Genomic DNA, 52786 nt, shown 5'->3' with positions numbered 1-52786 from the left:
GATGGGCCCGGTGTTTGTGTCGGCCACTAGGGTCGCTTATCTTACTCACACAGTCAGCTACCTCATTGCGCCTCTTTTTTTCTTTGCGTCATGTGCTGTTTGGGGAGGGTTTTTTGGAAGGGACATCCTGCGTGACACTGCAGTGCCACTCCTAGATGGGCCCGGTGTTTGTGTCGGCCACTAGGGTCGCTTATCTTACTCACACAGTCAGCTACCTCATTGCGCCTCTTTTTTTCTTTGCGTCATGTGCTGTTTGGGGAGGGTTTTTTGGAAGGGCCATCCTGTGTGACACTGCAGTGCCACTCCTAGATGGGCCCGGTGTTTGTGTCGGCCACTAGGGTCGCTCATCTTACTCACACAGTCAGCTACCTCATTGCGCCTCTTTTTTTCTTTGCGTCATGTGCTGTTTGGGGAGGGTTTTTTGGAAGGGCCATCCTGCGTGACACTGCAGTGCCACTCCTAGATGGGCCCGGTGTTTGTGTCGGCCACTAGGGTCGCTTATCTTACTCACACAGTCAGCTACCTCATTGCGCCTCTTTTTTTCTTTGCGTCATGTGCTGTTTGGGGAGGGTTTTTTGGAAGGGACATCCTGCGTGACACTGCAGTGCCACTCCTAGATGGGGCCGGTGTTTGTGTCGGCCACTAGGGTCGCTTATCTTACTCACACAGTCAGCTACCTCATTGCGCCTCTTTTTTTCTTTGCGTCATGTGCTGTTTGGGGAGGGTTTTTTGGAAGGGCCATCCTGCGTGACACTGCAGTGCCACTCCTAGATGGGCCCGGTGTTTGTGTCGGCCACTAGGGTCGCTTATCTTACTCACACAGTCAGCTACCTCATTGCGCCTCTTTTTTTCTTTGCGTCATGTGCTGTTTGGGGAGGGTTTTTTGGAAGGGACATCCTGCGTGACACTGCAGTGCCACTCCTAGATGGGCCCGGTGTTTGTGTCGGCCACTAGGGTCGCTTATCTTACTCACACAGCGACCTCGGTGCAAATTTTAGGACTAAAAATAATATTGTGAGGTGTGAGGTATTCAGAATAGACTGAAAATGAGTGGAAATTATGGTTTTTGAGGTTAATAATACTTTGGGATCAAAATGACCCCCAAATTCTATGATTTAAGCTGTTTTTTAGGGTTTTTTGAAAAAAACACCCGAATCCAAAACACACCCGAATCCGACAAAAAAAATTCGGTGAGGTTTTGCCAAAACGCGGTCGAATCCAAAACACGGCCGCGGAACCGAACCCAAAACCAAAACACAAAACCCGAAAAATTTCCGGCGCTCATCTCTATTTCACACACCATTTCAATGCCCATGCCGAGCCTACTCCCCCACCCATCTTCCCTAGATCTTTTTTTACTGCTATGCTGGAGGGTGAGGATGGTGCATTTTAGTTTTTTCGGTAAAAGTAATATGTTATATTCCCAATAAATATGGTGCTTTGTTTGCAGAGTTTGGGGGGAGGATACACACATGCTGCAAGTGCATAGTTGTGGGGCCGGGACCACTGACTCTGCACTTAACAGCATGTGTATATTCTCTGGGTCCAATCTGTAACCAAAACACCATATATCCCTCCCATGTTAGGAATATATTTACTGCACCATATTTATTGGGAATTACAGGGATTGACTGAAAACCAGACAGGCACAGATCCTCAAATGCCACACTGTACTGAACCCCCACACTAATCTTGGCCACTTTTTGGAAAAAGTACTGCAGGTTCCCATCTGGGGGGTGGGGGGGGGGGTTTCTTTGCCTGGGGGGTTTATGTGTCAGCAGTCATTGTGGAGAAAGGGAGGGGGAGATTCCATCTGTTCCAGCATGATCCAGGGATGTTTTTACAAATCGGAACAACCTAGACCATACAGAGATGCTGTAATCTCCCTCTTCCGGGGTCCCGCAATGACTGCAGACATATACACCCCAACAGGCTGGAGACCCCACAACCTGGAGTGTATGGGGATGTGCAGTACTTTCTCCACAATTGCTGGGATTGGTGCAGGGATCCAGTACGGTGTGGCGAAGGGGGCTCCGGGTGTTTCTGGCTTTGATCCAATCCCTGTACTATCATAGTTTGTGTATTTTATACTGTTTTTAAAGCCATGTTGGCTACAGTGCAAATATATGTCACGTTTGCAATAAAATGTACTTTTTGACTTGTATGCTACTTTAGCAAAAAATTTTACCGCTTAAGGCATGTTGGCTACAGTGAAAATATATGCCATATTGGCATGTGTAGTGCACTTTTTCGGATGTTTTTTTCCTCCGATAATTTTTTTTCCTAATCAAGTAAACAAGTGTGTCATGTTTTTATCTTAAAATACCGTTAATTTTGCAGAGGTAAGGGTCCCAAAATTTAGATCTTCCAGTGAATGGCCGGTAGCCAGATACCTCAAGGTAGCAGTCAGTCTCTCCCCAAGTGGAATGGACCTCTGCATCTTGGTATCCTGCCTTTGAATATAGGGTGTCACCAGGGGCAGGAACCCTTGGAATGTATCATCATCCATATGCAAGGGTTGTTCTCCTCTGGCTGCTGTTTATATATGCTAATTTTAGCCCACCCCATCAGATCAATCATATGTGAAATTGCAGGTTAAAAAAGGCCCTTGAGATATATGGCATGAGATAGATTGCCTGAGATAAATCACATGTAAAAATACACTCAAGTATGAAATCGCAAATGCAGGCCTCCTGGGAAGCTCCCGGCCAGATTGCAGGAAAAGTGCATGGAAGTCATTGCTGAGATACATCTCCCTAGTGTATGGGGCCCTTAAGGTTTGGGCCACACATAATGTTTTTCACCTGACCCATTTCACATTGATCCGTTTAACAGGAAGGAGCCTTTTTGGATTCACACATAGCCTTTTCACAGAACAGGATCTGGCCAATGCCACAATGTGCTTCCAAATAGAACGCAGTGTGGCACAGCCGCACTCTGTGAACACATACTGTACATTCAAATGTGTGTGTTGGATCTGGTGGGTGCAGCACCGCCTTTTATGTGTAGACTGCCAGATAGAAGACCATGTGCAGGCTCATTCCTGGTGAACGGGTCCTGCAAAACGGGCCAGGCGAAAACGCTATATGTAGCCTTAGCCTTATGTTTCTGTTTCATGTTTTGTCTTGCCAAAATTCCTGGATACTTGCTCATGTTAATGTTATCTGTTCATGTTTTCTAGATTTGCCAATCCAAGGAACTTGTTTGGAATTTTGTTTCATGTTTTGCCTTGTCAAGATTCCTGGATTTCTGCCCATGTTTATGTACCTGGTTATCTGCTGTGCTTATTATTTCTGACTTGTCAACGTAATCTACATAACAAGTTCATTTGCCTTGCCAAGAAAAGCTGTACTGTCAAAGTAATCTGTATAACAAGTTTATGTGCACTCCCCTGCCATTGTAATTTATCACCATAAACCTCATACTGTATTCACTGCTCCAATTCTGTTACTTGTGGTTTAACCAGCGCCCAGTAGGTTAATAACAAAACGTAATCTAAACTAAGGGCCTAATTCAGTAAGGATTGCAAATTCTGCTAATTAGTACAATTTGCAATCCTTCTGTTAGTACGCTGGGGGCCGCTCATCGCTGAACAAGGCCGCCCAGCATGCTGAGCACCGCCTCTCCCCTTGAACAAGCAGAAATTGCGGTCGCATTGCAATTTCTGCTTGTTAGCAGAAATGAAGGTTGCCTCCTACCGGCACAGCTTAGCTGCACCCGCAGGTGGGCCGCTGCCATGTTTCCAATCGCGGCGGCTGCATGTGACGTCGCGCTGCCGCCGCGATCGCTCCTCCGCCACGCCCCCATTCGCCCTGCACCGCCCCGCGTTTTCCTGCCTCCATCCCTGCAATGCTCCATCCCGCCCTGGACGCAGAGTGTTGCCGCCCCCCCACCCCACCCTGCAACCGCCTCTGTCTGATTGACAGGCAGAGGCGATCAGATTTTCATTATATTATCTTTAGTGCTGATAACAAGTCTTTCTGTTATGTTTCCAATTCTCCTACTCCTGTCCCGGAGCTCAGAATGGGTAACCATCTAGCAGGAAGCTAGGTCACTGCAACAGGTTGCCTAGTTACTCCTTGTTGGGTCTGCCTCATCGAGGAAGGACATATGGCTGTAATACCATAATATAGGTGTATAGATTTGGTCAGTGCCTGCCCCGGACCGCTTCAAATCCTCATGCTTTTTCTGTAAGGGGGAGAGACCGACCTGCCTGCGCCCCGCTAATTCAGCTATGACACCCCCCCAGGAATAGACTACTCGGAGGCAGGATTTTGGATGAATAATCTGGTCACAGCTTTATTTTTGTTACCTCGTTACCTACGTTGCAGGGCACCAGAACTAAGCAGCGAGCAAGGCAAGTTTTCGTTATCCCCCTGATTATTTCCCGGGGGGGTGTCCGCCTACCCGGTAGGCGCCACAGCCACACCCCTCTAGGGAACCCGCCCCCCTGTGGCGCATCTCCCGCTCGCTTGGCACACAGCCCAACCGTCCAAAGCTGGTACCGAGCGTGCGGCCATTTTCCGAGGGTGAGTCTGCAAACCTCGGCTGGTTCCCCTCTTACCTATGCCTTGCACGCTGCCTGTTTCTGCCACCCGAGGCTCTCAGGTCAACCTGAGAACCGAAGCCCCCCACCCTGCAACTAATGCTCAACAATTGCCTTCAACGCTTCCTGCACTGCGTTGTTAAATAAATCAATACCTACGTCTGACAGATACACCCCATCCCGTCTATACATCCCCTCCCTACTGCTCGTAATATCTCTGTGTCGTATTGTGCTGCCCCCCATCGCCATGACCAGCTTACATACTGCTGCATTCACTTTTTTCCTGGCTCTGTCCACTCCCGCTCCCCTCCAAGCTCCATACCACGTCAGCCTGGGGATGTTGCTAGACCAAACCAACTCGGCCAAGCTCCATCGGTCCTTCACCCATGCCAAGTCTACCCCCATGGCTTTAAGCAGGTCAATAGATTTCACCTTGCCTAGGTCGTTGCCCCCTAAGTGCAGCACTATTATGTCCGGGCGACCCGCAAACTCCTCCGCGAGCAACAGAGCCCTTCTTAGCTCATGCCATCTCATTCCCCTCCTCCCGAACCAGAATACCTTTGCGACCTTGGCCAGGAGCCCAAGCTGCCGTCCATAGGGCCTGGCAGTGCCCATGTTTGCCGCCCAATAAACATAGGAATGCTCCTTCCATCGCGACCTGTTGGGGTGGGTGGGGGAATACTTATGTTAGTGAGTTTGCTGGTACGCCTCCTTTTATGGGCCTGATATATGTCTTATAGCTTCCCGACAGCCACCGTCCTAGTGCCTTAATATTTTCTACCGGCCGCCCCTCGGAGGCAGCCGAGGTTGCCGCCCCTATCCTGAACAAGTGCGTGCCAAATTTCAGCACGTCCCACGCCAGCTTCCTAATGCATTTCTTAAATTTCGCTGTAAACTGAAACTTAGGGGGTAATTCCAAGTTGATCGCAGCAGGAAATTTTTTAGCAGTTGGGCAAAACCATGTGCAGTGCAGGGGGGGCAGATATAACATGTGCAGAGAGAGTTAGATTTGGGTGTGGTGAGTTCAATCTGCAATCTAAATTGCAGTGTAAAAATAAAGCAGCCAGTATTTACCCTGCACAGAAACAAAATAACCCACCCAAATCTAACTCTCTCTGCAAATGTTATATCTGCCCCCCCTGCAGTGCACATGGTTTTGCCCAACTGCTAAAAAATTTCCTGCTGCGATCAACTTGGAATTACCCCCTTAGTTAGCAAAGTTGCATCTCCGTGGATTAGGAAATTCCTTCCCCCCTTAGGCCTGGAGTCCAGATATTCTCTGACTGCAATCACTGGGCATACCGCTGCTTTGTGCTGTGCCTTCGAACGAATCCATCTACCCTTGCCCCCCTGATCCGTCTTGGACTTATGTATCTTGCACAGCACTGTGTCCTCCGCGATTGTGACATTCCCATTCTGAAGCCCAGAGCTGAGTGCATGCTTGCTTTCGGCCACCAGCTCGCTCACTCTGAAAGCTCCGCTGAATGCCATAATAAAGGCAGATCTAAACAACATAGCCTCGCGCATGTCCCTGCATACCAAAGGCACCGCGCCGACCAGCTTTTCTAGCCTTTCCATGGTCACTGGCTCTCTACTGTCCGGCTTCTTCCCCTCCGCCCGGGCCCAGCCCTTCATTATCGTGCGCACCATGAAAGCCTTGGTCTCGTCCTGGCCGCCCTCAAGTTTTGTAAAAAAGGAAATACCGGTGAGTGTAGGGCTAACCTTGGCCATGGAAGCTCGCTCCCCTCTTAGCATACTTAGGAATGCCAGTAATCGCTGTCCTGCGGCCATACCATCCTGGCGAGCTGCTAAACTGTTGCCACTTCTGCCATGTGGCCTCGTATGCTCTCCACATTTTTGCCGCCAGTGATTGCTTGATGAGGTCACTCAGATTGGCTCGACTATCTGCCAAAGATGGGAGGGGCATGTTAGGCCTGTCATACGCGCATGCAGCGCTAATGCCCTAAAGACCTCCCACTTCTGCCTGGACAATGCGTCAGCTAAACCATTCTGCTCCCCGGGTACGTGTTTGGCTCTGAATGTGATATTATGCCAAAGACAGGCCGCAACTAGCCTCCTCACCAGCCTGATAACTGGCGGGGATGACGCACTTTGATTGTTCACAATCTGCACCATCCTCAAGTTGTCGCACCTGTCAAAGTCGAAAAATATTGTAATACATATGCCTTGTACTAACCCCATGCACATGCTCGCTGCTCGTGCACTCAGTCCTCCGTGCGTACACATATCCGCAATTTGCGTAGGATCGCTCCGGCGATCATGCGCGTGATATGGGTATTTACGGCGTAGTTTGTGAGCGCGTAGAGGGTTATTAGAACATTACATATTTAACCCAAATAGTGCACATTGTACACATAGCCCCCTGCACCACATCAGAAAGAAATAGCTGTTTAAAATGGTAACAGAACAAGGGGATTCACCTTTACAGGATAGGAGGGGACAGAACAAGGTTACAAGGTGGTGTTTGTTATCCAGCTGTAGGGTATTTTAAGGGAAACATTCTGGTGTTGGTTTGAGGAAGATCGCATGTTCCTGAGGATAGTTAGATGCAGAAGCAGAAAATAGGTTTAAACTTTATTTACTGTATATTATGTATGCAGGGGGAATCCAGAGGAGACCACCCACAAGAGCAGTTGAGAAAGACATAGCCCACCTTTTCAAATCAACCTATGACTTCTCCTGTAATGTAAAGATACATCTCTGTGTCCAATAGACAAAGGGATTACAGTGACCATTGTATTGTATATGGAAGTAGTGTATAAAAAAAGCCTGTTGCTGCCTGGCTGGTCAGAAGACTCTGAACGCTATCTGTATGACCAGCGGAGGACCGGCCGGGTTGCGCTTGCGAACATTCTCACGTATGTACATTCTCTGTAGCCATTATTCTGTTTAGACTTATCTTGTTAGCCTGTAGTGTATAAATTGTAGTGTTTACCTTTTTGAATAATCCACTGTGGCCTTAGAAACCCTGTGGTTCAACTACAAAACTGTGCTGTGTCTTCACTTTCCTGCAAGGGTCTTAGAGTGTATTTATCTGTATAAGGTGTATAGGCATTGATAAGGTGTACGCACTGCGGGTACTTTATACCGTCAGCGCTACTTAAGGTTTAAGGTATAACATCGTTGCAGTACTTTGCTGCTAAGGGTTTAAAGTGTAATCATATCATTGCATTATATCATTAACAAGGTTTAAAGGTTATCAATTGTGTGTGCGCACGCTGTGTGTGCTTTGTACCCACAGTGCGGCGTTTGTACGCTGAGTGCGTACACGGTACGGGACTCTGCGCAAATAGCATACGAAGCACGTAGCGTGAGCTAGCGACCGCAGCAGCTCCATGGTAAAGGTGAGTTTAAAGGTATAGCTTTACTGTTTAAGATAATATCGACATTATCACACCAGAACAGAATGTGCCTGTTGGCCAGCCTGTGACCCCAGATGTCCACTGCCACTGCTATTGGGAACAACTCCAAAACTGCCAAGTTCTTGGTCAGCCCTGTGTACGTCCATCGCGCCGGCCACCGCTCTGCGCACCACTCCCCTTGCAGATAGGCCCCAAAGCCCGTGGCCCCGGCTGCATCGTTGAACAGCTGCAATGCGTGATTGTGCGAAGTTGCTGCTTGCCACATGCACACTCTGTTGAAGTGTAGGATGAATTCCTCCCATACTTGCAAATCTTCTCTAAGCTCCTTGGAAATGCTGATAAATGGTGACTTTTTTTAACGCCTGCCATGGCTTGCTCCAGCCGCCTTTTAAAGATTCTTCCCATGGGAATTACACAGCACTCAAAATTCAGCCTCCCTAACAAGGCCTGCATCTGAGCCAGGGTAACCCTCTTTTCTTTCGCGCAATGGGTGACCTCCCTACCTAACCTCTCCACCTTGTCTGCCGGCAACCTGCATTCCCCTTTTTCCAAATCAATCTCTATGCCCAAGTATGATATTACTACCTTCGGCCCCTCGTCTTTTCCTGTGCAATGGGAACCCCGAATTCCCTTAGCATGCGCTGGAGCTCCTGCAACAGCCGGCCGCACTGACTCGACTGCGGAGGACCTGCCAGCAAGAAATCATCCAGGTAGTGCGCTATGGCTTTCGCCCCCGTGCGCTTTTCCAGACAACATTGCAGAAATGAGATAAACGCTTCAAAGAACGCGCATGAGATTGCGCAGCCCATGGGCAAGCATTTGTCTATGAACCAGTAACCGTCAAAACGGAAACCCATGAGCCTGAAACTTTACGGGTGCAGGGGTAGGAGCCTAAAAGCGGATTCAATGTCCAGCTTTGCCATCAGCGCGCCCTTGCCCTGCTTCCTGTTATGCACACCAGTGCCAGCAGGAATGTACTGGTGTCTGAACGGTGAGGGATGCAAAACAAATGAACTCACAGACAGACTGGGGAATATGACATTACATACACAGAAGGTGATAGGGTAACAAAATAAACACAAAGTGAACAGAGAAGCCCAAAGGCTAAGAAACTGGGTGTCTCCCTAGTATTAGGAATGCTCAGATGGAAAGAAGCAAGATGTAGTGATTTAATACGTAGAGAACCCGAAATGCTGTTGCTAAGGGCAACAGCAAAACCCTAAAGGGTTACCAACGGGTGTGGCAGTAAACTCCTTGGTCAGAGATGGAATAATAGACACAAGGAGAGTCTCCACAATCCTAGTCCTCCCTTGCAGTGCACTGGTTCAGCTTACTGCCACTAAACTGACACCTGAACACTTTGCACAGTGAGAAAGGATTTTGGCAGGCAAGTCTGAGAATACAGCCGCAAACTTGCTAGGTTCACAGAGTAGCAAAAGAACCCCAGCAGGTTAAACGACTGACTCCAGTCTTACTGCTAGGTCTGGATTGGCAGAGTGTAATACCAAATCCCAAGGCCTATTTGCAGTAAGCAACAAACAAATACAAAGTTTACACAGTACTAGCTAGCTTTCAGGAACTGACTAACCAACAAAGATTCAGCAGCATCTGCCTAACCTGAGAAGAGGGTTTATATAGCAGGTGCTGTCCACGCCCCACTCAGACCTCACAGACTGTGAGCACAAAAACCAGCACCGGATCCCCTGCCGTGCACAGAGCCTGTAACCACTGCACAGCAAAAGACCCGAACCGGAGTATCAGCTACGCTCAGGTTACTCCGCTAGCACTGGTCTCCCGGTTGCCATGACGACGTGGCAGCACAGAGCAGGAGACCCTAACAGTACCCCCCCTCTGACGAGGGGTCAAAGAACCCCTACCACCGGGTTTATCGGGGAACTGCGAGAAGAAAGAGCGTAACAGTCTGGGGGCATGAAGATCACAACTGCGCACCCACGACCGCTCCTCCGGGCCATACCCCTTCCAGTGCACCAAAAATGACAGCCGACCCCGAACCATCTTGGAGTCAAGAATCCTTTCAACAACAAACTCCCTCTGGCCACGTATCAGAAGAGGGGAAGGTCTTCCACTGGAAGAAGGATTACTAATCGCCCGTTTTAAAAGGGAACAATGAAATGTTTTATTGATACCCAATGAACGGGGCAGATCTAACTGAAATGCCACCGGATTGATAACCCTAGTGATCTTATAAGGACCGATGAACCGGGGGCCTAACTTATGAGATGGCTGTCTCAACTTCAAATTCTTGGTAGACAACCAGACGAAGTCTCCTAATTTGAAGCTGCAGGGTCTTTTCCGCTTATCAAAAACCCTTTTGGTCACTAATGACACAGACACAAGGGCTTTCTTCACTTTCCTCCAAATACCTCAAAGGACCGAAACCACAGAGGAACCACCAGGCGTGGAGTCCAGGGGGTCAAAAGAATTGGCCTTAGGATGATGCCCATACACACAAAGGAAGGGAGAGATCCCTGTAGCAGAGTGAGCCGCGTTGTTATAGGCAAACTCCGCCATGGACAGATGAGCAACCCAGTCAGTCTGACACTTGGAGACATAACACCTGAGGAACTGCTCCAAGGACTGGTTCACCCTTTCAGTCTGCCCATTAGACTGCGGATGGTAGCCTGACGACAAGCTGACAGAAATATGGAGATCGGAACAAAATGCCCTCCAGAATTTGGCCACAAACTGGGATCCGCGGTCAGAGACCACATCAAGTGGCAACCCGTGGAGGCGCACAACATGCAGCATAAATAATTCAGACAGGCGTCTGGCCGATGGCAGCCCAACCAATGGAACGAAGTGCGCCATCTTCGAAAACCTGTCAACGACAACCCAGATGGCTGTTATCCCCGAGGATTTGGGCAAGTCCACCACAAAATCCATTGAAATGTGGGTCCATGGCTTAGATGGAATAGAGAGTGGATGTAATGGGCCAACAGGAACCCCTCTAGGAGTCTTATTTCGGGCACAGATGTCACATGCCTGAACCCACTGATCCACATCCCTAGCCACAGAGGGCCACCACACCGCCCTAGATAGCAACTCCCGAGTTCTGGCAATACCCGGGTGACCTGCCGACTTCTTGGCATGGAATTCCAGGAACACTCGCTGTCTTAACCTAGGAGGCACAAACAAAAGACCTACCGGAAGGTCTGGAGGAGCCTGCTCCTGTGCTCTAAGGACTAATGATAAGAGGTCCTGGGTAATGCCCACTTTAATACATGATGGGGACACAATGGGCAATGGCTCCTCGGTGGTCTCCTGGATTGGAGCAAAACTCCGCGAGAGCGCATCAGCCTTGATGTTTTTTGACCCAGGGCGATATGTTATCAAAAAATTAAAGCGAGCAAAAAACAAAGCCCACCGTGCCTGCCTGGCATTGAGGCGCTTCGCTGACTCTAAATATGCCAAATTCTTATGGTCGGTGAGAATTGAGACCACAAACTTAGCCCCCTCAAGCCAGTGTCTCCACTCCTCGAGTGCATCCTTAATAGCCAACAATTCCCGGTTACCCACGTCATAATTCATCTCGGCAGGCGAAAATTTACGGGAAAAGTAAGCACAGGGATGAAGGCGATTATCAGACACCCCCATCTGAGAGAGCACTGCCCCAATACCCATCTCAGAGGCATCCACCTCCACCACAAAAGGACGCTCTGGATCTGGGTGTCGCAGCACCTTGGCCGAGACAAATGCCCTTTTGAGACGGGCAAAAGCCGCTTTGGCCTCAGAAGACCAGTGAGCAACATCCGCCCCTTTCTTAGTGAGTGCCACCAAGGGCGCCACTATAGACGAAAATCCAGCGATAAATCGTCTATAAAAATTCGCAAAGCCCAGAAAACGCTGAAGCGCCTTCAAACTAGTGGGCTGCACCCAATCCAGGACTGCCTGTACCTTGGAACCCTCCATTTGGAAACCTTCTGGGGAGATAATATATCCTAGAAATGCGATTTGCTGAACTTCAAATTCGCACTTCTCCAGCTTCGCCCCAAGCCGGTGGTCTCTGAGTTTCTGGAGGACTAAGCGTACATGCTTCCGATGTTCCTCCAGGGAATGGGAGAAGATTAGGATGTCATCTAAGTATACAACTAAGATCCTATCCAAATATTCCCTGAGCACATCGTTCATGAAGTCCTGGAAGACTGCCGGGGCATTACAGAGCCCAAAAGGCATCACCTAATATTCATAATGCCCTGAGTGGGTATTAAAGGCAGTCTTCCATTCATCCCCCTCTTTTATTCGGATTAGATTGTACGCACCGCGTAGGTCAATCTTAGAAAAAATGGTGGCAGTACGAAGCTGGTCAAACAAGACCGAAATGAGAGGCAGTGGGTATGAGTTTTTAATCGTGATACGGTTCAATTCCCTCGAAGTCGATGCAAGGTCGCAACGAACCGTCCTTTTTACCCACGAAGAAGAACCCCGACCCAACTGGAGACTGTGAAGGTCTGATAAATCCCTTAGCCAAGTTCTCCTGAATGTACTCTGCCATAGCCTGAGTCTCAGGACGTGACAGGGAGTACAACCTGCTCTTGGGAAGCTTAGCATTCGGCAACAAATCAATGGCACAGTCATAGGGGCGATGGGGAGGTAGTACCTCTGCAACTCTTTTGGAGAACACGTCCGCAAAATCTGCATAACATCCTGGCAATCCTGGCAAACTTAGCTGCGAAAGCCTGACTGGAAGGCTCAAGCAACTCCTGAAACAATCAGTACCCCAACTAAGAATCTCCCCAGAGACCCAGTCAAATTGAGGATTGTGAGCCCTTAACCAGGGTAACCCCAACACCAATGGGGCAAAAGTACAGACAGTCACATAAAAGGACAATTTTTCAGAGTGTGTGGCTCCAATAAACAAAGAAATCTGGCTAGTGCAAGAGGTAATTTTACCCTGGGATAATGGTTCCCCGTTTAACCCACAAATCTAATTTTCCGATGCCAAGGGTACTAAGGGAACAAAGTGTTTCAAAGCGAATTGGCGGTCCATAAAAACCCCGTCGGCCCCACTGTCCACAAAGGCCTCAGTCTTGACAGTTTGACCGAGGATCTTCAAGGTCACCGGAATGATAACAGTCTTCTTGGGAAATTCTGACTTCTGGCCTGATAGGATATTTCCCATCACCCTCAGGCCCTGAAGTTTTCCGGCTTTTCTGGGCATGATACTACCACATGACCTTTATTCCCACAGTACAAACATAACCCCTGCTGTCTCCTCCGCGTCTTCTCACGCGAGGAGAGGCGGGTAGCCCCAATCTGCATAGGCTCCTCGGAAAATTCCTCAGAGTCTGAGGTTCCCTTGGGAAAGAAGGAAACCTCGGTCTCCCTTTCAAGCCTGCGCTCTCTCAGCCGTCTATCCACCCGAATGGATAACTGCATGAGCTGATCCAAGCTATCAGGCAAGGGATATTGTACCAGTTGGTCTTTTAACTGGTTAGAAAGACCTCTTCGGTACTGGTGTCTCAGGGCTGGGTCATTCCACTGGGTATCATGGGCCAACCTCCGAAACTCCGTACAATAAACCTCAACTGGCCTTCGCCCTTGCTTAAGGATCGAAATCTGAGCCTCGGCTGAGGCAGTCTTGTCAGGGTCATCATACAACATGCCCAGTGCCGTAAAAAAAGCATCAACACTTTTAAGCGACGGACAGTCAGGCTGCAACCCATATGCCCAGACCTGTAGGTCTCCTTGTAGCAAGGAAATCACTATGCCCACCCGCTGAATCTCCGACCCAGAAGACTGAGGCCTAAGCTGGAAATATAGCTTGCAGCTCTCCTTGAAACAAAAGAACTGCGAGCGATCTCCAGAAAAACGATCCGGGAGATTTACTTTCGGCTCCTTAACCCCTGAAGGTACTGCTGCTGCGGGAGCTCCGCCAGCGGCCTGCGAGGTGTGCATTTTAATGGACAAATCATTAAATTGTCGAGTCAGGACCTGCACCTGATCGACCACCTGTTGCAAAGTATTTTGAGGGGTATGCTCCATATTCCCACAAAATTTCAACAGGAGTATTAGGTTGCTGAATATGTTATGCACACCAGTGCCAGCAGGAATGTACTGGTGTCTGAACGGTGAGGGATGCAAAACAAATGAACTCACAGACAGACTGGGGAATATGACATTACATACACAGAAGGTGATAGGGTAACAAAATAAACACAAAGTGAACAGAGAAGCCCAAAGGCTAAGAAACTGGGTGTCTCCCTAGTATTAGGAATGCTCAGATGGAAAGAAGCAAGATGTAGTGATTTAATACGTAGAGAACCCGAAATGCTGTTGCTAAGGGCAACAGCAAAACCCTAAAGGGTTACCAACGGGTGTGGCAGTAAACTCCTTGGTCAGAGATGGAATAATAGACACAAGGAGAGTCTCCACAATCCTAGTCCTCACTTGCAGTGCACTGGTTCAGCTTACTGCCACTAAACGGACACCTGAACACTTTGCACAGTGAGAAAGGATTTTGGCAGGCAAGTCTGAAAATACAGCCGCAAACTTGCTAGGTTCACACAGAGTAGCAAAAGAACCCCAGCAGGTTAAACGACTGACTCCAGTCTTACTGCTAGGTCTGGATTGGCAGAGTGTAATACCAAATCCCAAGGCCTATTTGCAGTAAGCAACAAACAAATACAAAGTTTACACAGTACTAGCTAGCTTTCAGGAACTGACTAACCAACTAAGATTCAGCAGCATCTGCCTAACCTGAGAAGAGGGTTTATATAGCAGGTGCTGTCCACGCCCCACTCAGACCTCACAGACTGTGAGCACAAAAACCAGCACCGGATCCCCTGCCGTGCACAGAGCCTGTAACCACTGCACAGCAAAAGACCCGAACCGGAGTATCAGCTACGCTCAGGTTACTCCGCTAGCACTTGTCTCCCGGTTGCCATGATGACGTGGCAGCACAGAGCAGGAGACCCTAACACTTCCTCACCATCTGCACCGTGCTATCAAATGATTGGTATTGAACAGAACACTGTCCCTTATCTAGTGCATCATTTACTGATGCCCCTTCTGGGTATGATAGGTGCTGGATGAGGTGGTATTTTCCCTGCGATGGGCTTTAAATTTCTGCTATTAACTGTTGGTGGCACACTTCTTGATATAGGAATCTTGAACCCTTCAGCAAACCCTGTCCACAACAGCTTGGCTTTGTCAGGCTTGGGGTACCTGTACAGCCAGTCCAGGATCCTGCCCAGGTTGACCGGGCTAATTGCTTTTGCTAGGCCCCGCTGCTGCGGGTAGCTTCTGTGCGTAACTAGCCCTTTTTTTTGTTGCCGTTTTTTCCCGAGTGATTCGCGTTGCAGAAATTGCAGGCATGCTTAAACTTGCACTGTGCCCGTGTGCACTGTGACTTGTTGAAGCATTTGAATTCCTGCTTCTGCATGCTAGGCCTCCCCGCACCGGGCGTCTGCCCTGGCAGACCTTTCTCCGCTGAGCCACTTGCTTGCGCTCTGAGCCACTCATCTAGATCCCTGATTCCAAAGTTAATGGGCTTGTCGCCTGCCACATTCCGCCTGAATGCCTCATCATACGTGCGCCACACCGAGCCACCGAACTCTTTGTACGCAGAATAAATAAGATCTGTATACTTTAGCAATCCCATGGCCGCCTCTGGATAGGCCTCCATATAACAGCCCGTGTAGGCAAACATGCCGCTCAACCAGTTCTCTATTGTCTTGTATGAGTCTGATGGCTCGCCCCCCTTTGGCGTGGCCTTCTCTTTGTCCCTCAACCCTGCCACTGTAAGCGAGCAAATATCTATGAACGCTCCTTTCACAAATTCCTTCCTAGTCTCTTTTGGCAAGCGCCTGGCCACTGACCCCAACTCGCATCCTACCGACACCCCTTCCTGCAGGAATCCCCCTGTCTTTTTTTTTTTCACGTGGCCCATCTGGCTACCTGACTCATCTACCCCTGGGTTGCTAGTCTTCTTCTTTTTACTATTTTCCCTCGCTAGCTTCAGCTGCTCCTTTAACACCTTCACTGACTCGTCCTCCTCGGATTCTGAAGAACTACTGTCCTGCGCATTACCCCGCACTGGTGACCTACTACCGCACACACCTGTGAACCTAACAATAGCATTGCTAACCTCCTGCACAACCCCCGCATTAACATTCACAGTATCAACATTGCAATTATTACTGATGTTCTCACCATCCTTGCACGAAGAAGAATCGTCTGTCCCGCTGTTGGTGTCCGCTGCGACTCTTGGATTGCTCTCGCTGGCTGTGGCTTGAGGAAGCTGCACTGCTGTCGCCAAAGCTACGCTGAATGTAGCTCTGGCCATGCCGTTTAACTCCTGTGCCGATCCACTGGGCTTGGTGACGGATGCGGCCGCTCAAGTAACCGCCAAGGTCGCTGCCTGTCGTGCTGCTGTGGTAGCCGCGCTGGGTGCAGCACGGGCCATGCTGCAATTCCCCGGCGGTGCCTGACTAGACCCTAATGGCGCGCTGCCCTGTTGATGCTCCACCCCTTGCGCTGGCTCGGTGCCGTGATGGTGTAGCCGATTGCCATGCAGGTCGCTCCTGCCGCTGCGCAAAAACTGATGAATGTCCTCTCGCATGTCCCTATGATAGTGTCTCTCAGACTGTTCCCAGCAGCAGCCGTGATGCTGCATGCTGAACTCCTGCGGTGATGTAAACACCTAGCAAGCTGCCCCGGCTGGCGACCTCAGCGCCCTTGTGTATCTGTAAGGGGAAGGGCAATGCTGTATGCTCCTGGGGGGGGGGACTGGGGGGAGCTCTGCTGCTGATATAGCAACCCGGATGGTCGATCCTCTTGCTGCCTCCGCCCCCTGCTATACTGGGTCTCAACCGGCTGCCCTCTGTCCCTTGGTGTAAACTGAGGTGGCTGCCCGGCCTTTTTAAACAGTTGCGTGGAGGCAAGATACACCCACACCCCTTGCGAATCTGCCGCCGGGTCTTGCTCGCTGCTGTATTCTTCCGACCCCTGTTGCTGCCCTGCTGACCTGCTTTGATAGACCCCCCTGCTCGCTGGGTATGCTGTGGAGGGGGCAGGTGGCCCTGTCTGTGATGCTGGGGAGCTGGGGATAACAGGCTGCTGTTCATTAAAAGTCTCCTGCTCCTCCCCTCCCACCCCGGGCACATCTGCGTCCCTAGCCCCAGGCCTCTCCTCCACTATCTCTGGGGTGCCACTCACCAATTGCTGCCGCCTGGTGATGCTGGGGGGCTTCCTTGCTTGTCCCTTCCTCCTTGCTGCCTGTGCTCCGTGCTTTACACTGGACCTCTTACTCTTTGGGTCCTGCCGTGGCTGTTCCTCCCTCCGGCCACCACTGTGCTGCACGCTGTCCTGCCCGGCTGCCTCCCGAAAACGCTGGGGCAATGCTCTCCTCCTTGCTGCCCTGGCTTGTGGGATCCCTTGGGCCTCCATGCATGCGGCAAGGCCCTCCTTTGTTCTCCTCGCTGTATGTTGCAGCAGCGTGTTGATCGCTGTCTGTGCTGCCGTTCGACTGCTCCCCCACTCTCCCAGCTTTTAACCCTCTCTGTGCCGCCCCCTCCCCTGCAGCTTCCTACTGGCCGCTTGCTCCCCCAGGTGTGAAAGGGGAGTGTCGGGCATACCTGCCCGTCCTCCCTTTCTCCCGCCGTTGGCCCGCGGGCCGCACGGCGTACCTCCCCCTTAGCCTGCTCTGGCGCCATGTTCAGACGCCTGCGCTCCTGTTTTTTTGTAGACTGAGCGGAGGTTGTGCCATCTTTTTTTTTTAAACCACTCCAAATCAGCTGCCGCAAACAATGGCTTGCTTAATTCCACAAGCTCCTCATTGACGGAAAGGCGTTTGGCCTTATTGGAGTAGTCCTTCGACTTGACTTTCCACAAGCATTCCTTGGATTGTACCAGCTCAAATGAAGCCAGTGACTAAATCCAAATTTTTGTCAAGAGACATATCTGCAAAAAAGGAGGCAGGCAAAAAAATGTTTTAGTTTTATTACTTTGTTAGGTAAAAATGTTGTTGTTTATGGTTAATGTTAAAAAATAAAGTTGGAAATAAATGTGTCATTAATTAGCACCAACAGGTTCTATAAACACTTTGGCACAGCAGTAGCAATGTGGGCCACAATAGGAGTACAGTGTAGGTAATGAGGATGGGCACCAACAGGTTCTATAAACACTTTAGGAGAAGCTGGGACACACAAACAGGATGCACATGTTATGGGGTTTGGGGGGAGGTGGGAAGTGGACAAGCAATACAACCAGAACTGTTTACAAGCAATATTTTGTAGCTAGTGTGATTGGTGCAGATGCTGGGTGCTGGTACTCACTTGCAATCTGATTGTAGTTCGTTTGGAAGAAGGAATCACAAGTAGCAGTGTGCTGTCCCAGTCCGCTGCTGCTGGCGCTGCTGCATGTGTGTGTGGGAGTGTCCAAGTTGCCAGTCTAGAAACTTCTGCGATAAATCACATGCGACCGGATTGCAAGTGCTGAATAGCACTGCAATGTGCACCTATTTCCATGCAATTGCGATCTGCGATCGCGATGGGTGACACACGGGAGCGCGCAATTGCAACAAAAGTACATGCAATTTGACATTTTCATGCTATCCATCTCAGGAACTCGTTGCAATTGCACAAAAACATGCAAGATCGCCCTAGTGTATGGGGCCCTTCAGGGACATCAATGACCCAGCCCTGAGTGCTGGGCTAAAGCAGACGTAATAGGCAGAAGTCAGGTGTAGTCCATGCTGGTAATTAAATCATTAATTATCCGACACCTGGGTACAGAACAGAGTCCAGCCAGCAGCACCTCTTGTAAGAACCAGTACTGTGGCTAATCATTACAGGAGCTCTGGTGAAAGCTGATGGCAGGGAAGCATTTTACTGGAAAACACAGCAAATGAGAGAGTTCCAACATCGTGGCCCCTTTTGAAAGGTGAATTCCAGATGCCTTAATGCTCATCTGCTCTTGGAACTCTGGCAAGGTGGGCATCTCCCGGATCTCTGGCAGACGAGGCCCCCTGTGGGACTGGCAAGAGAGTCCCCAAAACTGCACCTGTACACATGGGGTGCCACATTTCAAATGATGTGGCCGTCGCCATGGGTTATGACAATTCCTCAACATCATGTGTCATGATTGTATGCATTGTGTGTGCCCTGGGTATACTGTGCCCATGGTCCTATGAGTAATAACCCAGCCATGACCATGATTTGAATTATTATAGTTCTCCCAAAATGTATATCTGTGTGGTATGAATTGCTAGTTTCAAAAACTGTCTACATTGTGTAAACTTCTTGCTGGAGTGGCGAGGTGTTAACTAAGAATCTTTTGAAGGTTAAAACATCCTTAGAAATACTGTAGTGTTGGCTTTCCACAGTAGGGGGGCCTTGTTCAAGCCCTTGGATAAAGGCAAGCAGGCTGAAAGAGGGTAAACTATCCATCTTTCATTTTTCTTGCCGTGGGGAATCCAATATCCTACCCAGAAGGTACAGTACAACTTTTAAGCCATGTCCCTTTGAGGTCTCACCTGCCCAACTTCCTGAGTGGCCAAAATAAATTTCTTATGCAGGAGAGATATACGATTTTTAGTGTTCCTGGAGACAACCTAATTTGCATCTACACAGGTCTTGTGAGAACAAAGGATGCAGCCCTTTTCAGCCTGGAAAGGGTGGCAGCTGCTGGAAGAATAGTGGTTATGGGACTATAAAGATCAGAAGCACACACTACTGAGGGTTCAATTTATAAGGGAGTAGCTTTGTGCTAGTAGTGGTCCAATCTCCTGCCTCATGTGGTCTCACCCACACAGATCACTTAAACTTTACAGTAAAAAACGTTAGTGTTGTTTATTACTTTTTATTTACTTGAAGTTTTTATAACTGTTTGTCTTGTTTATTTACCTGTTTTTCTTTGTACTTAACCCTGGAGATAGTTTAATAAATCCTAACAATGTATTAGTATTATCATACCTCCCAACATGACCCTCTCCAGGAGGGACACAATGCTCTGCTTCTGGACTTCTCTCTTAATTTATGATTGCCATCACCTGTGTTGAACAGGTCAATGGATAAGAAAGGTGTTTCAGCACAGGTGATGGCAATCATAAATTAAGAGGGACGTGCAGGAGCAGAGCATTCTGTCCCTCCTGGAGAGGATCATGTTGGGAGGTATGGTATTATCTCTGTGCGCCATGAATTCATGTGCCTAGGGAGGCCCATGCTACAAATGATCTGTTCCTGGACTTTCCTGGTAATGTATGATTGCCATCACCTGTGGTGAGCTAGTTAATTGATAAGAAAGGTGTTTCACCACAGGTGATGGCAATCATACATTACCAGGAAAGTCCAGGAACAGAGCATTTTCTCCCTCATGGAGAGGGTCAGGTAGGCAAGTATGATCTGAGCACAGGCTGGGTCGTGGTGCTGTAACATGGCCACTTAGCAGCAATTGGGCCTGATTCAGAGGTGGGCATTATTGCTGCTGTGACTGCATCCTTTTCAGCAGTGCAACTGTGTCTTTATGCTAATGCCACAGCTTATGGGCTTACTACTGAGACATAGAGCTATTTGCTATAAATGACTGCTTCACTAACATCTGCAAAAATATCCATGCTACTAACTGTAGCATGCTTATCCCCTTTCTGTGCATACTGTAGAATAATGCTGAACATATCTGATCATATAGTCATAAAAATACAGTGATTAATGAAGAAATTCTATGTATTGTATGGTGTATTTTGCTGGTTGTAATTGTGATTTTATTATGGTTTTGTACTTATGTACCGGCTGGTGTGACTTTTCCAGCATATTTATATATAAATATAAGTTGCCCCAATTGTTATTGATCCCCCCTCCCACATCTCCTGGCAGTTCCTCCGACACCTATAGGCATATAACTGCACAGAGGGCATACTTGCCTACCTGACCCCTCCATGAGGGAGAAAATGCTCTGCTCCTGGACTTTCCTGGTAATGTATGATTGCCATCACCTGTGGTGAGCTAGATAATTGGTAAGAAAGGTGTTTCACCACAGGTGATGGCAATCATACATTACCAGGAGAGACCAGGAACAGAGCATTTTCTCCCTCGTGGAGAGGGTCAGGTATGGCAGAGGGGCATGTGTCAGGGGGACTGATCAGCACTTGCAAATATCAGCCAAACTGTGCTGCAGGAGGAACGAAGTTTCCTTTCCCGCAATGTGATTCCATGACACGTGCCCTCCAGAATGCCGGCCGCACGGCAATCTGGGGCGTAATTCCGGTTGTGATGTCGGTGGTCAGTGACCACCACATCACTGGCCTAATTCAGACCTGATCACAGTAGCAAAACAAAAAATCTGTAATGGGCAAACCATGTGCATTACAGGTGGGGTAGATATAACATGTGCAGAGAGAGTTAGATTTGGGTGGGGTGTGTTCAAACTGAAATAAAGCAGCCAGTATTTACCTTGCACAGAAACAAAATCACCTACCCGAATTAACTCTCTGCACCGTTATATTTGCCCCACCTGCAGTGCACATGGGTTTGCCCATTAGAGAACAACTTTGCTGCTGCAATCAGGTCTGAATTAGGCCCAGTGCATACTTCCCAACATGGCAGTCTCCAGGAGGGACAAAATCCTCTGCTCCTGGATGTCTCTTAATGTAGGGTTGCTGGCACCTGTGTTGAACAGGTTAATGGATAAGAAAGGTGTTTCAGCACAGGGGAGGACAATCCTAAATTAAGAGGGAAGTTCAGGAGCAGAGCATGTTGTCCCTCCTTGAGAAGGTAATGAATGAACTCCTGCATCTGATAGCATCACAAACGAGTCTGAGCCAGGCAAGTGGTTAAATGAAGATGGCAATGTTTAGCAATAAAAAAAAAAAATTTGCATTATGATCGCCAAGTGCAGATTTTCCTACAAAAATCCCCACATGTAATTTTACTTTTTGCAATGGGATCAGTCCCATGTATCCCCATAGTCGCCTCCCCATGGGTTACCACCCATTTCACTGAAACAGTAATCTGTCAATGGACATATCAATCCATACTTGCAAAATCTGTTCATAGGCGACAGATTTATTTTTACTGTGCATGCGCAGTATGCAGATATTAATGAGATCTGTTTGCATTTCCACTTGTGTGTAACTCAAAATCAGGGCCAAACACTATAATCTTTCGTTGGTCAATTTGGTCAACTCCAAGCATTGGACTTGTCAAGTCCAATCTAAATCTAAAGGGCCCTACACACTGGCCGATCCGCTGCCGAGCTGCCCGACGGCGGATACGGCCGACGAGCGACCCGGCGGCGGGGGGGGGCAGTGACGGGGGAGTGAAGTTTCTTCACTCCCCCCATCACGCGGCTCCATTGAAGTGCAGGCAAATATGGACGAGATCGTCCATATTGGCCTGCATGCACAGCCGACGGGGGACCAGCGTTGAACGAGCGCGGGGCCGCGCATCGTTCATCGCTGGAGCCTCCACACTGAAAGATATGAACGAGTTCTCGTTCATTTATGAACGAGATCGTTCATATCTTTCAAACAAATCGGCATGTGTGTAGGGCCTATAAATGTATCTGATATGAGGTCTGGTGTCTGAGCAAACCTCTGTGCACTCAGGGACTAATTCAGAGATTTATGTAAATTCAATATTTACATATATCTGAAATGTTTTTAGATCTGCACATGTGTAGATGCTACACTGCGCATGTGCAGAGCTAGTCCTGCAATGTCAGTCTCGGTGCCCCAAAAGTTGCACCAAGATTATTGCTGCTGAAGTTTGACAGAAGTGTTCCAAAAACAGGCATTTTGGCCCATTTTTGGAACTGGTGATTTAGCTGGACATCCTGAGTAACCTGACAAACCTATGTTTCTATCAAGTGGAACAGTCTCCCATCAGAGGTGGTTGAGACTAATACAGCAATTTAAACATGCTTGGGATAGATATAAGGATATCCTTACAAAGAAATATCAAATAAGGTTTGAGGTAACAATATGGTTAAAAAAGGAGCAGACTGGATGGGCCAAGTGGTTCTTATCTGCCGTCACATTCTATGTTGCTGTGCGCCCGCATGTGCAAGGACTGAGACGCCCACTGTCGGCATCTGTACATGCAGTAATGCCAATTGGTGCATCCTTAAACGCCACCATCGGTCTCATCATTGATACTTGCAGCATCCCTATGGCAGGAGCAGGTTCCCCATTTGAGTATTGCCTCCTCTGTGAGCAGTAGAGCGTCTGTGTACGCAGTCACTTTCACCATCATGCCTACAACACTGCCATAACATGTACTACTATCTCCAAGTGTGCACTAAGACACCCCTGTCACTGCCCAAGAATGACACTACATTTTCAATTCACTTCTACCTGCATGCTTCTAAAATGACTACTGCGACTCTGTACAGACAGAATCGGGATGCATGCACAGTCTAATTTACACACATGCGCAGCAGCAAAAAATTGCTCCACTAGGTCCGACATCAGCATTATGTACAAAGCTGAGATACACGCATATCTGAATGCTGCTGCACTTTGAATGCAAACGAACAGAATGGTAGTGCGCCTGTATGCGTATGCCGTCATCATTGTCAACTTACTGTACACCTACAGTACTTACACCTATTTGACGGGGTGAGGGGTGTGTGGGCCACACCTGGGTGTCACCCAACGAGGGGTGACAAGTAAGTAGCAACGATGCAACCTCTGTCGACATCCAAATTAATCCCATTTCCCCCTGCCCCCCCCACACACACACACACACACACACACACACACACACACACACACACACACACACACACACACACACACACACACACACACACACACACACACACACACTAGAGATGAGCGGGTTCGGTTTCTCTGAATCCGAACCCGCACGAACTTCATGTTTTTTTTCACGGGTCCGAGCGACTCGGATCTTCCCGCCTTGCTCGGTTAACCCGAGCGCGCCCGAACGTCATCATGACGCTGTCGGATTCTCGCGAGACTCGGATTCTATATAAGGACTCGAGCCGCGCGTCGCCGCCATTTTCACACGTGCATTGAGATTGATAGGGAGAGGACGTGGCTGGCGTCCTCTCCATTTAGATTAGGAGAGAGAGAGAGAGATTGACATGAGGCTGATACTGTAGAAGAGAGTGCAGAGTTTAGTGACTGACCACAGTGACCACCAGCAGTGCAGTTGTTTTATTTAATATATCCGTTCTCTGCCTGAAAAAAACGGTACACACAGTGACTCAGTCACATACCATATCTGTGTGCACTGCTCAGCCCAGTGTGCTGCATGCCTGCATCATCTATGTATATATTATATATCTGACTGTGCTCAGCTCACACAGCTTATAATTGTGGGGGAGACTGGGGAGCACTGCAGTGCCAGTTATAGGTTATAGCAGGAGCCAGGAGTACAACATACCATATCTGTGTGCACTGCTCAGCCCAGTGTGCTGCATCATCTATGTATATATTATATATCTGACTGTGCTCAGCTCACACAGCTTATAATTGTGGGGGAGACTGGGGAGCACTGCAGTGCCAGTTATAGGTTATAGCAGGAGCCAGGAGTACATATTATATTAAAATTAAACAGTGCACACTTTTGCTGCAGGAGTGCCACTGCCAGTGTGACTGACCAGTGACCTGACCACACTGACCACCAATATAGTTAGTAGTATACTATATTGTGATTGCCTGAAAAAGTTAAACACTCGTCGTGTGACTTCACTTGTGTGGTGTTTTTTTTTTATTCTATAAAAAACTCATTCTGCTGACAGACAGTGTCCAGCAGGTCCGTCATTATATAATATATATACCTGTCCGGCTGCAGTAGTGATATATATATATTTTTTATATCATTATTTATCATCCAGTCGCAGCAGACACAGTACGGTAGTTCACGGCTGTAGCTACCTCTGTGTCGGCACTCGGCAGTCCATCCATAATTGTATACCACCTACCCGTGGTTTTTTTTTCTTTCTTCTTTATACATACATACATACTACTACATCTCTTTATCAACCAGTCTATATTAGCAGCAGACACAGTACAGTACGGTAGTTCACGGCTGTGGCTACCTCTGTGTCGGCACTCGGCAGTCCGTCCATAATTGTATACCACCTAACCGTGGTTTTTTTTTCTTTCTTCTTTATACATACATACTACGACATCTCTTTATCAACCAGTCTATATTAGCAGCAGACACAGTACAGTACGGTAGTTCACGGCTGTGGCTACCTCTGTGTCGGCACTCGGCAGTCCGTCCATAATTGTATACCACCTAACCGTGGTTTTTTTTTCTTTCTTCTTTATACATACATACTACGACATCTCTTTATCAACCAGTCTATATTAGCAGCAGACACAGTACAGTACGGTAGTTCACGGCTGTGGCTACCTCTGTGTCGGCACTCGGCAGTCCATCCATAATTGTATACCACCTACCCGTGGTTTTTTTTCTTTCTTCTTCATACATACATACTACGACATCTCTTTATCAACCAGTCTATATTAGCAGCAGACACAGTACAGTACGGTAGTTCATGGCTGTGGCTACCTCTGTGTCGGCACTCGGCAGTCCGTCCATAATTGTATACCACCTAACCGTGGTTTTTTTTTCTTTCTTCTTCATACATACATACTACGACATCTCTTTATCAACCAGTCTATATTAGCAGCAGACACAGTACAGTACGGTAGTTCACGGCTGTGGCTACCTCTGTGTCGGCACTCGGCAGTCCATCCATAATTGTATACTAGTATCCATCCATCTCCATTGTTTACCTGAGGTGCCTTTTAGTTGTGCCTATTAAAATATGGAGAACAAAAATGTTGAGGTTCCAAAATTAGGGAAAGATCAAGATCCACTTCCACCTCGTGCTGAAGCTGCTGCCACTAGTCATGGCCGAGACGATGAAATGCCAGCAACGTCGTCTGCCAAGGCCGATGCCCAATGTCATAGTACAGAGCATGTCAAATCCAAAACACCAAATATCAGTAAAAAAAGGACTCCAAAACCTAAAATAAAATTGTCGGAGGAGAAGCGTAAACTTGCCAATATGCCATTTACCACACGGAGTGGCAAGGAACGGCTGAGGCCCTGGCCTATGTTCATGGCTAGTGGTTCAGCTTCACATGAGGATGGAAGCACTCAGCCTCTCGCTAGAAAAATGAAAAGACTCAAGCTGGCAAAAGCACAGCAAAGAACTGTGCATTCTTCGAAATCCCAAATCCACAAGGAGAGTCCAATTGTGTCGGTTGCGATGCCTGACCTTCCCAACACTGGACGTGAAGAGCATACGCCTTCCACCATTTGCACGCCCCCTGCAAGTGCTGGAAGGAGCACCCGCAGTCCAGTTCCTGATAGTCAGATTGAAGATGTCAGTGTTGAAGTACACCAGGATGAGGAGGATATGGGTGTTGCTGGCGCTGGGGAGGAAATTGACCAGGAGGATTCTGATGGTGAGGTGGTTTGTTTAAGTCAGGCACCCGGGGAGACACCTGTTGTCGGTGGGAGGAATATGGCCGTTGACATGCCAGGTGAAAATACCCAAAAAAATCAGCTCTTCGGTGTGGAGGTATTTCAACAGAAATGCGGACAACAGGTGTCAAGCCGTGTGTTCCCTTTGTCAAGCTGTAATAAGTAGGGGTAAGGACGTTAACCACCTCGGAACATCCTCCCTTATACGTCACCTGCAGCGCATTCATAATAAGACAGTGACAAGTTCAAAAACTTTGGGTGACAGCGGAAGCAGTCCACTGACCAGTAAATCCCTTCCTCTTGTAACCAAGCTCACGCAAACCACCCCACCAACTCCCTCAGTGTCAATTTCCTCCTTCCCCAGGAATGCCAATAGTCCTGCAGGCCATGTCACTGGCAATTCTGACGATTCCTCTCCTGCCTGGGATTCCTCCGATGCATCCTTGCGTGTAACGCCTACTGCTGCTGGCGCTGCTGTTGTTGCTGCTGGGAGTCGATGGTCATCCCAGAGGGGAAGTCGTAAGCCCACTTGTACTACTTCCAGTAAGCAATTGACTGTTCAACAGTCCTTTGCGAGGAAGATGAAATATCACAGCAGTCATCCTGCTGCAAAGCGGATAACTGAGGCCTTGACAACTATGTTGGTGTTAGACGTGCGTCCGGTATCCGCCGTTAGTTCACAGGGAACTAGACAATTTATTGAGGCAGTGTGCCCCCGTTACCAAATACCATCTAGGTTCCACTTCTCTAGGCAGGCGATACCGAGAATGTACACGGACGTCAGAAAAAGACTCACCAGTGTCCTAAAAAATGCAGTTGTACCCAATGTCCACTTAACCACGGACATGTGGACAAGTGGAGCAGGGCAGGGTCAGGACTATATGACTGTGACAGCCCACTGGGTAGATGTATGGACTCCCGCCGCAAGAACAGCAGCGGCGGCACCAGTAGCAGCATCTCGCAAACGCCAACTCTTTCCTAGGCAGGCTACGCTTTGTATCACCGGTTTCCAGAATACGCACACAGCTGAAAACCTCTTACGGCAACTGAGGAAGATCATCGCGGAATGGCTTACCCCAATTGGACTCTCCTGTGGATTTGTGGCATCGGACAACGCCAGCAATATTGTGTGTGCATTAAATATGGGCAAATTCCAGCACGTCCCATGTTTTGCACATTCCTTGAATTTGGTGGTGCAGAATTATTTAAAAAACGACAGGGGCGTGCAAGAGGTGCTGTCGGTGGCCAGAAAAATTGCGGGACACTTTCGGCGTACAGGCACCACGTACAGAAGACTGGAGCACCACCAAAAACTACTGAACCTGCCCTGCCATCATCTGAAGCAAGAAGTGGTAACGAGGTGGAATTCAACCCTCTATATGCTTCAGAGGTTGGACTAGCAGCAAAAGGCCATTCAAGCCTATACAATTGAGCACGACATAGGAGGTGGAATGCACCTGTCTCAAGCGCAGTGGAGAATGATTTCAACGTTGTGCAAGGTTCTGATGCCCTTTGAACTTGCCACACGTGAAGTCAGTTCAGACACTGCCAGCCTGAGTCAGGTCATTCCCCTCATCAGGCTTTTGCAGAAGAAGCTGGAGACATTGAAGGAGGAGCTAACACGGAGCGATTCCGCTAGGCATGTGGGACTTGTGGATGGAGCCCTTAATTCGCTTAACAAGGATTCACGGGTGGTCAATCTGTTGAAATCAGAGCACTACATTTTGGCCACCGTGCTCGATCCTAGATTTAAAGCCTACCTTGGATCTCTCTTTCCGGCAGACACAAGTCTGCTGGGGTTGAAAGACCTGCTGGTGAGAAAATTGTCAAGTCAAGCGGAACGCGACCTGTCAACATCTCCTCCTTCACATTCTCCCGCAACTGGGGGTGCGAGGAAAAGGCTCAGAATTCCGAGCCCACCCGCTGGCGGTGATGCAGGGCAGTCTGGAGCGACTGCTGATGCTGACATCTGGTCCGGACTGAAGGACCTGACAACGATTACGGACATGTCGTCTACTGTCACTGCATATGATTCTCTCACCATTGAAAGAATGGTGGAGGATTATATGAGTGACCGCATCCAAGTAGGCACGTCACACAGTCCATACTTATACTGGCAGGAAAAAGAGGCAATTTGGAGGCCATTGCACAAACTGGCTTTATTCTACCTAAGTTGCCCTCCCACAAGTGTGTACTCCGAAAGAGTGTTTAGTGCCGCCGCTCACCTTGTCAGCAATCGGCGTACGAGGTTACATCCAGAAAATGTGGAGAAGATGATGTTCATTAAAATGAATTATAATCAATTCCTCCGCGGAGACATTGACCAGCAGCAATTGCCTCCACAAAGTACACAGGGAGCTGAGATGGTGGATTCCAGTGGGGACGAATTGATAATCTGTGAGGAGGGGGATGTACACGGTGATATATCGGAGGGTGATGATGAGGTGGACATCTTGCCTCTGTAGAGCCAGTTTGTGCAAGGAGAGATTAATTGCTTCTTTTTTTGGGGGGGGTCCAAACCAACCCGTCATATCAGTCACAGTCGTGTGGCAGACCCTGTCACTGAAATGATGGGTTGGTTAAAGTGTGCATGTCCTGTTTTGTTTATACAACATAAGGGTGGGTGGGAGGGCCCAAGGACAATTCCATCTTGCACCTCTTTTTTCTTTTATTTTTCTTTGCGTCATGTGCTGTTGGGGAGGGTTTTTTGGAAGGGACATCCTGCGTGACACTGCAGTGCCACTCCTAAATGGGCCCGGTGTTTGTGTCGGCCACTAGGGTCGCTAATCTTACTCACACAGTCAGCTACCTCATTGCGCCTCTTTTTTTCTTTGCGTCATGTGCTGATTGGGGAGGGTTTTTTGGAAGGGACATCCTGCGTGACACTGCAGTGCCACTCCTAAATGGGCCCGGTGTTTGTGTCGGCCACTAGGGTCGCTAATCTTACTCACACAGTCAGCTACCTCATTGCGCCTCTTTTTTTCTTTGCGTCATGTGCTGATTGGGGAGGGTTTTTTGGAAGGGACATCCTGCGTGACACTGCAGTGCCACTCCTAAATGGGCCCGGTGTTTGTGTCGGCCACTAGGGTCGCTAATCTTACTCACACAGTCAGCTACCTCATTGCGCCTCTTTTTTTCTTTGCGTCATGTGCTGATTGGGGAGGGTTTTTTGGAAGGGACATCCTGCGTGACACTGCAGTGCCACTCCTAAATGGGCCCGGTGTTTGTGTCGGCCACTAGGGTCGCTTATCTTACTCACACAGTCAGCTACCTCATTGCGCCTCTTTTTTTCTTTGCGTCATGTGCTGATTGGGGAGGGTTTTTTGGAAGGGACATCCTGCGTGACACTGCAGTGCCACTCCTAAATGGGCCCGGTGTTTGTGTCGGCCACTAGGGTCGCTAATCTTACTCACACAGTCAGCTACCTCATTGCGCCTCTTTTTTTCTTTGCGTCATGTGCTGATTGGGGAGGGTTTTTTGGAAGGGACATCCTGCGTGACACTGCAGTGCCACTCCTAGATGGGCCAGGTGTTTGTGTCGGCCACTAGTGTCGCTTAGCTTAGTCATCCAGCGACCTTGGTGCAAATTTTAGGACTAAAAATAATATTGTGAGGTGTGAGGTATTCAGAATAGACTGAAAATGAGTGGAAATTATGGTTTTTGAGGTTAATAATAATATGGGATCAAAATGACCCCCAAATTCTATGATTTAAGCTGTTTTTTAGTGTTATTTTAAAAAAACACCCGAATCCAAAACACACCCGAATCCGACAAAAAAAATTCGGTGAGGTTTTGCCAAAACGCGGTCTAACCCAAAACACGGCCGCGGAACCGAACCCAAAACCAAAACACAAAACCCGAAAAATTTCAGGCGCTCATCTCACACACACACACACACACACACACACAAACCCTTAACCCTCCTCTGATCCATCATTGACAAAATGCCTCTTCCACAGCATTCCCCTGCACCTTTCCATCATACCAATCCATTTCCAGTACTTAGAGCCTCATTCTGATTTGGGAATAAAGAAAGAATGAGCAATTAACTGCATCTGGACAATATATGTTGCAATGCAAGGGGTCCAAATACAGTACATACATTTTTTTGGCATGTTGGGTAAATATTGGCTTCTTTTGCATGTAGCCCACAAATGCTGTAAAGCATTATATTTACACTGCAATTTAGATAACCGTTTAGACACATCGGGGTAAATTTACTAAGATTCGTTTTGTTACCGATTTGGAGAGAGAATCATCACGAATGACATCGAAAGTGTAAAACTGCAACTTTTTGAATTGATTACGACTAATTTACTAAGCTGTCGTATTTGTATTTTTAGTGTTGTCCGATGTCGATGTCATTCGTATTTTTTTTGATGTGTAATGCGGCCGATTTTGTGGTTTTGCGGCCGTGTTAGTGTTTTTTTACGACTGCGTCACATGTCTGTTACGGCAGTGTTTTTCCGTTTCCGGCCACGTTTTTTTCCTAAGTTTCGTTTTTGTCACTCGTCCGTGATTGGTTGTATTCGTGATGGAGGAGTGTCTGTGCACATTACTATAAAAACGCCCCAAACCGTCCGCACCTCGTGGGTTTAGCTAGTGGAGAGGAGAGAGGAAGGTGTATTAGGAGTTGGTGAGTTTGGTGGATTTTTTGGTGGATTTGGAGCAGAGTTTTGCGATTGTTGAGTGCTGTACTGTGTGTGTAAGTAGTCTTGTCATACTTGTTGTGTAGTTTTTTCGAAGTTTGTCTACTTTTTTGTCTTTGTTTTTTTTTCAAGTCTATTGTCATTGTTTGTGAGTGAGTGTGTGTGTGTTGGGTGTGTAGTGGTAGTGGAGGAGTGTGTTTTCTGTTTTATTTTCTCAGTGTTTTGTGTAGTTTGTGGGGATTATGTCTCAGTCAGAGGTCAGTGTGGTGGAGGAGGTTAGTGAGAGGGAGGAGGTGAGTGAGGTGGAGGAGGTGAGTGAGAGGGAGGAGGTGAGTGAGAGGGAGGAGGTGAGTGAGAGGGAGGAGGTGAGTGAGGGGGAGGAGGTTAGTGAGAGGGAGGAGGTTAGTGAGGAGGAGGAGGGGGTGCCTGTTGCAGCGTTCTCCAGTGATAGTGATGGTGCTGTGGCTCCGCAGCCACACACCACTACCAAGACTGGGCGCAATGTGAAGTTCAGCTATGCTGAAAAGTAAACATGGCTTTGGTGCGTGAGCTGATGAGGCATCATCGCCAATTGTTTGGGCAGGATGCTGCCAAGGTGTCCTCACGTAGGAAGTCTGTCCTGTGGGGCAAAGTTATTGCAGCAGTCAATAGTGAGGGTGTGGTGAGGCGGACTGAGGACACGTGTAGAAAAAGATTTTATGACTTCAAGCGCCGTGTCAAGGCCAAGATGGCCAAGGAGGCCAAATCAGCCCGCCAAACCGGGGGTGGACACCCTTTCCGTGCCACTTTTCGTGATTGGGAGGAGCCTGTGGGGTCACTTATTCCTGCAGAAGTGGTGTCAGCGACTCATGTCCGGGATTCGGACCGTCCAAGGCAGGATGGTGAGTTTTAATTTAAATTTGTTGGCTCTTGTTTTTTTTTAAATGTTAATGCTGCTAATTGTTACTGTGTTTTTAAATATGCTAACATTGTGTTGGTAATGTCGTGCAGGCCTGTGCAACCTGTAGCTGTAAATGTGTTTCAAAACTACAAGTCCCATCATGCATTGCCCGAGTTTTGTTATTAGTGAATGTGAAATCTGTTGCAGTGCATGCTGGTATGTGTAGTTATAATACATAATCAGAGATCTTGCTTGGCCCTGTTTTTTAAAATGGCATGTTTTTTTTTTTTTTTTTTTAAAGATTAAATTTTGACATTTTTTATAAGGTTTTTATGTTTGTGTGAAATTTAATATTATAATTCTCTGCAATATATTGTGCCGAATTAAGCTATGTTTCTGGATTATTTAGTGCAACACCATCTTAATTTAACAATACACACCCAATTAATTAATCCAGAATAGCTTAAACATAAAATAGTTAACTTAACATTAGGTGCAAGATGTTTACATTACAATAATGATTTTCAGATAACAATGAGTATTCAAAGTATGGTCATAATGTTTTTTACAATTTTCAACAGTACGCCAGAGAAGCGCCACAGACAGGCCACAGCCAACTGATGAAGCTGCTGGGAATGCAGGTAAGAAATCAGTGTAGTCACATATTCTGCAAACACATAGAACCACAAAATATTAATGTTGCTATTTTCACATAGGTTCTTCTTCTGCAAGCCGCCCTCCTCTAAGGCGGCCATCACAGGGCTGTGTGACTGTAACTAGGAGGCCTAGTAAGACGCGGCGTGTGGAGTCGGAATCTGCGCCTCCTTCTTCACCACCCAGGCGGCGCATCTCGGCAGTCTTGCCCCAGCCACCACAGTCAATTTTGGCTAGTCCCCGAAATGATGAGCCACGATCACCTCAGCTGTCTGGTGAGTAAAAACTTAAACGAAATACATTCAAACATTTAGACACAGTACATTTACTATGATGTGAGCTCAATTTGAGATGGCATGTTTCCCGTAGCAACCAATCATATTCCAGGTATTATCTTCTTGAAGGTGCAAAATAAATGCTTTAAAAATTCTTATTGGTTGCTATGGGCCACATCTCATTTTAAATAGAACACCCATCTTACTAAATTGAACCCACAGACGTGCACAGAAAATGAATAGCGGGTTTCTCACCGGACTTAACCCCCCCCCCCCTCCACAGCATTATAGTGTTCTCACACCTCCCCTGTCCGGGATGTAGACTGCTTACCTGATGCGCTCCTCTGGTCCGTCCAGGTGAGAAGTCTATATCCAGGACAGGGGAGGTGAGCGAAGACTATAATGCTGTGGAGGGGGGGAAGTTCGGTGCGGAACCCGCCAGTCAGTCTCTGCGCACGCCTGTTATGGCACATATGTGTTTGTAAAGGAAAGATTCCTAGTTTATAAAAACACACCTCAAATAAAAAATTAAAAAAATTATTATTAAGTATGGAATGTTTAGGACAAGCAAAGATATTTAATTATAACTAAACAGTGCCTGTTGGCCACCCCATACAGAACCAACCTTCATGGGAGACGATGACCAGCAGGAACCAGACCAACAGGCAACCTATACACTGCAACTTACGCCCGTTGTTCCTACCCAGCCAACCCAGCCGCAGGATATGCCCCAAGCCTCCTTAAGTCCACAATTGATACCAACTCCACCCCAGCAACAAATGTCCGCAGACCTTTTGGTCCAGTTGGGCAACACAACAGTTCAAAAACACTGCCTGCCTGAACACACACACACACACACACACACACACACAACACCTTGCCAGTCTGCCCCATCATCTTCCGCGCATTAGTCGGAACTCGGGCAGACTGATTGTTCAGGTAGGCAGAATTGCTACATCGATGGAGCAAATCAGGGCGGACAATACGCAAATGCTGGCAAATTTGACGCGCATCATCGATGAGCAACAGCGGCATCAACAAGCCCTGATACAAGTGATCCAACACAATCAGGTAGTGAATGAGACTTTGTCTAGGATTGTGGCCAGCCACACTGCCAGTAATAATCAACTGAATGCCAGTATACATAACTTGAGCCAAAGCATCACTCTGATGTCAGCACAACATCTCAGCTCCAGCTCAGGAACGACTACCCCTAGCCAGACCCCAGTTACCTCCCCTGTTCGACGATCATCCAGAACACGGGCCAGCGACCATGCTCAAACCTCGGCACCCAGCACACAAAAGAAAAAATAATGATTCTGACATGACATTTGTGTAACACAATAAAAATTTAACTATTGTCTTCACAAAAAATCCTGTGTCCGTGTCAAACATTGTAAAACACGCTATGTGTGTATGGTTTAATGGGGTAATGAGTGTCAATGTTTTTATACAAATAAAAAAAAAAAAAAAAAACACACCAGTATAAAGAACAAACAATACTGTGTTCTAAGACCTACCAGAAGCAACACTTAGACATAGACGTGTATGTATTTTTCAACTCACCTGTTTCAAAAATTTAGAAAAGGTTGGCTGGGAAATACCAATGACGTCGCCTGTCACAGCCTGGAAGCTGCCAGTAGCCATAAAGTGCAACACAGCCAGGAGTTTGTGCAAGCCTGAGACAGAGCGTGAGCGTGCTGTCTCAGGATCTAGTCCCAGTTTGACAAGGTCATACAGACGGAAAATGTTGGATGTTTTTAGGGGAAACATCTGTCCCCTAAACAAACGTGGCTGGCGCAGCCTCCGCGGCACCTGTTCAACCTGCTGACCATGTTCACTTACCTGGGCCAGATTTCTGGAAGAGTCATGGAGCACTCTCAGGTATCCCCCAACAAACAAAAAATCTGTTGCACACACCACAGCAGCCATTTCAGAGTGAGAGATATTCAAAATGTTCCTGGGACCCTTTTATAGGGCCAAACATTCAGGTGTGAGTAATGGATAATTGACTACACATGTAAACACGCTTCTCAAAAGCAGGGCTGTTTTTTTTTAGGACTTTTTTACGAAATGTATTTTTTCACGGCCGCAAATGCATTTTCACGGTAGACATTACAAATACGAATGGTTAGTAAATGACCGAGATTCATATCTAAACAGCCGCGTTTTGACCGATGGTGTATTCATTCGTATTTTTAAACTTCAACTTCCCAAAAAATACGAATGCACTCCATCACTGCCGTGATTTCAGTTTAGTAAATTACCGAGATGACACTTTGAAGAAAAAACGGCATCTCGGTCAAAATCGGGACCTTAGTAAATATACCCCATCCTGTCTCAAATCTAAATATTCTCTGTACATTTTAAATGTGCCCCACCTGCAGTGCAAAACAAAACGTAGTCTTAGGCACTGTACTGAACAGTGCTGATACAATAATGCAGGGGTGGCCAAACAGTCGATCGCGGACATGCGACCAGTCGATCGCGATCCGCCGCCCAGCCACCCGAAGCCGCGCCTCTCCTGCCTGCCGCTCTGCCTCCTCAGTCTGGTCTGCGGCAGTGACGGCCGAGTGTATAGCTCAAATCAGGTGCCGGTTCGTTAGCCAATGAGAGCTCGCGGACCGGCACTTGATTTGAGCCATACACGCTGCCGTCACCGCCGGAGATCAGACTGAGGAGGCAGAGCGGCAGACAGGAGAAGCGCGCACTGCGCTCTCCACACACCAACGGTGAGCTCTTCTATGGGGGCATATCTGGCATTGTGGGCATATAGCTCAGTGGGGGCATATCTGGCACTGTGGGGTCATATGTGGCACTGGCGGCATATCTGGCTCTGTGGGCACATGGCACTGTGGGGGCATATCTGTATCTGGCACTGTGGGGGCATATCTGGCACTGTGGGCACATGGCACTGTGAGGGCATATCTGGCACTGTGGGCACATGGCACTGTGGGGGGCATATCTGGCACTGTGGGGGGCATATCTGGCACTGTGGGGGGCATATCTGGCACTGTGGGGGGCATATCTGGCACTGTGGGCACATGGCACTGTGGGGGCATATCTGGCACTGTGGGGGCATATCTGTAATCTGGTGCTGTGGGGGCATATCTGGCACTGTGGGGTCATATGTGGCACTGGGGGCATATCTGGCTCTGCGGGCACATGGCACTGTGGGGGCATATCTGTAATCTGGCGCTGTGGGGGCATATCTGTATCTGGCACTGTGGGAGCATATCTGGCACTGTGGGCACATGGCACTGTGAGGGCATTTCTGGCACTGTGGGGGCATATCTGGCACTGTGGGGGCATATCTGTAATCTGGCACTGTGGGGGCATATCTGGCACTGTGGGCACATGACACTGTGGGGGCATATCTGTATCTGGCACTGTGGGCACATGGCACTGTGGGGGCATGTGTATCTGGCACTGTGGGGGCATATGTGTTTGAGGTTTTTACCTGTGGGGGCCAATGTGTTATTTCATGTGAGGCAGTCATTACACTCTGCGCAGCAAGGCTACGTCCCTTTTTTTAGTTATACCACGTCCACTTTTTGTTATACCACGCCCACTTTGTTATACCATGCCCATTTTTTTGCTATTATTCCTCCTAGGTAGATCACAAAAGCTTTTTAGCTTTCACAGTAGATCACCGACTCCAAAAGTCTGGCTGCCCCTGCAATAATGTATATCAGCAGCCACCTGGGAAAGAGGATTGTCAACTTCTTAAAAGAAAAGCACAATGTATATAATATCCAGGAAGAGCTTAATAATACATATGTCAAACTGTGTGTGTGTGTGTGTGTGTGTGTGTGTGTGTGTGTGTGTGTGTGTGTATGTATATATATATGTATATATATAATCACTTAACAGACATAAAATACCATGGCATTTACGTTTAGAGCAGCCCCTCTATTATGCGTTCCACCGGCTTGAGCCGCTGGAGCGCATGGGACTTCCGGTTTCCGGCTCGTGGAGTGCTGTGCGCTCCCGGCGCGGCCACCTCGGTAAGAGTGTGCAGACACGTTCATGGAACGTTTCTCATTTAGTCCACTAAGCTAGCAGTGACCTGGGTTTTGTGAGCATTAAAAGTTTAAGGACGTTTTATGACTATATTAACGCCGCTCGCATCCGCCCGAGGTACTTCCGGGTTGAGGGGTATATATACTTCCTGTATAGACCTGTCTTGTGTATGCAGCCCTGGCACATGCGGTGTTCCATTGGAGTTTGTAAGTAATTATTTTGGGTTTGTCACACTGGTGAATATTGATAATCTATTAGTTTACATATTGGGATTTATCTTTGTAGCTATGGAACACACCTGTGAGATCGTCTAGCCGGGTGCTGCCCTATGAGTATCACTTTGGACATATAGGTATTTATTGGATTTTGATTATGATTTATTGTGCATACACAAATGTATAGACATACATAGTTAAAACATGGCTGTTCTTTGATTATAGCATCTGTCGGTTTTTTTTTTTTTTTTATGGAGACCATGCACATACTGTATTCTCTTGCGCATAGTGTTAGATTATCCAGGTACATAGCATTACTGGAGTGTGCTGATTGAGGTGAGGGTGTACGGGCCTTGCATGTACACTAAGTGATAGTGATATTCACAGGGTGACATTGCATACTTTTTTGAGCACTCACTTTTCAGCTATTTGCTCTGATATATGGGTTTCCATTGTTAAACATTGTGTGAAGTATTATTTTTGAAACCAGTGTTGTCACCATGATTGTTATATATTGGGACCTGAGAGGTTCAGTCATGTTTTTGTTCTATTTTTTCTAGATATACTTTTTAACAATTATGAACTGCTATACTAAGAATGGATTTGATGATTCATGTATGGCCCTTCTTGAAAAATTGGATCGAAACGTCGAAATCTGTGAGGCTACAATAAAATACTGATTTGAAGAAACATTTGCTCCAAAAACCAGCTGTCCTCTGGATCAGTACCTCTATAGCAGTGACTCTGCTCCTCACCTCTGTGGTGCTGCCAGCGACAACTGGAGGACGCCCCATGGAGCTCCGTTTCGGGGGACGGACACCCCCCCCCCTATGTACACTGCACCCCCACCATATACTGCCCCTATATACACTGCACCCCCATCCTATTCCACATTCTGCACCCCCAACATATACTGCACCTATATACACACTGCAACCCCATACTCCTCCATATAGTGCTCCCTGTATACAGGACACCCCCTTCTCCATATACTGCATACTCTGCATCCCTCTTCCATATACCCCGGTTAATTGCCATTTCCGGACTGGGCAACAAGTACCTTCAGTAACCAGGAAACGGATGTAGGAACCACCAGATGGTCCTCAGGCACTCAGAGTGGAGGCATCGGGAACAAGTGCAGCCACTTCCCAGTAGGGAAAGAAGGTGAATCAATCTGGCAGAAAGGGGTGGGACCCTGTATGGGGTTAGCAGTGCGGTAAACAGGAGGATGAGGGGTTGGTGCTGGGGCTGCAGATGATGCGGGTGAGGAGGAAGCATATAACCGGCCCAACTGCTATATATATCTTGCCAGAAGAGGGGCGGGGTCCAATGCTTGCCCCTCCCAGGCCATGCCCAGACCCTTCTGGCCAGCTAGTGGTGTCCTCTACCCCCAGACTGGCCAGGAGCTGTCCGGGGACTGGTGAGTTTACACATGCCAGTATCATAGAATTTGACGGCAGATAAGAACCACTTGCCCCATCTAGTCTGCCCCCTTTTTTTTATCCTTTAGGTAATCTCAACCCTTTTTGATCCTTATTTCTTTGTAAGGATATATTCATATGCCTATCCCAAGCATGTTTAAATTGCTCTACAGTTTTAGCCTCTTCCACCTCTGATGGGAGGCTATTCCACTTGTCCACTACCCTTTCTGTGAAGTAAGTTTTCCTTAAATTTCCCCTGAACCTGCCTCCCTCCAGTTTCAGTGTATGTCCTCGAGTTCTAATACTCCTCTTCCTTTGAAGAATGTTTCCCTCCTGAACTTTGTTAAAACCTTTGGTATATTTGAAAGTTTCTATCATACCTCCCAATATTTCTTGCAGGGGAAGAGGGACATCTGCGCAGCAAAGCCGTGCACAATGTTTAAAAGGGGACGTGGTCTGATAAAAAGGGGATGTGGCTTCACGGGAGTGCCGTGTTCGCGAGCCACGCCCCCCATTTACGTTGCTGAGGGGGCATGTCCCCTTTCCCTCTGTCACCGTGTAAGCAGGGCAACGAGAGACAGAGCTTCCCAACTGCTCCCCCCACCACGGGACACTGCAGCCCACGGGTGGGACCGCGGGACAGTCCCCCAAAAATGGGACTGTCCAGCGAAAATCGGGATAGTTGGGAGGTATGCAGTATTGGTTTATATAATGCAGTATCATTAGTGCCCGACCATTACAGATATACAGCGTGTGTATATATATATATATATATATATATATATATATATATATATAATGCTTCTACTAACTCTTATGGGGGGCCACCAACACACACACACACACACACACACACACACCATAACAGGGCCTCAACTCTCAGTAGCAGGAATTCCAGAAACCTGGCAGCTCCTGTGTGAGTAGCGACCAAAACACTACCCCCCCCCCCCCCAGGCTTTTAACTAGTCACTCCATATAACTGCGCATAGCAATAATCTCATGACACTTTCTATTCCCCACATATTACTTCTCCAGGGCACTTTACTAACTCTAGAATGCTATCGGAGACAGACTTCTCAGTTATGTGTGCCGAGGGAAGAGAAGCCCTGTAGAGAGAGAATGAAGGACTATAGAAAGTAAAGAAGAGCAAGGGAGTGGCAGATTGATGATTCACCACACATCATATAGTTAGCTGGTTCTGGGTGGGAAGCCAGCAACCAGGAATCTCCTACTTAGGTTATGGGTGTGATTTTAAATGAAATAGCAATGGTATGGTAGACTAAGGAGGTCCCATTAACCCCCTACTCACTGCAGAATACTGTACCACTCATGGTGGGCTCCTCAGTGTAATTTGAAGAAAAAAAAGAGTAAGGTAATCTAAGAAGCAGATTATAGTCAAGGTCACCTGAAACAGCCGGCCTGGGCATAGACAAACAAGGCAAATGCCTAGGGCATTTGGTATGTCTAGGGGCACAAGCAGCTTCTGCTGATTAAAATGTTATGCGGCATGCCTATATTCTGTGTATGACTGCGGCTGTATCTGCATATGAAATGCTAAGTTACAGTGTATTCCTGGAAATCACTGTAACGTAGCATTTCATATGTACATACAGACACAGTCACACACAGAATATAGGTGTGTATCATTTTAATCAGCAGAAGCTTCTTGTGCATCCTAAACACATAGTAATGCAAATAAGATGCATTTTCGTCAAAGACGCCCGACGTTAGCAGAGCTGCCAGCAAGATATATGAGGACACATATCCAAGCAGAGGCAGAGGTCACAGTGTTAGCGGCCTAATGAGTGCTGTGTGCGGGTGGGTTGATTGTGCAGTAGTGTTCGGCATATGTGTAAGGGGCATTATGTGTATAAGGGCATTAATAAAGGTTGGCATAATGTGTAAGATGCATTATGTTTATAAGTACATTAATAATGTGTGTCATGTGTAAAGGGCATCACTGTGGTATTATGTGTATAAAGACATTACTAATGTGTGGCATTATGTGTATAAGGCGCACTACTGTGTGGAGTAATGTATAGAAAGGGCAGTACTGTGTGGTCTAATGAGCAACATGGTGTTGTGTAATGTGAATAAAGAGCAAATCAGTGTGATGTAATGTCAATAAGGGGCACTAGTGTGAGGAGTAGCGTTTATAAGGTAAAGTGGTACTACTGTGTGATATAACGTGAATAAGGGACACTGTTGCATGATATAATCTGAATAAAGTTGCACTACTGTGTGGTGTCATTTGAATTGGGGGTACTATTATGTGGCCATGCCCTTTCCCAGCAAAAAATGCCCCTTTTTGAGCTGTGTGCCGAATGTGCGCACTGTTCCTATTTAAAATATAGGGGGTAGGAGCACCAAAATGAGGTCTGCTATGGGTGAGGGGTGATGGTGCTGGGAAAGAGGTGCAGAGTCAGAGGCGGAACTAGAGTCGGTGCTAGGGGGCACCAGCCAAAATCTTGCCTTGACAAGCATGTAAGCAATCCCCTTTTTTATTGTGCAAGCACAGTAACACACCACAAGTGAATGTTAAACCAACTGTGCGTAAATATCCAAAGTATGATGTACAGTAATAAACAACAGAAGGTAGCCGTTACACACAGAGAGTTGAGGGTAAATGCATATGATATAAACGTAAATTTTTTTTTAAATAATTATTTTGCTAAATAATACAAAAATTAAGGTGTTATACGGACAACTACATTTTGTATTTGAGTATCTATAAAAAAAATAGCAAAAATAAAACCCAAATTATAAATAGGTGTTTTTTCAATCTGTGCTTAGGGCCTTATTCAGGTTTTTTGCAACCCAAAAAAGTTAGCAACTGGGCAAAACCGTGTTGCACTGCAGGTGGGGCAGATGTAACATGTGCAGAGAGATTTAGATTTGGGTGAAGTGTGTTCAAACAGAAATCTAAATTGCAGTGTAGAAATTAAGCAGCCAGTATTTACCCTGCACACAAACAAACCCACCTAAATCTAAATCTCTCTGCACGTTACATCTGCCCCACCTGTAGTGCAACATGGTTTGCCCAATTGCTAACAAACCTGAATAACCCCCTTTAAAATCCAGTAACTTTTTTTTTCTTTAAATACGATACAATTGCATTGAACTCCCTGTACTCTAGCTTCGGACCTTGTTTTTTACTTATCTCAGTGGTATCTCCATATGTTACACCCTCTCTTTCTGTTGCTCTGTCTGAGTTCTTGTTTCATGTGTAACTGATACATGTGAATAGGAGCTCTAACTGTGTGTGGAAATAGAATCAGTAGATAAATAATTCCTCACATCTCTCTAATGCCTGAAAGCTCCTTATGGCAGCCAGCAAACAGATATGCAACTGTTAAATATTGACAAACTTAACTAAATCCTCCGTACCACATCACAATTAATGTATGGTTAGTATAATTTAACTCTGTAATTGACATATGTACATATTTACAGTGCCTTGCTAAAGTATTCACCCCCCCCCCTCCTTGGCTTTTTACATATTTTGTTACATTTACAACCTGTACTTTAATTTATTTTTTTTATCTGAATTTTATGTGATGGATATGCACAAAATAGTCTAAATTGGTGAAGTGAAATGAGAAAAATGTATATAATTTTTTTTTTTTTATAAATAAAAATTAGAAAATTGGCATGTGCATATGTATTCACCCCCTTCGCTATGAAGCCCCTCAAAAGTTCTGGTGCAACCAATTACCTTCAGAAGTCACATAATTAGTGAAATTAAGTCCACCTGTGTGCAATCTAAGTGTCACATGATCTGTCAGTATAAACACACCTTTTCTGAAAGGCCCCAGAGGCTGCAACACCACTAAGCAAGAGGCATCACACCATGAAGACCAAGGAGCTCTCCAAACAAGTCAGGGACAAAGTTGTTGAGAAGTACAAGTCAGGGTTGGGTTAAAAAAAAATAAAAAATACAAATCTCTGATGATCCATCAGAGCACTATCAAATCAATAATCTTTAAATGGAAAGAACATGGTCACCGCCATTTTCACTCCAGTCCCGGAGAGTGTAGCGAGAGGACGAGTCTCTCTCCTCAGTGTCTGTCTGTGTGGAAAAGTGGTGTGGTGACCTGTTCTGTCTTATGTGTTATTCCAGTGCTGTCTTGTGCTGCATCAGTCCAGTGGTAGTGTCTTGTGCCAGGTGTTTGTGCCGCACACTTGTGTCGCTTAGCTTGGTCATCCAGCGACCTCGGTGCAACTTTTATGCCTAAAAACAATATTGTGAGGTGTTCAGAGTAGACTGGAAATGAGTGGAAATGAATGTTATTGAGGTTAATAATACCGTAGGATCAAAATTACCCCCAGTTTCTGTGATTTTAGCTATTTTTATGTTTTTTTTTTTCCCCTAAAATCATCCAGATCCAAAACCAAGACCCGAAAGGGTAGTTTTGGCAAAACCAATCCAGATCCAAAACACAAGCGGGGATCCAGATCCAAAACCAAAACACGAAAAGTGCCCGTCGCACATCTCTAATATATACAGTATACAATTTTACTCAGTGCCCAAAGTGTCAATTTAGAAGTGGGGGTATGGAGATTTTCAATAAAACGACCAAGGGTCGTCTCAAGCCCCCGGCAGCCTCTGGCATTTTGATATGAGATTCATTTTAGATTTTTTTATTTTTTTTAAATACTATATAGTATGATATAAAACATATCCCTTCTTCCCTCTCTCCCCCTACATCTGTCCCTCTCCTTAAATGAATGAATTTTATCTAAAAAGCTCAACAATGGGATACATTATGTGGACCAGGTACCTGGAGGTGTTTATTCCAGCTATTCACAAACTTGAAAAATGACTAGACAGACATTCTCTGTACCCCAACATGCTGGAAATACTTACATTTGATTAAAAATACTTCCTATCATATTTAACCTTTAGTACTTTCCTTATGGCCACTAACCAGAGCCGGCCTTAGGCATAGGCAAACTAGGCAGATGCCTATGGCATTTGGTATGCTTAGGGGCACCAGCAGCTTCTGTTGATTAAAATGATATGCAGCATGCCTATATTCTGTGTGTGACTGCGGCTGTGTCTGTATACAAAATGCTACGTTGCAGTGTATTCCTGGAAATCACTGTAATGTAGCATTTCGTATGCAGATGCAGTCGCACACAGAATATCGGCATGCTGCATATCATTTTACTCAGCAGAAGCTGCTTGTGCATCCTAGCCATATAGTAATGCAAATAATGTGATGCATTTTCATAAACAAGAGGCACCTGACGTTAGCAGAGCTGCCAGCTGACTCATGCCAGGCATCTCCTGCAGAACTAGGGGCGGTGCTAGGGGGCACCAGCCAAAATCTTGCTTAGAGCATCATATTGGCTGGGGCCGGCTCTGCCACTAACAACCTTCATGGTCCTGCTATTTCAGTTATCACTTTTTTGGTGTCCAGGATGGTTTCCCATCTATTTCATGCACTTAACCCAGGTCGTATTTGGTAGAGAAGTCGCACACCCTCACAGTCATTACTGCAAATTGGCATTTCTAAGTAGATCTCACATTTCTCAGGCACGTGCATTCGTGCAATGTATGTGAGTTTCATGAAACAAACTCACTTTCACAAACTCATTCCTAATTACATTGACGTATTTGAATGCAACAGAAAGCAAGACCCCGTTGTGGTGCATTTATGCTAAGATACCACACATTACTCATTACCTAACTATGCTTCCTGAATTCTACAGGAAATTCCAAATAAACAGAAAACTGTTTTTCCCTAAATGTACTGACTCAATTTTACACAAAGAAGTTGCTACATAGTAACATTAAGCATTCTAAATCTATGCTGATATTATCATGTCTATGCTGATGACACTCGGTTCTACCTCCTCCCCTAACCTCTACCTCCAATCTGTCTTTCTCTTGTTTTGCCTCCCCTTTCCACCAGGCCCTTACACTGGCTCCCCATCGGAATACAATTCAAACTTCTCACGCTCGCCTATAAAACCCTCACCCATTCTTCTACTCCCTACATCTCAGACCTCATTTCCCTCCACACTCCCACCCACCCACCCACTTCACAGACTGCTGTCTCTCCTCCCAAGTGATTATCTCCTCCTTGCCTCCAATATATTGCCTGTGCTGCTCCCCATCTCTGGAACTTTATCAGATTCTGAACCTCAGTCCAAAACTTCAAACAGGCTCTATAAACCCAATTTGTTATTAAATCCTATCTGTTCTCATCCTAACCTATCTACACTTTTTTGCTCACTGTCTCTCCGCTTTCTGCACCTCCACTTTATATTGTAAGCTGTCATGGGCAGGGCCTTCTGTCTCTATCATGTGCTTTTCAATCTCTCACATACACCATCATCTCCTCCCCATTACTAGCAATGGCACTGAACCTTTGGCTGTCCCAAATTGCAGAGCTTTATAAATTACATACATTAAGATTATTTTCTAAAATTACGCATTGCTCCATAGCTAAATTCCCTGCTGTAGAGCTGGACATTAACTATTCCAACATATCAAACAAAATATGTTAATAAAGTTGAATATTTCAGAGATTTCACAATTTGCACAACATTACTATATTTTCAGTTCACATTAGGCACATAATGCAGACATTTCCCCTTGATGGTTCCAGTTTGTGTACTGGTGGCCATCTTAGCTTCGTAGCTCAGATCCCTAGTCACAGGAAGAGAGAGATGGGAGAACACAGAGATGAGAGAGGCAGACAGGGAGGACAGAGATGAGAAAGACAGACATGGGAGGGGGACAGATGGGAAGGTGGGGAAAAACATGCAATGATGAACTTGATAGTTAGCAACCCGGCATATGATGGGTCTAAAATACTAGTTGTATATATTGTGCGCTGATAAATGCTTTCCTGTAGACCTGGCAGGGAGGGTTGAATAATTTCACAGTTAAAGAAAACTCTAGCTCTTGCCAAGTTCCACCAGGTGTTGAATCAGAAACCTCTGTCAACTTTAGAAATAACTGGTAGTCACACACACGCTAGGTAAATTGATAACCACTTGGCATCTTTATTAATTGACCTTGCAACTGTAAGGCCAGTAAAGCAACAGATAAATACAATTGCCCTGTGTTAATGTAACGTCACTACAACAATAAAAAAATTGCATACAAAATGACAATAGTATGAATTTTGACAAACTGCCAACATGCCTGAGCATCCAGAGGCAGCTGGTACCTGTAACAAAAATAAAAAATAATAGACAAATGACAGTACACACACATACTAAATGTTTTAATATTTTATTAACTAAAAACACCTCCAAACCACTTGTTCTCCAATTTATTTCTTACACATTGTGGAACATGGTCAGTCAGGGTAGCATCCACGGGTCATAGCAAAACAAAAACACAAAGCAACTGCTCCCTCTGGGAGCACATTGCTACTGAGAAGTCACTCGGGGACACATACACAGAAATTAGTCAGTGCATGGCAATACCTCCTGCTTGCCAATCAGCGTGGCCCTATCTTAAATTCCAAACACAGTCCCAATCCGGTATATAACATCCAGAATGGCCTCAATGGCATATTAGTCCTGTGAAACAATTGTTCCTTTCCTCTTCACCATCGCATTTCAAAGTTTAAACACCTTGACAAAGATTTTAAACATCGAATCACATTGGTGAAGACAGAAGGAACCATTGTTTCACAGGACTATATGCCATTGAGACCATCCTGGACTTTGTATACCAGATTGGAACTGTTTTAGGAATTTGGAAGAACATTACATTATTCTCCTGTCCTGGGTAACTGGTTCCGTATTCCTCATGTGGAATTTTATTTGTGTGTTCAAACAAATTATGTGTTGCCCCTGCAATTGATGCCTCCAGTGGTCATTAAAACTGAAATCATACAGACCCAGCAAACGGAGTATCCAGAAGGGATTAAAGACACACATTAAGGCCAGATTTACCCTTCTAAAAGCTTGAGAGCAATATACAAACCTGTTTTCTTTTTGCTATGTTTTTTTACATCTTTTTAGCTACACTGTGAATATCACTGGAATCTAAGTAAGCTCTATATGTTGGTGAAGCGACACTAAGGAATCACAATGGATAGGACACTAGTGTGGTTCATGCATGCTGCATGAAATTACACTTCTTACTATCAAGTCACTTGGACTGTGTTTTTTAACAAATCCGTTTTTTTTTTCTTGTTTATGGACATCTCATCCTACACGAGCCTTTGGAGAAGTGAGCGCTACAAAAGGTCTTATCCTGTATTTTGTATGTACTGTGTGTGTGGCATCTGTACATGTGCGAGTCAATTAGGAAAGGAATTTTTGTGTGCTGTATAAATGATATTGATTTAGGTTACAAAAAAAATTAAGCTGTACATATTGAATGATAATAGTTGTAATGATATGTTAATGCAAATTAGCCAGATGTTCTGTGAACTAAGCAATGCATCTGTGAACAAAAATAAATAGCATTATGAACATTTAGTCTTCTATTCATTTAAATTTCAGCTGTTTCTATTACTGCAGAAAATGTGTGGAAAATATAATGCAACATCTTATTAGCCTTTGAAGAATTATTTTGCATAAGCGTCTTACAAAAAGGTAATACCGATCACCTTACTCCAAGTGCAACAAGAGCCCCGTGGCTGAGTTGTGTGTCACTATGGAGATGCATATTACTTATTCTGTTGCCAATCTGAAATGGAATCCTTAGTACACAAACCCATTATCTTATATACATAGACATGCTAATCTTAGGTTATTGTCAGACGAGAGCTTTATAGCTGGCAGAAAAACAAAGCTGATAAAAAGAGTGTATTAAATTTGGGAATTTATATACTGCATATCCTGTCCTCAGTGCCGTTTCTTGCGGCGGGCGAGCCGTTCAACCGCACGGGGCGCCTGCCACGGCACTTCTTGAGGACTTTCAAACCCCCCTCCCCTCTCCTCCCGACTGCCCAGCTCGGGGGGCGGGATTTCGCGGAATGACGCGTTTGCGTCGTGACGTCACGACGCAATCACGTCATTCCGCGAAATCCCGCCCCCCAAGCTGGGCACTCGGGAGGAGGGAGAAGGGGGAGCAAAGACGGCCAGCGCTGCGCAGACGAGGGAGAGGCGGCTGAAGAGCGGGAAGAACCGCTTCAAATGTAAGTCAGCCCCTCTCCCTCTCTCTCTCTCCCTCCCCCCAACCACCACCTGCCGTACTGTGTAAAATGGGGACACCTGTCTGCTGGAATGTGTAAAATAGGGACACTTGCCTGCCGGAATGTGTAAAATGGGGACACCTGTCTGCCGGAATGTGTAAAATGGGGACACTTGCCTGCCGGAATGTGTAAAATAGGGACACCCGTCTGCCGGAATGTGTAAAATGGGGACACCTGTCTGCCGGAATGTGTAAAATGGGGACACCTGTCTGCCGGAATGTGTAAAATGAGGACACTTGCCTGCCGCAATGTGTACAATGTGAACACTTGCCTGCCGTACTGTGTAAAATGGGGGCACGTGCCTGCCGCAATGTGTAAAATGGGGACACTTTCCTGCCGCAATGTGTAAAATGGGGACACTTTCCTGCCGCAATGTGTAAAATGTGAACACTTGCCTGCCGTACTGTGTAAAATGGGGGCACGTGCCTGCCGTACTGTGTAAAATGGAGGCACGTGCCTGCCGCAATGTGTAAAATGGGGATACTTTTTCCTGCCGCAATGTGTAAAATGGGGACACTTTCCTGCCGCAATGTGTAAAAATAAGAATTTACTTACCGATAATTCTATTTCTCATAGTACGTAGTGGATGCTGGGGACTCCGTAAGGACCATGGGGAATAGCGGCTCCGCAGGAGACTGGGCACATCTAAAGAAAGCTTTAGGACTATCTGGTGTGCACTGGCTCCTCCCCCTATGACCCTCCTCCAAGCCTCAGTTAGGATACTGTGCCCGGACGAGCGTACACAATAAGGAAGGATTTTGAATCCCGGGTAAGACTCATACCAGCCACACCAATCACACTGTATAACCTGTGATCTGAACCCAGTTAACAGCATGATAACAGAGGAGCCTCTGAAAGATGGCTCACAACAATAATAACCCGATTTTTGTAACAATAACTATGTACAAGTATTGCAGACAATCCGCACTTGGGATGGGCGCCCAGCATCCACTACGGACTATGAGAAATAGAATTATCGGTAAGTAAATTCTTATTTTCTCTAACGTCCTAAGTGGATGCTGGGGACTCCGTAAGGACCATGGGGATTATACCAAAGCTCCCAAACGGGCGGGAGAGTGCGGATGACTCTGCAGCACCAAATGAAGGAACTCCAGGTCCTCCTCAGCCAGGATATCAATTTTGTAGAATTTTACAAACGTATTTGCTCCTGACCAAGTAGCTGCTCGGCAAAGTTGTAAAGCCGAGACCCCTCGGGCAGCCGCCCAAGATGAGCCCACCTTCCTTGTGGAGTGGACATTTACAGATTTTTGGCTGTGGCAGGCCTGCCACAGAATGTGCAAGCTGAATTGTACTACAAATCCAACGAGCAATAGTCTGCTTAGAAGCAGGAGCACCCAGCTTGTTGGGTGCACACAGGATAAACAGCAAGTCAGATTTCCTGACTCCAGCCATCCTGGAAACATATATTTTCAGGGCACTGACAACGTCTAGCAACTTGGAGGCCTCCAAGTCCCTAGTAGCCGCAGGCACCACCAATAGGTTGGTTCAGGTGAGACGCTGAAACCACCTTGGGGAGAAACTGAGGACGAGTCCTCAATTCCGCCCTGTCAGAATGGAAAATCAGATAAGGGCTTTTTCAGGATAAAGCCGCCAATTCTGACACGCGCCTGGCCCAGGCCAGGGCCAACAGCATGACCACTTTCCATGTGAGATATTTTAACTCCACAGATTTAAGTGGTTCAAACCAATGTGACTTTTGGAACCCAAAACTACATTGAGATCCCAAAGTGCCACTGGAGGCACAAAAGGAGGCTGTATATGCAGTACCCCTTTTACAACGTCTGAACTTCAGGGACTGAAGCTAGTTCTTTTTGGAAGAAAATTGACAGGGCCGAAATTTGAACCTTAATGGACCCCAATTTTAGGCCCATAGACACTCCTGTTTGCAGGAAATGTAGGAATCGACCCAGTTGAATTTCCTCCGTCGGGCCTTACTGGCCTCGCACCACGCAACATATTTTCGCCAATTGCGGTGATAATGTTTTTGCGGTTACATCCTTCCTGGCTTTGATCAGGATAGGGATGACTTCATCCGGAATGCCTTTTTTCCTTCAGGATCCGGCGTTCAACCGCCATGCCATCAAACGCAGCCGCGGTAAGTCTTGGAACAGACAGGGTCCTTGCTGGAGCAGGTCCCTTCTTAGAGGTAGAGGCCACGGATCCTCCGTGAGCATCTCCTGAAGTTCCGGTTACCAAGTCCTTCTTGGCCAATCCGGAACCACGAATATAGTGCTTACTCCTCTCCATCTTATCAATCTCAGTACCTTGGGTATGAGAGGCAGAGGAGGGAACACATACCCTGACTGGTACACCCACGGTATTACCAGAGCGTCTACAGCTTATTGCCTGAGGGTCCCTGGACCTGGCGCAATACCTGTCGAGTTTTTAATCATGTGGAAGACTTCTGGGTGAAGTCCCCACTCTCCCGGGTGGAGGTCGTGCTGAGGAAGTCTGCTTCCCAGTTGTCCACTCCCGGAATGAATACTGCTGACAGTGCTATCACATGATTTTCCGCCCAGCGAAGAATCCTTGCAGCTTCTGCCATTGCCCTCCTGCTTCTTGTGCCACCCTGTCTGTTTACGTGGGTGACAGCCGTGATGTTGTCCGACTGGATCAACACCGGCTGACCTTGAAGCAGAGGTCTTGCTAAGCTTAGAGCATTGTAAATGTCCCTTAGCTTCAGGATATTTATGTGAAGTGATGTCTCCAGGCTTGACCATAAGCCCTGGATATTCCTTCCCTGTGTGACTGCTCCCCAGCCTCGCAGGCTGGCATCCGTGGTCACCAGGACCCAGTCCTGAATGCCTAATCTGCGGCCCTCTAGAAGATGAGCACTCTGCAACCACCACAGGAGGGACACCCTTGTCCTTGGTGACAGGGTTATCCGCTGATGCATCTGAAGATGCGATCCGGACCATTTGTCCAGCAGGTCCCACTGGAAAGTTCTTGCGTGGAATCTGCCGAATGGGATTGCTTCGTAGGAAGCCACCATTTTACCCAGAACCCTTGTGCATTGATGCACTGAGACTTGGCTCGGTTTTAGGAGGTTCCTGACTAGTTCGGATAACTCCCTGGCTTTCTCCTCCGGGAGAAACACCCTTTTCTGGACTGTGTCCAGGATCATCCCTAGGAACAGAAGACACGTCGTCGGAACCAGGTGCGATTTTGGAATATTGAGAACCCAATCGTGCTGCCGCAACACTACCTGAGATAGTGCTACACCGACCTCCAACTGTTCCCTGGATCTTACCCTTATCAGGGAATTGTCCAAGGAAGGGATAACTAAAATTCACTTCCTTCAAAGGAATATCATCATTTCGGCCATTACCTTGGTAAAGACCCGGGGTGCCATGTACCATCCATACGGCAGCGTCTGAACTGATAGTGACAGTTCTGTACCATAAACCTGAGGTACCCTTGGTGAGAAGGGTAAATTTTGACATGAAGGTAAGCATCCTTGATGTCCCGAGACATCATGTAGTCCCCTTCTTACAGGTTCGCAATCACTGCTCTGAGTGACTTAATCTTGAATTTGAACCTCTGTACGTAAGTGTTCAAAGATTTTAGATTTAGAATCGGTCTCACCGAGCCGTCCGGCTTCGGTACCACAACAGTGTGGAATAATACCCCGTTCCCTGTTGCAGGAGGGGTATCTTGATTATCACCTGCTGGGAATACAGCTTGTGAATGGCTTCCAAAACTGTCTCCCTGTCAGAAGGAGACATCGGTAAAGCCGACTTTAGGAAACGGCGAGGGGGAGACGTCTCGAATTCTAATTTGTACCCCTGAGATATCACCTGAAGGATCCAGGGGTCTACTTGCGAGTGAGCCCACTGCGCGCTGAAATTCATTGAGACGGGCCCCCCACCGTGCCTGATTCTGCTTGTAAAGCCCCAGCGTATACTGAGGGCTTGGCAGAGGCGGGAGAGGGTTTCTGTTCCTGGGAACTGGCTGATTTCTGCAGCCTTTTTCCTCTCCCTCTGTCACGGGGCAGAAATGAGGAACCTTTTGCCCGCTTGTCCACGAAAAGACTGCGCCTGATAATACGGCGTCTTCTCATGTTGAGAGGCGACCTGGGGTACAAACGTGGAATTCCCAGCTGTTGCCGTGGCCACCAGGTCTGAAAGACCGACCCCAAATAACTCCTCCCTTAATAAAGCAATACTTCCAAATGCCGTTTGGAATACGCATCACCTGACCACTGACGTGTCCATAACCCTCTACTGGTAGAAATGGACAACGCGCTTAAACTTGATGCCAGTCGGCAAATATTCCGCTGTGCATCACGCATATATAAAAATGCATCTTTTAAATGCTCTATAGGCAAAAATATACTGTCCCTATCTAGGGTATCAATATTTTCAGTCAGGGAATCCGACCACGCCAACCCAGCACTGCACATCCAGGCTGAGGCGATTGCTGGTCGCAGTATAACACCAGTATGTGTGTAAATACCTTTTAGGATACCCTCCTGCTTTCTATCAGCAGGATCCTTAAGGGCGGCCATCTCAGGCGAAGGTAGAGCCCTTACAAGCGTGTGAGCGCTTTATCCCCCCTAGGGGGTGTTTCCCAACGCACCCTAACCTCTGGCGGGAAAGGATATAATGCCAATAACATTTTAGAAATTATCCGTTGTTATCGGGGGAAACCCACGCATCATCACACACCTCATTTAATTTCTCAGATTCTGGAAAACTACAGGTAGTTTTTCCTCACCGAACATAATACCCCTTTTTTGGTGGTACTCGTATTATCAGAAATGTGTAAAACATTTTTCATTGCCTCAATCATGTAACGTGTGGCCCTACTGGAAGTCACATTCGTCTCTTCACCGTCGACACTGGAGTCAGTATCCGTGTCGGCGTCTATATCTGCCATCTGAGGTAACGGGCGCTTTAGAGCCCCTGACGGCCTATGAGACGTCTGGACAGGCACAAGCTGAGTAGCCGGCTGTCTCATGTCAACCACTGTCTTTTATACAGAGCTGACACTGTCACGTAATTCCTTCCAACAGTTCATCCACTCAGGTGTCGACCCCCTAGGGGGTGACATCACTATTACAGGCAATCTGCTCCGTCTCCACATCATTTTTCTCCTCATACATGTCGACACAAAAGTACCGAC

At 47.0% G+C, this 52786-nt stretch overlaps 1 long non-coding RNA gene across 1 annotated transcript; it reads left to right on the top strand.

Annotated features, from left to right (window-relative positions):
* Positions 1-18733: 18733 nt before the first annotated feature.
* Positions 18734-37706, top strand: LOC135051015 (uncharacterized). Its single transcript, XR_010241991.1, has 3 exons — positions 18734-18880; positions 37121-37187; positions 37611-37706. It is a non-coding gene; the product is annotated as an uncharacterized LOC135051015 (long non-coding RNA).
* The last annotated feature ends 15080 nt before the right edge of the window (positions 37707-52786 follow it).

The sequence above is a fragment of the Pseudophryne corroboree genome, chromosome 2 (genome assembly GCF_028390025.1).
Source record: "Pseudophryne corroboree isolate aPseCor3 chromosome 2, aPseCor3.hap2, whole genome shotgun sequence".
NCBI classification, from domain to species: Eukaryota; Metazoa; Chordata; class Amphibia; order Anura; family Myobatrachidae; genus Pseudophryne; species Pseudophryne corroboree.
The sequence above is the reverse complement of the archived record's forward strand: the minus strand, read 5'-3'. Positions and strand labels throughout refer to the sequence as shown.